Consider the following 72,089-nt stretch of genomic DNA (forward strand, 5'->3'; position numbering starts at 1 on the left):
GTCTGACTGTGTGTGTCTGACTGTGTGTGTCCGACTGTGTGTGTCTTAGTGTGTGTGTCTCACTGTGTGTATCTGTTAGTGTGTGTCTGTCCGACTGTGTGTGTTTGTTAGTGTGTGTGTCTCACTGTGTGTGTCTGTTAGTGTGTGTGTGTCCGACTGTGTGTGTTTGTTAGTGTGTGTCCGACTGTGTGTGTTTGTTAGTGTGTGTGTGTCTCACTGTGTGTCTGTTAGTGTGTGTGTGTCCGACTGTGTGTGTGTGTTAGTGTGTGTGTCCGACTTTGTGTGTTTGTTAGTGTGTGTGTCTGTCTCACTGTGTGTGTCTGTTAGTGTGTGTGTGTCCGACTGTGTGTGTTTGTTAGTGTGTGTGTCCGACTGTGTGTGTTTGTTAGTGTGTGTGTCTCACTGTGTGTGTCTGTTCGTGTGTGTGTCCGACTGTGTGTGTTTGTTAGTGTGTGTGTCTCACTGTGTGTGTCTGTTAGTGTGTGTGTGTCCGACTGTGTGTGTCTGACTGTGTGTGTCTGTTAGCTAGTGTATGCGTATCTGTCAGTGAATGTGTGTGTATTTAGAAGGCGGGGCAGGGGGCGCGCGGGTGGGGGTGTCTGAGTTTTGTCCTGCCTAGGGCAGCACAAAACCAAGATACACCACTGTCTGTCTGTCAGTGAGTGTCTGTCTGTTTGTGAGTGTCTGTCTGTGTGTGTGTGTGTGTGTCTGTCAGAGTGTGTGTGTGTCTGTCTGTCAGTGTGTGTGTGTCTGTCAGTGAGTATATGTGTCTGTGTGTCTGTCAGTGAGTGTGTGTGTGTGTCTGTCAGTGAGTATGTGTGTGTGTGTGTGTGTGCGGCCCACATAAACTTGAACCTTGTTTATGTGGCCTGTGCCACACTGAGTATAACATGCTTGCAGTACACCCTGCACATTACTGGGGGCTCTGTAATATCCCAGTACACACTTCACATTACTAGGGGATCTGTAATATCCCAGTACACCCTGCACATTACTGGGGGCTCTGTAATATCCCAGCACACACTGCGCATTACTGGGGGCTCTGTAATATTCCAGTACACATTGCACATTACTGGGGGCTCTGTAATATCCTAGTACACACTGTACATTACTGGGGGCTCTGTAATATCCCAGTACACCCTGCACATTACTGGGAGCTCTGTAATATCCCAGTACATCCTGCACATTACTGGGGGCTCTGTAATATCCTAGTACACACTGAACATTACTGGGGGCTCTGTAATATCCCAGTACACTCTGCACATTACTGGGGGCTCTGTAATATCCCAGTACACCCTGCACTATAATATCCCAGTACATCCTGCACATTACTGGGGGCTCTGTAATATCCCAGTACACCCTGCACATTACTGGGGGCTCTGTAATATCCCAGCACACACTGCACATTACTGGGGGCTGTGTAATATCCCAGTACACACTGCACATTACTAGGAGCTCTTTAATATCCCAGCACACACTGCACATTACTGAGGGCCAGGGACGTATTTCCAGTGAGGGAAACAAGGCATTTGCCTTGGGCGTCAATTTCCAGGGGGCGTCAAAAAACGCCGCCCCCAAATGCCCAGGCAAATACTTGTTTGCCTTGTTTTATGGGAGCCCAAGAGCTGGCTGGCTGGCGAGGGAGCACTTTCCCTTGAGCTCTCTGCTCAGCTCCCTTGCGCGACCCGCAGTAATCTGTGTGTGCTGGGGGTGCAGTGTGTGTGTCTGTGTGGTTGCTCGTGATGCAGTGTTTCTGTGAGCTGTGGATGCAGTGTGTATGTGTGGTAGGGATGCAGTGTGTGTCTGTGCTGTGGATGCAGTGTGTTTGTGTGGTTGCTGGTGAAGCAGTGTGTCTGTTCTGGGGATGTACTGTGTGTCTGTGTCCTGGGGATACAGTGTGTGTCTGTGTGCTGGGGTTGCAGTGTGTGTGATTGTGGTGCAGTGTCTATTTGTGTGTGTGTGCTGGGCATGCAGTGTGTGTGCTGGTGATGTATGGTGTTTATGTGTGTATACTGGGGATGCAGTGTGTCTGTGTGTGTGCTAGGGGTGTAGTGTGTGTATGTGTGTGTGCTGGGGTGCATTGTGTGTGCCTGTGTACTGGAGGTGCATTGTGTGTTCTGGAGGTGCATTGTGTGTGTGCCTGTGAACTGGGAGTGCATTGTGTGTGCCTGTGTACTGGGGGTGCAGTGCCACAAATTACACTTACCTTTGTTATATACGCAGTGGTGTGTCTTCTGACTGGAGTGGAGTCTAAAGGGACTCCTAGAATCCTGTCCTACTCCTGTCTGCCTACTTTTTCAGGGGGCTCTGTGTCCTACCACCGCTGCAGCACCCAGATAATCAGACATTGAGGGTCCGGTGCCCGCTCACAGCAATGCTGCAATGTATGCAGTACAGTAATCCACTGTTCCAGCACGCGCGACAGGTAATCAGAGAATGCCAGAACTTAAGTGGAAAATATGTCTATAACTCCCAGGCACCCACTCCATCTTTGTGCGGTCTGACAGTCCGTCCCAGCGGAGGAAAAGTATTCACTAATTGCTGCTAGATTATGACAGGGGCGTCCCTGTTAAGGTGCCACCTGGAGCCACTGCCCTATCAGGTCCTATGGACTGGGTGGCCCTGGAAGGAGTGGAGACTGGATGAGAGCCTAACAGAAAAGGGAAGGGAGTTCCACAGGAACGGTGCTGCCCTAGAGAAGTCCTAAAGGCAAGCATCAGAGGTGGGAGTATGAACAGAGGATAGACGCAGGTCTTCGGCAGAGGGTAGGGGTCTAGATAGGTGGGAGTAGCATTATGTAGAGATTTGAAAGCAAGAACCAGAATTTTATATTGAGTCTTACGGGATATATCTTACGGGAAGCCAATGCAGGGACTGCCAGAGGGGTGAGGCGTGGGAGGTGTGGGCACACTGGAAGATTAGCTTTGCCGCCGCATTCATTATAGACTGCAATGGGGCAAGTTGGGAGCATATAAGACCACTGAGAAGCGGATTGCAATAGTCAAAGAGAGAGTGGACATGTCACGCCACCCGCCTCCAAAGGAATTACTGAACACTGATGTATCATCGAGGTATGGGATGCAAATATTATCTCTGAGATCTTCCAGGCACTCTTCCATGCAATGTTGTAAGGCTGCAGGTGCATTCATCAACCCAAAGGGAACACAAATCCATTTGTATAACACCCATGCCATTACAAAGGCTGTTTGGCCATGAAACCCTGATTGTATACTTTTCTCTGATAGAGTAATAAGAATCAAACGTTTCCTCCAAAACTGCCGATGTCACGAGGAATGGGCTGCCGATGGGTATTTGTGTTCCTGTTCAGTTCCTTGCAATCAATGTACAGATGTAAGTTACCATCCTTTTTATCAACACATACCATTGGTGAGGCATAAAGTGATTTTGACTTTTGTACCCATCCTTGCGCACTGAGATTATGAAGATAATGCTTAATTTCCTTGTAAAGGGGTTTAAGCACTGACCGGTATGTGCACGTGCCAGGGGTAGTGTCTTTCAGTGAAATGGACAACTGCAATTTATCTTTACAACCAGATCATCAGATTTGGAGAATGAAACTTCTTCTTCTTGCAGCTTCATTCTCCAAACCTCGTTGTACAATTTGTTTTTCAGACTCACTGAGATGGCTCAAGTTCAAGTCACTGATGGATCCCAAACTGTGTCTGCAGCTTATGGGAAAAAAATCGCAATATACGTAAAAAAGGAAATATAATAACCTGGAAAAGTGGATGTAGAATGTTCCACTGATATATAATGGAATCTGGAAAAAAATAATAATTATACATAGCGTAATACAGTAATATAAAACAGTGAATATAAAGTAAAAAACATCACTTTCCCAAGGGTACTGGAATGTGGATTTTCTTTATTGGATGTTTCTTGGTAGAAATATGAGGAAGAAAAAAGGCCACAATAGTGAAGTAAAATAAAGGCAATAAAAAGTGTATTGTATTGCACTTACAGAAGAATTAAAATAGTAGGCATGTCTCCACAAATAGTGGAACTCCAACAGGGTCAGGGTCATGGAGAACCGTCAATATTCCCCAAAATCAGTGAAGAGATAGCAGCATTATTTTAAAAAAAATGTACATAAATAAAAGTTAAAGGTAGAATAATCCAACGCGTTTCGTCCTGGCAATAGGATGTCTTCAGGGATGTATATTCATTCCTTGCATGAAGACCCTATAAATAGGCTGGCAGTGATGAGAGATCCGATCCATGTGTGTCCGGCGTGCGTTCCAGCTTGAACCACAATGACGTATTTCCAGTGCTTCTGGTGTGAACTGATGTTGATGACGTCTCCTTCCAAATTGTCAACCTCAGCGCCTGCCCATGTATTTACAACTAACGTGTGCCTGCCGAGAAAGCAGAACCCCCCATGTGTGGGGACATAGAGTCAAAAAGCAAAATCGCCATAACTGTAATACATTAAGAATATACATACACCCTGTTCCAAATTATTATGCAAATTCTATTTAAGTGTCACAAAGATTAAATATTCAGTTTTTCAGTTTAACTCATGGATGGCATTGTGTCTCGGGGCTCTTTTGATCACTGAAAACAATCTTGGACACCTGTGATAATTAGATTGCCAGGTGAGTACAATTTAAGGAAAAACTACTAAAGGAGGGTGTTCCACATTATTAAGCAAAGCACCATTTTCATGCAATATGGGGAAGAAGCTATCAAATAAGGGGTCCTATGTTAAAATGTAACGTGACCTGTTAAAGTGTTTAAAAAGTTAAAATGTTGTTATAAGTTTGATTGAAATAGCTTTTGATTTCAGTAAATATGCTGCAAACACAACAAATGACAATTTTCAGTTCTTTACAACCTATAAAGTGTTTTGAAACTTACTGTGCGTAATAATTTGGAACAGTGCATTGTAAGTTTATGTTTTTAAAAAAATCCTGTTATCATTAGGAGGTTTGTTCAATAAAATTTGAATTGTACTCTGTCAGGGTACCTGCGGTCTCTACCTCCGAAAGAGGTAGAGACTTAGCTGTTCCTCCATCCAGACGGCCTGATGGCTCCCTTTCCCACGGTCTATCCGGTCATGCAAGGCCGGCCGCGAGGGAGTGACTGCCTTTTACAGCATCTAGGCAGGAAGTTGTCATCAGGACACTCCTCCGGAACGACCTGTCACTCAATTGCTGCAGGACCAATCAGGACGCCTCGGAGGCGTGGTTACTGCTCTGAACAGGGTATTTAACAGAGCTTCTTTCATTAGCTCATTGCCCTGTCGTGGTTCTAGCTTGTTCTAGTCACTCAGTGCTTGTGTATTCTATTATCCCTTTTGGTTTTGACCCGGCTTGTTTACCTTACTCTGCTTATCTCTGTTACCCTTGATTCGGCTTGTCTCTCGCTTACCTGTCTTCCGTTACCCTCGACCTCGGCTTGTCTTTGACCATTCTATACTGTACTACTTACGTTAGGCCGGCCATTCTAAGGTCCGGTATACGTATCTGGCTACTGTTTGTACTCTGCGTGTTGGATCCCTGTCCCGATCCTGACATTACGACAGGGCCAATGGATCCTGCAAGTACAAACAGTCAGCTGGCTTCTCCTGATCCTAGGTTTGAAGCCATGGATCACAGAATGGATCAGATGGCGCTTGCGCTACAGGCTCTATTATCTCGTGCCAATAACCCACCAGAGGAGATACGTAATACCCCTGTTTCTCCTGTCGGTTCAGGTCTAGAGGTAGCCACAGTGGGTGCTTCTTCTCGCATTACCCCCCCAGTATGCTATGGTGGGTCTCCTGAGAAGTGTCGTGGTTTCTTAAACCAAATTAGTATCCACTTTGAATTGCAACCTCGCTCTTATCCTACAGATAGGGCAAAGGTAGGATTTATTATCACCCTACTTATTGAGAAAGCTCTGAGATGGGCCAACCCATTATGGGAGAACGATAACCCATTAGTTTATAACTATAACGCCTTTGTAGCTGCTTTTAGAAGAACATTTGACCCTCCAGGTAGAAAGGTTAATGCAGCCAGATTACTGTTGCGTCTGAGACAGGAGAACCAAACACTGGTGGATTATGCACTAGAGTTCAGGTCTCTGGCGTCAGAGGTCAAGTGGAATGAGCAGGCGTATATGGATGTATTTTTGAATGGCTTATCTGAAGTAATCCTTGATGAGGTTGCTACCAGAGAACTCCCTGAGAATTTAGAGGATTTAATTTCGTTCATCTCTCGTATAGATGAGCGTTTAAGAGAGAGACAGAACACTCGAGAGAGGAACCGGAGACCTTCTTTTAGGTTAGCTCCCGCTTTTCCAAGTCCTGACTCCACGGTATCTTTGCATCCTGAACCTATGCAGATAGGGTATACCCGCCTCTCTGAGGAGGAAAAACAGTACAGGAGAAGAGAGGGTTTGTGTATGTATTGTGGAGCTAAGGGTAATTTACTCTCAAACTGTTCTAACCGCCCGGGAAACGCTCGCACCTAAGTCTCTCTAGAGGACAGGCCTTGGGTGTTTCTATTTTGTCCTCTACTCCTAATTATAAAGATCACAGGCTTCTGCTTCCAGTTTCCTTAACTTGCGGGGGGGGAAGTAGTAAGGGCTATGGCCAGGGGCGGGCTGGGCCGGGGGGCAGGGAGGCAATTGCCCCCCAGGCCGCCCGAAATTCTTTTAGGACCGGCCGCGGCGGGCCGGCCCTTTAAATGCTGCAGCCGCCGAGCGCTCTGTAAAGAGCGCTCAGACGGCTGCAGCTGCTTCTCACCTCCCCTCCCCTGTAGGTGGCCGAGCTGAACTCCGGTCCGCGGTCCCGGCCGGAGTGATGGGAAGGTGCACACTGAGTGTGCACTTCCTGTCAGTCCGGCCGGGTACAGGAAACAGAAACTCCTGTTCCGCGCGGAACAGGAGTTTCTGTTTCCTGTACCCGGCCGGACTGACAGGAAGGTGCACACTGAGCACCTTCCTATCACTCCGGCTGGGACCGCGGACTGGAGTTCAGCTCGGCCACCTACAGGGGGAGGGGGAAAGAAGAAGGGGAGGGGGGGGGGGTGGGAGAGAGTAAAAAGAGAGGTGGGGGGTGGGAGAGAGTAAAAAGAGGGGAGGGGGGGTGGGAGAGAGTAAAAAGAGGGGAGGGGGGTGGGAGAGAGTAAAAAGAGGGGAGGGGGGGGTGGGAGAGAGTAAAAAGAGGGGAGGGGGGGTGGGAGAGAGTAAAAAGAGGGGAGGGGGGTGGGAGAGAGTAAAAAGAGGGGAGGGGGAGGGGGGAGAGAGAGTAAAAAGAGGGGAGGGGGGGGAGAGAGAGTAAAAAGAGGGGAGGGGGGAGAGTAAAAAGAGGGGAGGGGGGGAGAGTAAAAAGAGGGGAGGGGGGAGAGAGAGTAAGAGGGGGGGAGAGAGTAAAAAGAGGGGGGGGAGAGAGTAAAAGAGGGGAGGGGGGGGAGTAAAAAGAGGGGAGGGGGTGGGAGAGAGTAAAAAGAGGGGAGGGGAGGGGGAGGGGGGGGGAGAGAGAGTAAAAAGAGGGGAGGGGGGGAGAGAGTAAAAAGAGGGGGGGAGAGAGTAAAAAGAGGGGAGGGGGGAGAGTAAAAAGAGGGGAGGGGGGGAGAGTAAAAAGAGGGGAGGGGGGGAGAGTAAAAAGAGGGGAGGGGGGGATAGAGTAAAAAGAGGGGAGGGGGGAGAAAGTAAAAAGGGGGGGGAGAAAGTAAAAAGAGGGGGGGAGAGAGTAAAAAGGGGGGAGAGAGTAAAAAGGGGGGGAGAGAGTAAAAAGAGGGGGGGGAGAGAGTAAAAAGAGGGGGGGAGAGAGTAAAAAGAGGGAGGGGGGGAGAGAGTAAAAAGAGGGGAGGGGGGAGAGAGTAAAAAGAGGGGGGGGAGAGAGTAAAAAGACGGGAGGGGGGGAGAGAGTAAAAAGAGGGGAGGGGGGGAGAGAGTAAAAAGAGGGGAGGGGGGGAGAGAGTAAAAAGAGGGGAGGGGGGAGAGTAAGAAGAGGGGAGGGGGGGAGTAAGAAGAGGGGAGGGGGGATAATAAGAGGGGGGACTAAGAAGAAGGGGGAAGTAAGAAGGAGGGGAGATAAGAAAAAGAGTGGGGAGTAATTAGAAGAGGGGGGAGTAAGAAGAAGGAAGGGGGAAGAAGAAGAAGGAAGGGGTAAGAAGAAGAAGAGGGGGTAAGAAGAAGAAGGGGGGTAAGCAGAAGGGGGGAGTAATAAGAAGAAGGGGGGTAAGCAGAAGGGGGGAGTAATAAGAAGAAGGGGGTAAGCAGAACAAGGGGGGGGAGTAAGAAGAACACAGGGGGGGTGAGAACACACAGAGGGATGAGTGAGAAGAACACAGGGAGGGTGGAGGGGGGATGAGAAGAGCACAGGGAGGGTGGGTAAGGGTGAGAAGAGACCGCTAGGGGAGGATGGGGGAGAGGAGAGCTCTAAGGGACAGAAGGGACAGCTCTATAGGACAGGGGGCAAGACAGGGAGCTCTTTAACACTACGCGCACACACACACAATGCATTCCTATACATACACAGAAACACACAATGCACCCCTATACATACACAGAAACACACAATGCATCCCTATACATACACAGAAACAGAACATGCTTCCCTTACACACAGAGAAACACACAATGCATCCATTACACACACACACACAATGCAACCCTTACACACAAAGACAATGCATCATTTGCACACATACACAGAAACATACAATGCAAACCCTTACACACACATGCAAACACAACACACTGTTTTTCTTACATACACACAGAAACACAATGCATCTCTTACACTCAATGCACACACATACAGACACACACCTTGCATCCCTTATGCATACAAACACAGATTCACACAATGCATCCCTCACACACAACCAGAAACACATAATACATCCCTCATACACAAATACACACTGCTTCCACTACACACAAACACACTGCATCACCTGCACAAACTGGTATCCCTATACACTACATACCATAAGCACACATATTAGATAACACATAACACATCCCCTACACACTCCACTCCCTGTGAGCGAGCTCATGGGTGGGTGGAACATATAAGTGGACTTATGAGTGGGCCTTATGGGCATACTCACCGTCAGGCACTGGGGCCCAGACCTTGAGCTGTGTAAGAGGCCCCAAAAAATGGAGCTGCTTCAAATTCTCCCAGAACGTTGAATTTTGTGACCACAGTTGCAAACAGCCTCCAGAGGTCCTGTTCTACACCAGACCAGTGGAGCCAAACTCCAGCCCATCATCATCCTCATCTAATTGTAAGTAGGCAATCTAGTATATTATTAGTGACACTAATCTATAATTTACATCACATTAAAGGGACACTATAGCTTAATGAAGTGGTTCTGGTGTCTATAGCTGGTCCCTGTAGGCTTTTTAATGTAAACACACACTGTGTGCAGCACTGGCGTTAGTTCATATGGCAGATCATATGGGGGGGGCAAATTTATATTTTGTCTAGGGCGGCAAAAATCCTTGCACCGGCTCTGATCCTGGGCAGGCGCACCAGTCTACTGGTGACCCACAGGAGGGGAGTGCACTGATTGCACTGCACTCTCCTCCTGCCCAGACCCGTCTTGACCGCAGTGCAAGTGCCCTCCGCCCCTAATTTACAGTGGCTCACACTCACAACAAGCAGTGCCTAGAGCCCTTTGCAGAGACGGAAACAAAGAGGTTCTGCGGCAGCTGGCCGTCCTGCAAGCATTACATTAAACAGCTGTTCCCCATGCAGCCACAGGTGGCGTTGTGCTGGGAGACTGTGATTACTCTTCACTTCCTCCCAGCCTACAGAGCAGCGCATGGGGGAGAGAGGAGGAGGCATGATTTAATCTTGAATAAATCCTCTAAGCAAACCTTTATAAATTTGGGGGATCAGCTCTGTTTCCACAGTTTATTGGTGTTTACTCTCATCTCTGTATTAATATTGAGGGATGTCTAAGTAGTAACATCAGTGTGTGTCAGCAGGGCCAGCCGTTGGGGTAGGCAAGCTGTGTGGTCACGCAGGGTGCCATGACAATAGAGGCGCCCGGCGGCCAACACAGCTCACAAGTTGGGTACACCAGCATATTTAATTTAAACGATTCGCTGGTGGTCCACTGGTGCGCACCAGCAGTAGGTGCAGTCAGATCATATCCTCTCCCTCGTGGTTCCGGCGCTCAGTTAGTGAGTCAAAGCACAGGCTCAGAGATTCTCAGCCTGTGCTCTGACAACATTGAAAGTCAGAGCCGTGAAGGAGCGGGTATGGCAAAGAGCTACTGATTAGCATAACATCAATATCCGTTATAAAACCAGGAAAAGGTGGGCATGGATGGTGAACTGATTTGGTGGCGCAATGGGCCACTTGACTGGTTTTGCCCCCCAGGCTTAAGGCTGCCAGCCCTCCCCTGGCTATGGCTTTGATAGATTCTGGTGCTGCTGAGAATTTTATCGACCAAGCCTTTGCTAGTAAAAACAATTTCCCATCCCAGCTAAGGGAGACACCCTTGGCCGTTGAGGCCATAGATGGTAGACCACTACTAGACCCTGTTATCTTTCGTGAGACCATACCCATTGAGTTAAATGTTGGTATCCTACACGTGGAAAATTTATCTCTTCTGCTCATTTCGTCTCCTTCCGTTCCCATAGTTCTGGGGTACCCATGGTTGAAAGAACATAACCCTATTATCGATTGGGAATTAGGGGAGATACTCTCGTGGGGCCAGGGCTGCCAGGATCGGTGTTTGTGCAAGGTTTCTCCATTAGCTAATATTAACATACAGGAGAACCCTACTCAGGTCACAGAAAGACAAATACCAGACCTTTACCTAGACTTAAGGGCAGTGTTTGACAAGAAGAATGCCGATTCTTTGCCGCCACACAGGTCATTTGACTGTAAAATTAAGCTCCTACCCGGGACTATGCCTCCGAGGGGCCATGTATATCCTTTGTCTCTTCAGGAAAACTCGGTTCTAGAGGAGTATATTCAGGAGAATTTAGAAAAGGGATTCATCAGGAGGTCTTTTTCTCCGGCCGGGGCGGGGTTCTTTTTCATTAAGAAGAAGGATGGTACGCTAAGACCGTGTATCGATTACCGAGGCTTGAATAAAATAACTGTCAGAAATGCCTATCCTATCCCACTGATTACCGAGTTATTTGATCGTCTTAAGGGCTCCAAAATCTTCACCAAGTTAGATCTCAGAGGGGCTTACAATTTGGTGAGAATCCAGCAAGGTCACGAGTGGATGACGGCATTCAATACCCGGTATGGCCATTACGAGTACACTGTTATGCCATTTGGACTATGCAATGCTCCTGCAGTATTTCAAGAGTTGATTAATGAGGTACTTAGGGAGTTTCAGCATGATTGTGTTATTGTTTACCTGGACGACATACTAATACACTATAAGGAGATTGAGACTCACCATAGACAGGTCAGAAAGGTGTTACACAAACTTCTGCAACATGGTCTATACTGCAAATTGGAGAAGTGCAGTTTTGATCAGTCTCAGGTAGACTTTCTTGGGTACGTGATTTCTGGGGAAGGTTTTAAAATGGATCCTGGTAAACTCCAATCTATTTTAGACTGGCCTTTGCCCAAAGGACTCAAGGCTATCCAAAGGTTTATTGGTTTTTCCAACTACTATAGGCGCTTCATTAAGGGTTACTCCTCTATCATTGCGCCTATTACCAATATGACCAAACAAGGGGCTGATACTAAGTTCTGGTCTGAGGAAGCTCTTGTTGCTTTTAAGACTCTCAAGGAACTTTTTGCCTCAGCTCCCATTCTAGTTCATCCTGATACGACTCTGCCTTTCTTGCTCGAGGTCGATGCTTCTGAGACAGGAGTTGGGGCTGTTCTGTCTCAAAGGTTAGGGGTGGATAAACCGCTACACCCTTGTGGTTTCTTCTCGAAAAAAATTTCTGGGCCTGAGAGCAGATATGACATCGGGGAGAGGGAACTGTTAGCGGTCATTAAGGCTTTAAAGGAGTGGAGACATTTACTGGAAGGGACACTACACCCTGTTACTATTCTAACGGATCATAAGAACTTGTCTTATATTGGGGAGGCTAAGCGCTTGTCCGCCAGGCAGGCTCGCTGGGCTTTGTTCCTCACTCACTTTAATTATGTTCTTACGTATAGACCTGGTTCTAAGAACTCTAAAGCCGATGCTTTGTCTCGTCAATATGAACCATCCACTATAACTGAACCACTTCTGTCCTCCATAGTTCCTAAGGGGAATATCATCGCGAACACGAATCTCAGGATTCACTCTCCATTGCTTTCTGAGATCATGAAGTTTCAGCATTTGGCACCCAAACAGACTCCTGGGGATCGACACTTCGTTCCTGCCGCTCTCCAACTGGAGGTGCTACGCTGTCTCCATAACAGCAAGGTGGCTGGGCATCCTGGCATCCGCAAGACTTATGCGCTGGTCTCTAAAGATTTTTGGTGGCCTGACTTACGCAAGGATATTAAAGAATTCATCGGGGCATGTGAAGTTTGTACCAAGACCAAGCTACCCCATTCGCTTCCATGCGGATTTCTGCACCCTTTAGAGGTTCCTAAAAAGCCTTGGTCCTGCCTGGCAATGGACTTCATTGTTGATTTGCCTATTTCTAAAAAGCAGACTGTCATCCTCACTGTGGTAGACAGATTTACTAAAATGGCTCACTTAATTCCCTTACCTAAACTCCCATCTTCGCCCGAATTAGCGGAGATATTCGCCAGGGAGATTTTCCGTTTGCATGGGATACCTTCCCAAATTGTCTCTGACAGAGGCTCCCAATTTGTTTCCCGTTTTTGGAGATCATTATGCTCCCAACTAGGCATCAAATTGAATTTCTCCTCTGCCTATCATCCTCAGTCCAATGGAGCTGCTGAACGCACTAACCAAAAAGTTGAACAATATTTACGTTGTTTCGTTTCAGAACACCAGGACGATTGGGTCGGTTTGATTCCTTGGGCGGAGTTAGCACATAACAATCTCATTTGTGATTCTACGCATTCTAGCCCTTTTTTCTTGAATTATGGCTTTCATCCTTCCATCCTTCCTTCGGAGTCTTCTTCTCAAGGGATACCGTCGGTGGATGTTCATGTTGCCAATTTAAGAAAGTTGTGGGATCAAACTCGACAAATCCTTCTGCACAATTCTACGCTGGTTAAAAGACATGCTGACAAACGTAGAAGGGCAGCACCGGTGTTTGTTCCAGGCGATAGAGTATGGTTAAGTACTAGAAACATTCGGTTAAAAGTGCCGTCTATGAAGTTTGCTCCTCGATATATTGGACCTTACAGGGTACTGTCTCAAATTAACCCAGTTGCGTATCGTTTAGCGTTGCCTAATGCCTTACGCATTCCTAATTCATTTCATGTTTCCTTGCTAAAACCATTAATATGTAACAGGTTCTCCTCCACGATCGCCCCTCCTCGCTCAGTTCAGGTGGAGGGTCAGGAGGAGTATGAGGTCAATTCCATCGTTGATTCTCGAATCTCCCGGGGGAGACTGCAATATCTGGTCGATTGGAAGGGTTATGGTCCTGAGGAGAGAAGTTGGGTACCTCAGGAGGAGGTGCATGCTCCCCGTCTCCGCAGGGCGTTTCACTCTAGATTCCCTTCTCGCCCTGGTGTATTCCGCCCGGTGGGCGTATCTGAGAGGGGGGGTACTGTCAGGGTACCTGCGGTCTCTACCTCCGAAAGAGGTAGAGACTTAGCTGTTCCTCCATCCAGACGGCCTGATGGCTCCCTTTCCCACGGTCTATCCGGTCATGCAAGGCCGGCCGCGAGGAAGTGACTGCCTTTTACAGCATCTAGGCAGGAAGTTGTCATCAGGACACTCCTCCGGAACGACCTGTCACTCAATTGCTGCAGGACCAATCAGGACGCCTCGGAGGCGTGGTTACTGCTCTGAACAGGGTATTTAACAGAGCTTCTTTCATTAGCTCATTGCCCTGTCGTGGTTCTAGCTTGTTCTAGTCACTCAGTGCTTGTGTATTCTATTATCCCTTTTGGTTTTGACCCGGCTTGTTTACCTTACTCTGCTTATCTCTGTTACCCTTGATTCGGCTTGTCTCTCGCTTACCTGTCTTCCGTTACCCTCGACCTCGGCTTGTCTTTGACCATTCTATACTGTACTACTTACGTTAGTCCGCCATTCTAAGGTCCGGTATACGTATCTGGCTACTGTTTGTACTCTGCGTGTTGGATCCCTGTCCCGATCCTGACATACTCATAATAGTTGATAACATGAGAATTATGCTGACTGTTATTTACATCAATTATTTAGGTGAATGAGAAAAATATCATTTGCATGGAATAGGGTGTAGAAAAAAGGTGGATAAGACACTGCCACCAAAATAAGAAATAAAAAGGAGTCTAAGCATGTGTGGGATAGGCATAAGGCTATACTAGCTTTAAGATAAGGCCAGGGACTAATGAAAGTATTTAGAAAATTGGGCAGACAAGATGGGCTGAATGGTTCTTATCTGTCGTCACATTCTGTGTTTCTATGTTTCTATATTACATGTGGAAATGAAGAATAATGTTTTATATAGAGTATAAAAATGGAAATTAGGAAACGTACATGTAAACAATAGATGAAAAAAAATAAAATAAATAAATACAAATAAAATACAGTTCCCACCGGACGCACCAGAAGTGCATCATTGCGGTTCAAGCTGGAACGCACGTCGGACGCACATAACTTGCCTGCTACAGCGATTTCTCTCTGTGTGAACCTGAAGCAGCTGGCTAGTTAGGTTGAGCAGCAGTCGGTCAGAGAACAGTAGAATCCGACCCAACATGGCTGCTCAGACAGATTTAAAAGTGAGATCGTCTAAAGATCGTCTAAATGGACTAAAGCTACACTCCTAGTTAAGCGCTCTATACATAGCGTCTCTCTCTATGAAACACATCTAAAGATAATATATAGATGGTATATGGTACCGGCTAGACTCTATAAAATATCATCTGTATATTCTAGGAATTGTTGGAGGTGTGGAACTGAGGAGGGCACTATTTACCATATATGGTGGGAGTGTCAGAGTCTTAATAACGTAAAAACTCAAATGCTTGGTCTCGTTAACTCTATTTTCAAGGAGATAAAAGAAATTAGCCCTCTACTTTTCCTCTTTAATATTGGTTTTCCTTCGCAAGGTAAATATCTTTTAACCCACATATTTATTGCCATTAAAATATGTATAGCTAGGGCTTGGAAATCCTCAATCCCATTAATATGGCATAATATTATGGAGCAAATAGAGTATCAGCATAGGATGGAATCAAACCCCTTCTTTGGCACTAAGGATATGGTTAAACTATGGTTACCCTGGACAAATAGACAGTATATATGACAATATAGACTGTGATTTCTTCTGAAGCCCCATGTCGAGTCTCAGAAATGTAATTTATTTCTATTATATTTTTTTTCTGTTTTTTTTTATTTATTTTTTTATTATGTCTATCAATGTGACAGCTATACCATGGAAATCTTTGGCAGGAATTATTTTGATAGCGGTTGGCATTGGACAAATGTAGCGTGATTGCAGGAAACACTGTGTATGATGGTTTTCATTGAATGTTGTATTCTATGTGGAAACTTTCGGTGCTTAACGCTATACAATGCCTTTATTAGAATATATTGCCAGTACGTTTTTGCTTAAAGCAGTTATATTGATGTGTTTTTCTTTCTCTTTTTTGGTATATATTATTTATTTATTTATTTTACTTTTTTTTTTTTTTTAATGATATAAATTGGAAAAAAAAAATGTGTTTGTTTTAACATGTGTTTAATTGTTTTAACACGTTTGAGAATTGCCTTTGGGGTTTTAAAGAAATTTAAAAAAAAAAAAAAGTGAGATTGTCTAAAAAATGAATATACATCATTATAAAGATAATTAAGTTTATTTAAATAGAATAAATTTTATAAAAACGAAAATTGAAAATGTTCTGGCAGTTGTACTGCAGTGTAACTACACAATACTGCCTTGTTACAATCTTTTACCATGTGATTGTAGATGTTCTTGTGCTGAGATTTTAATGTCCTGTGATGTGTTTCCTGTGATATGCCTGTTCTAACACATCACTGATCTAGGGATACGTGACTTATTGTATCTATTGTATAAATCGATTTATTTATTTTTGTTAATTGTACAAATGCTTTTACTTTATGGTTTTTCATTAAAGAAACTACAATGCAGCATTTTCAATTTTGACCACAAGATGGCCAAATGTTAGTATCATACTTGTTTGTTCTCCATATGTTTAAACACCTGCGTATAACTATAAGTTTTTCAGACTTGCACAGTATATCTAAAATAGTACTAGAATGATTTTATACCATTACACTGCATGAAACTGTTGTCCACATATAGACGCCACCAGTCGCTATGTGAGTTTATTTTTTCCACCTAGTTTGTTCAGTGCAGATATACTGGAGTCTGGACTAATAAAAAAATGAGACACACACACACATATTCACTAAGCTCTTCCTAACAAACTCTTCCTAAACACTGACAAAACTGTCACAATGATCTTTGGAGCTGTACCTTTATTTACATAAACTACAAAATCAACAACTATATAACAGAACAAATTCAAAAAGCACACTGACTGCAGTAAAATATTTAGGTATGTTGCTAGACCCTAATCTATCCTTTGGCTTTCACATTGAAAAAATCTCTTCAAAACTTTACCCAAAACTGGGTGCCCCCACGCCATGCTATATCGATAACATACCTACAGGATGACATAATACAATGCTCCAATGGTACTAGACTTCTAGCATAGCCAGTGAATCCAGGTTATTCAGCATGTCTAAAGGTAACTGCCCAGACCGGAGACCTGCGTGTCCACACCTGGTGGGCAAGCCTAATGTTCTACTGTATGAGACAAATGTGAGACCTGCGAGTCTCAACATTACTGCTTTCGACATACTTACCACAAACCAATAAAAATCATATTTACAAAAAAAAAAAAACTGTGTGCCCTGTACGGAAACAAATCCTGCCTAAGCCCTGCAGTAGACAGATCGTAGAACAAGTGCTAATGCCGGTCATTGATTATGGGATGTAGTGTATGCACCCGCACCGCAAACCCACCTAAATAAACTTAATACGTTATATAATTCATTCTGCTGCTTTGTACTAGAATGTAATTACTTTACCCACCACTGTGACATGTTAAAAGAGCTAAACGGGCTTTCGCTGGAATTCCGACGCACTCTTCATCTTTCCAGCCTTGTGAATAAGACCTTTTCTGGGAAGCTCCCAACCTACCTGAGCAAAATGCTCTGCCCGGCTGTTCCTAACTCCTATACCCTCCGATCTGGTACTAGTACGATATTTAGCATACCGCAATACAAAAATAAAGTGGCTCGATCCTTATTTTCCCACAGAGCACCGCAATTATGGAATAACCTCAGGGACACAGTCAAATCTTCCCTCAATCTAAAATCTTTGGCAACATACCTCAATACAGAATGTACCTGTGATGGTTGACTATATTTATTGGCTATTATGTAATAGATGTATATATGTGAGTGTGTGTGGGACACAGAAAGAGACCAGAAGGAGAAGACACTCCAAAACATCAAAGATACCAGACTGAGGGATAGTCAAGAACAAGCCAAAGTCGAAATAGCAATAGGAATACTAGATGAACACTTTCTCTGACAACAAACAAGTGGGAAATATGACAGGACACTGATAAAAAGCAGTAAGGAGTTTAAATAACCCTAAAATTATTATGACAGGTCAGAATTGACCCCGTGACTCCATGCATGTTGATGACACACACACACATTCGCGCCACATTTAACCTGATGGGAGGCAGGGCTATAAGACAGCGTGGGAAAACAGAATGCCGCACTGGCTGGGGGCTGCAGCACGTGCAGATCGGCCTGTGACAACCATTTCTGTTACTTCCTGGTTTGGTTAGCTCAGTGAACTAAATTCAAGAGGCAGAAATTACCCAGAGCACCTGCCTTGTAAAGACTTCTCATTGAGCTGCATTGGGAAGTCTGTGATTGGACAGCCACAGGGCGGGGTTAGAAGGGGAGGACATTCTGTCTGTACACCGTGTCTGATTGTTGGTGTAGTCAGGGCTGGTGCAAGGATATTTGGCTACATAGGCAAAGATGCATTTTGCCGCCTTCCCCCAGAAAAAACGTGTTTGAACCTGTGCGTCTTGAAGCCACTTCTTTGAATTTCTTACCTTTTTTAGCTACTTTTTTATATCCCCTTTTTTGCCCATTTGTGTATCAAACACTCTCTTGTATGTCTCTTACAATCCCCCTTTTGTATCTCTTATTTCCCCAGCCCCTTTTTGTGACTCTCACTTCCCCCAGCCCCATTTCTGTGTCCCTTTCTCTACACATTTTCTGTCTCTTTCCTCCCCAGCCATACAGACATAGATATACAGGCAAACATACATAAACGCACCAATACACAAACATACAAACACACAACCATACAGGTACACAGACATAGTTATTCATACATGCAGTCATAAAAGGCACGCATTTAAAAAAAACGCAGTAATACAGCCACACAGTCATACAATCTATACTGTAACAAACCACCTCTTTTACAGGTAGGATTTTGTCACAGACCTTACAATAAACCACAGCCTTCTATGGTATGCAAAGTCCAGGACACATTCAGTTTGGTTTCCTTTTTTATTTGATAGTAAAAAACAGGTGCTTTAAATAATAATAAACAAAACAAAATTCCTTGCTCTTACTTGAGCTCTTACTAGACAGAAATCACTATCTGTGATTGGGTGGCTTTCCCACTTACCAATTTTCCAAAAAAACAAAATAGATTTGCAATAAACACAATTGTTGTTCTCTCTCCTAGCTGGCTTTTTCTCCCTCACCCTGCAACAGGCTGATCTCTTCTTTTAAATGCCTGTCTGCTAATTGACCAGCTACAGGTGAGTGCCAATTGGTTAACTCTTAAGTTAAATCCAAATTCTGGTCTGTTACACAGCAACTAGTGCTGTTGGAGCATTGGTCCACCCTGCTCTCCAAATGCTCCGTCCCAGGGACCCATACTGTGTTTTTCAGAGCATCAGCAATGTATATTACAAACTTAACATCTCTCCCTGGGGCATTTAACTGAAAATTCTCTGGCTGCTGTTTAGCAAATCAGGCCTGATATATCTTCCATCAACCACTATTCCACTTTTTCGCTCACAATACATACAGGTACACTGTCATACAGAGACACACAGACACTGGCATACAGACATACAGTCATACAGAGACATACAGACACTGTCATAGAGAGACACAAATACACTGTCATACAGAGACATGCATGCACTGTCCTACACAAACATACAGTCGTACAGTGACATACAGACAAAGATATACAGACACTGTCATACACAGTCATGCAGAGACATACAGACACAGTTATACTCAGACATTCAGACTCAGACATACAGTTACACATGCAGTCACAATTAAGAAATAGAAGTAGGTATCAGGCTGACTTCCGGTACGGATGGCCGCACATTGAAAGAGCTCCGTACCTCAGGGCCCTAAATCAGCTATTTTAAGCACGCTCAACCGCCCGAAAACCACCGAGGCTTACCCCTTTACTCCCCCAAAGCACGTTCCAACCCCAGAATGGGTAGAAAAACGAGAACCGACCCGATGGTAGCGCCGATATTCCGCAACCGCGCAGACAAAGGCCGCACAGGCGCGGAGGACCGGCGGGAAACTGACTCTGAATCTGAGACAAGCGAGGTGGAAAAAGGTACTGCAGACCTCACCCCAATTACCAGAGGGGACCTGAAGGGGCTTCTGAGGGACATTAACGCCAACATGGCTGCAGAATTAGCCAGACACATGGCTCCCATCAAAGAAGGCCTGGAAGACCTGACCAGACGCACTCTAGCAGTCGAAGACAAAATGGAGGACATCTCCACGACGACTAGCAGACATGACACAGCTATACAAGACCTCCAAGCACAGGTACAAGGCCTTGAGAGCGCGCAAGAAGACCTAAACAATAGGTCGCGCAGAAATAATGTCAGGATCAGGGGGCTCCCCGAATCCATAGCCCCTGACACCCTAAACACCACCCTCAGAGAAACATTCAGCGGAATGCTCCCCGAGGCACCCCCAGCTGAACTCATCATCGACAGAGCACACAGAGCTCTCAGAGCCCAGCCTCCATCGAACACACAGCCTAGGGATGTCATTGTTCGCCTCCATTATTTCCACGTGAAAGAAGCACTGATGAGGGCCGCACGAGACTCCCCAGTCCACGTAGACGGACACCAGGTCCAATTATTCCAAGACCTGGCCCCTAGCACGCTTTTCAAAAGGAGGATCCTCAGACCACTGACTCAAGCCCTCACGAGACAGAACCTCAGGTACGCTTGGGGGCACCCCTTTAAGCTGATGGTCCGCAAAGGAGACAGGACCTACACTCTCCACGACACTGCGGACGCTGCAGACTTTGCGGCCCAACTAGGCCTGCCTCGCTTGGAACCGGAACCAGACAGACAACGAGATCGACGAGAACTACCAACCACGGCAGGAAGAAACTGGCAATCCCAACAGAGGGGTCGTAGACCCTCCAGAAGAGACCAGTCCCAGCATTAATCCCGGGCTTAGACACCTGCCTTCCACCCGGCCTCCTAGCCAACCAACCGGGAACAATTCCACCAGCAACCACCCCTCACACTCCTAAATAGACTCCACTTGCCATCCCCAAAGCAGCATGACAACGCATCTCCTCGAACAAAGACCCTGCAAATATGAACACGAGATGAACAATCAGACTGGCACAAAACTCACCGGCCACTAACTCATCACCGGCACATGAAGACTTATCCCCAACATCCCTCTGCCTACAGCCCTCCTCCACAGACGACCATCCAAGGGACACTAACCATCGACAGGACCACCTGCAGCTAGACCACCGGCTACCATACCCCGGCGGACAAGAAAACTAAACCCGGGGACCGCACGCCCACTAGGGCCCACGAACTTTCTCCACCAGCTCCGTAGACCCGGGACATTGCCTTACTTGGCCCACCCAACATCCATAAAATGCTTATGTATATGCACAGGTGGGAGAAAGGGTAGAGGGGAAAAAGGGGATAGCACACTGGACGGACACGGACCGAAACCACGGCCTCGCATTCACCACTAGGGAGGCCCCAGACCCAAGACGGACCCCCCCAAATTAGAAACACCACCATGACAAGGACGCAGGTTTAGGGAACGGCCCACCCCGACCCTAGGGCCACCACACACGCCACATCCCATGGACCCCCGAACATAGAAGCCAGCTCTCCATTCTCCCTACTAAACACCCCCATAGGCCCACATCACCACCAAACAGCCGCCCACAGATCCCCTCACGAGAAACCGAAAACCAACAGACATGAGGAGGGGACCTTGGGCGATCTGTACACACCCCGCACCCCCTCATGACAATCCGAGGACCACGGACAGGACGCCCACTCCAAGGACTCATAGCACCGACAACTTAGTAGACGACAGCAATGATAACACAGGTGAACCATGCTGAGGGATCCGGTGGGGAGGCGGGAGGGAAGGCAGGAAATATCTGAAAATGTCTAAAATTGTCAAACTGAATGTACCACATATAACGTTAATATGTTCTTTTGTTGATCTCTCTCTTCTATACTAGTATATAGGTTCCAGTGTACAACATGTTTCACTCTACCATTCCATGTATAATAACTTTAACGTTTGAAATGTTTTGTTCCCACTAAGGGGGAGGAAGGGGACAACCCAACTGGACAAACGACAGACCAGACGGGCGGGAGAGCCCAGAGAGGCCCCACGGAGACTTTCACTGCGGACGACACATCTACTAACTCCACCACACCTCCGCAGGGAACAACCCGACTGTACCTCCCACGTAACGTTGGACGACACTCCCCACTGCCTGCTGGCGTAAACTGTAAGTCCAGCAGCAACACACACACACACACACTCGAACCCGGCTGGTCCGGGTTGCAGGGACCCACGCCCCTCTGTAACCCCCAAATACCCCCTACCCTACCCCAACACCAACCCAATCACCCGCTCCCAAAGGGACACCTCGCACACACAACCACGCAACATGCCGACTCACCTCAAATGCACTTCCATCAACGCAAAGGGCCTCAACTCCCCCAAGAAACGTCACGCACTACTTAGATGGGCCCAGAGGCAACAAGCCGACATCCTCCTAGTCCAGGAAACCCACTTCACCGCACTTAAACACTTCCCCCTCACGAACCGGACATACAAAACTAGCTTCCTAGCCAACTCACCAACGCCCAAAACCAAAGGGGTAGCCATCATCTATCTTAAGAGGCACAAGCCCCTTAACAGATATAACCGCACACCCTGACCCCTCAGGACACTTCCTCACAATAACAGGGAGAATAGGCACCAATCAGTACTCCTTTTGCTCTATATACGCGCCTACCCAACCAGACCCAGACTTCTGGAACACATTCTCCGCACACATAGCCACACTATCCAACACCCGCCTCATCATAGGCGGGGACTGCAACGCAGTACACTCCCCACACCTTGACAGAACACACCGCGCACAACCTCCACACCGACCTGCCAGAAATGACACACTGTTCCAGCAGTTCCTCTCCTCTCGAAACCTCATAGACATCTGGCGCGCCCAACACCCCTCCACCAAAGACTTCACCTTCTACTCTAACCCCCATAACTCATACTCGCGGATTGACTACTTTCTGATCTCCCCCAACGTCCTCTCCCAGACAAAGTCCACGAGCATAGGTACGATATCATGGTCAGACCATGCCGACATCAACCTAACACTGTGCATTGCAGACATCACACGCCCATGGACGTGGAAACTAAATCCCATTCTACTGCATGACCTCCCCATCACAGACACCATCTCCAAAGACCTATCAGACTACTTTGAACTAAACTCAAACCCAGTAGAAATATCCCCCACGACCCTGTGGACGGCGCACAAAGCGGTCATCAGGGGCAAACTCATAAGCTTAGCCTCAGCCCGGAAAAAAACGTAGAACACAACAGATCACAGACGCAATAGCGGAGATACACCGCCTCGAAGCCATACACAAAGGGACCAGAGACAGCAACACTCTAGATCAATTGACCGAAGCCCGAACCCTACTAAAACGCCTCACCATGGAGGACACTGCGAAAGCCCTCCAGTGGCTCAAACAGAAATACTACGAAAAAAGCAATAAAGCTTTTTTAGGCAAGACGCCTAAAACGCCGCATTGAGGCCAACAAAATCACAAGCATACGCGACCCAGGCCAAAACATATGCACCCAACCCGACCAGATAGGCTCCATATTCCAATCCTACTACCAACAAATCTACAACCACACGACACCACTAGGAGACACCACGCAGGACGTCTCAACCCTTACACAGACATTCCTGAACGCACTTAAACTACCAAAGCTAACCACAGAGATTAGCCAGACGCTAACAGAAGACGTAACAGTGGAAGAGATGACTCTAGCCCTCCGCGCATTCCAGCCCAATAAAAGCCCAGGCCCTGACGGATTTGGGGCAATATACTACAAAACCTTTAGCCACCTCCTACTCAAACACCTCTGCCCGGTATTCAATGCCATGCTGCGCGGCGAGAAGCTGCCGACGGACATGGTAGCAGCAAACATTTGCCTCCTCCCAAAACCAGGCAAGACACTAGACGAACCAGGACATTACCGACCCATATCCCTCCTAAACGTAGACCTTAAAATTCTTACAAAAGTCATGACCAACCGCATAAACCCCCTACTACAAGCCCTAATCCATCCCGACCAAGTAGGCTTCATCCCCCACAGACAAGCGGCAGACAATACTAGAAGGGCCATAGACCTCATTTGGTACACCACTCACAAACACACCCCCACGGCAATAATCTCCCTAGACGCCGAGAAGGCATTTGACCGCCTCCTATCGCCCTTCCTCTACCAGACCCTATCCCACTTCGGCTTCCCCACACAATTCATCGCCTTCCTAGAAGCAGCCTACTCACACTCACAGGGCTCCCTCCTCCTCCCTAGCATAGCCCCTCCCACATTCACCATCTCTAACGGGACGAGACAGGGATGCCCACTATCACCTATACTATTCGCCCTATCCCTGGAACCCTTACTGGAAGCAATACGATCTGACCCAGACATTGGAGGAATCACCATAAGAGACCAGACCTACAAGGCATCCGCCTATGCGGACGACATCCTCCTTACCCTCACAAACCCAAGCACCTCCATCGACCACCTTATGACACTGATCCATTCCTACTCTCGCATATCCGGCTACAAACTGAACATCACAAAATCCGATCTAATGCCGATACTCATACCCCCACATGAACTAACCAACATCAAGGACCAATTCCCATTATGCATCCGCCCAACGGCCATCGACTACCTAGGCATAAAACTCACAGCCGACATCTCCACCATGTATCAAACTAACTACACACCCATACTTGAACGGGCACACGCAGACCTGCAGACATGGGCCCCACTAGGGATCTCGTGGCTGGGCCGAGTTGCCTCAATCAAAATGAACCTCCTACCACGGTTACTGTACATCTTCCAGACGCTACCCATAGCAGTTAGAATAGCAGACATAAAATCTTTACAGAAAGCGGTCAACAATTTCATATGGAACCACCGAAGACCCAGAGTAAGGCGCGAAACACTATACGTCCCTAAGCGATCAGGCGGCCTAGGATTACCCAACTTTATACATTACTTATACGCTGCCCACTTATCCCAAATCCAAATGTGGCATCTCCCGCCCATGGAGAAAAGATGGGTGGACATTGAACACTCAATCTTTGGCCATGACCACCCCTCCCAATACATGTGGACCCCCAGACAGCACCGACCACTGCCCCCCCCAACCGCACCCACCATAACACACTCACTCGACCTCTGGGACAAAGTACACCTGAAATACGACCTCTCCTCGGAACTCTCCCCAATGACCCCGATTCTTAGGAATAAACTCTTCCCCCCGGGACTCACAGCCCAACACTTCGCCCAATTCGAGAGGAGAGGAATTGCCAGACTAAGCCACCTATACACGAACAACCAGCCCATCACCTACGAGAACCTACCCGAACCCACCACACTAACCACGTTTGACTACTTTCGCTTCATCCAACTCCGCAGCCTGGCAGCAACACCCTGCATCCAACAAGCAGGCAAATCCCAACCCACCAAGTTCGAAAGAGACTGCACCACAGCCCCGGCCAGAAAGGGACAAATTTCCGACATAGTCCTCTCGATAGCAACCCACACAACCCATATCAACCTCCCATACATCAGGGCATGGGAGACAGACCTGGGCGCACCAGCTGACACAGGAGACTGGGCCGAAATTTGGGAAGCCACCGCATCGCTAACGATATGTGTAACATTCAAAGAACAGGCATATAAAATGCTATTCCGCTGGTACCTCACCCCCCAGAGGCTAGCAAGCATGCACAGACTACCCACAAACCAGTGCTGGAAGCAATGTGGAGAAACAGGCACTTTCCTCCATTGTTGGTGGACGTGCCCAAAACTCCAACCCCTTTGGCACTCCGTAGGAGCAATCCTCACCAGAGTCCTGAATAACCCATGCCCCTTAGACCCATGGACCATGCTTTTATCCAAACCAATGGACACATTCACAAGAGCCGAAAACAAATTGATAGCAAGAGTGGCCCTTGCCACACGTAGAGCAATTGGCGAAGTATGGTCCACAACCACAACACCCAACCAACACACAATACTTAGGAAAATCCAAGATCACATGGACATGGACAGGCTCACCGCCCAAATCCACGAAAACACCAAACAGTTCCACAAAACATGGGACCCTTGGCTCATGGCCGACACATCTTTACCCTGGTAAGACAACACATACCATATACCACAAATTAGCACCAGCAGAATATGAACCACGACCCTCACCTAATCACTAGCCCACCAACACTACCTGAGACACACACCGAGGTGTACCCACCCCCCTGTGATCTTTGTAACTACAACCTTATTCCCTTGTTTTCTTCTGTACCCCTACCCCAATGACACTGAAAACAATTCAAAATCTGACAAAATAAAGAATTAAAAAAAAAAAAAGAAATAGAAGTAAATGCTGCTGTATGTTTAAATACATTTTTTATTTTGTTCCTAAGTGTCCCCATCTTCATCACTGAGCAGGTCTGCCTTCCCTCTACAAATCCTCCCAGCAGAGAGATCTGGCTGCTTACTCAGAAGTTTATTTCTCTGTGTCCGTTTGTGGAGGGGGGCTGGGGTAAAAACCTGCAGACTGAGAGTTGTAAAAAAGCTGCTCTCTCTTTTAACCATTTCACTGCTTGGAATGCAGCCAGCCACGCCACACTCACAGAGCTAAATAGCACTCTTCATTGTGCACTGAGTTTGAGTAGAGGAAGGGCAGAGCTAAACATAGGTCTGAGAGTATCTCCCAGATCTGCAAGTATGTATCTGGGGAGAAATACATATTTGCAGATCTGGGAAATACTGCCTCAATGCTCCACCATACAGAAATACTGTCTGCTACATTGCTACATTGCTTGCAAGACCGGCATCGGCCACACAGCCTCAAATACTGGCCAGGAGAGCTAATGGGAGCTCCTCAGCAAGAGTATTCAGCTTTGTGGTTGAGTTAGTGGAGTCAGAGGGCTGTGCCTGGTGAACCCAGGGAAATAATCAAACCATTAGAAAACGGTTTGACTACCTACAATGTGAGGCTCCAGTTCACTCCCGGCATGATAACCACTTTCAGCTCCAGGCCCATGAGGTCCTTAAGGGACTGGAGTTTGGTCCTCCAATGTCCACTGTAATATTAATGTACAGAGGGTTGTGTTCTATCGACAGCAGTTTGTAGAAGCAGGAATTCAGTCCATCTGTCTTGTAGACCTTGGAAACACTCTTCAATTGCTGCATTCTGTTTGAAAATAAAAAGTTTATAAACATGTATAAATCGCTGAAAATGAAAACAAATTACAATAAAATAAAAAAATCTTTATTATAATATTCTTGCATTAACTAAAAAGTATATATCCCAATCTCATTGTTACAAAAAAAAAGTGTCAAACAGGTCGTTTATACCATTCCATGATGGATCCACTGTGTTTGTTGGTAAACTTGCAATCTTTGAGTACTAATCAATGTGTGATTTATGACGACAACTGGATTTAACTGCAGTATTTTATCACACTCAGAAAGAGTGACACAAAAGATAATAATAAAAAAAAGCTAATTATCCTGCATACAGTTATTTATTCGTAACGAATCATTGAGTAAGATCTAATAATACAAACACAATGTACAATTATTGTATGTGGTTGGGAATAGCGTACCCATAAATGTGCAAAGGTGCAATTTGAGGGTCTACGTTTGAGCTTTTCCTGCACAGTGATAGAGCCAGTTAAGGATTCTTACAGGTTTTTGTATAATGTAAGTGTGCTATATTTTGCACCTTGTGTGTCATTTGGGAACGCACAAATTATTTTGCACTTACTGGCATTTTAAAGGTATAGCACACCTTAATATATATTCTAATTATTTAGAGTGTATGTTGTGGGCTAGTGCACTTTAAGGCGCTGCTTTGATTTCCCAATTTATTTATTTTTTACCATTTTGCAATAACCTTTAGGATAGCTCTAATAATCAAGCGTCTTTTTCTAAAACTTTTTATGGGCAAGGGTGTGCCTTTAATCTCTCTCCGGGTAGATGAGAGATCAGTAGACAGTGTGCATGTAGCATGCACGCTCTGCACTCATAACTAGGTCAACGCTGGAACAGGCAGTTCAGGAGACAGAGTTCTGGCTGCCTGGTTTACAGATCTGGGTGGCTATCGTAAAGCTGTAGTTATAAGCCATTCTCAGAGCTGAGAGTGGGTGAGAGGTACTCTCTGCACCACCAACTGTGCAATAAAAATGTAATGTTCTCATGGTGCTTAGAGAGATGCTGTATTGACCCTGGTATATGATATTGGTTCATTCATTTTATTGATTTGTCTAGCACATTTTAGTCCTTAGAACAATATAGTGAAAACAAACGTTTTAATAAAGATATAGCACTTAAAGAATATATTTGTTAAATGATGCCCAATATTTAAATGCCGACCAGAGGTTGTGTAACACATTATATCAGTTTTCTGTTATTGAATCCTTTCCTGACATTAGGGTGTTCTGTGCCATCCTACACAGAGTGGGATTAAATGCTTGTTGGATGGCAATGGATCGCCCTGCAGAATTGGGTTAAATCCCGGCTGACATCGGGAAGCCCCCCTGTCTGCCAAGGCTATTTTTAGTGCCCCACACTTTTTCATGAACAACTTGCAGCTCTGAAAGTCAGTGGAAAAGTCATTGTAAGTTGCATTTTGGGAAACTACATGAAGCATTTGTTGTGTTGGGCTATTTTAATTCCTTTTCTTTGATTTGTTCATTGCAAACAGCTGAAAGTCTTTACATTTTGACAATAAACCTGCTTTTTAATGGGTGTTATAATAATAATTTTTATTATTACAATTACAACTGTATTTAAACAGGCATTTAAATACCTATCTAAAGATTGTGGTGTGAGCAGGTTAAATCCCTGCTTACACCAGTAAACCCAGATATAAATTGGGGCGTTGGGCTCCTCTTTGTTAGTTGGGACCATTTTTAGTGGCCCCAGAGTGACCGATGAGCACTAGAAGTCAGCCCTGGTTAGAGCCCTTTAAATCCATTTATAAAACCGCAGCTGAGTGATCAGGCACAGTTTTTCCGGTAGACTCCCCAGGATCTGAATAGACCCTGGCAGGTTCCCAAGCCAGGTGATTGTGGTGGGTGCTGGGCTTTACTCTTTGGTTCGGTACTTCACAATTGCCTCTGTGCTTAAAGGGTTAAGATATTAAAGTGGCTCTGTAACTTTTTTTAATTGTAGTACACTATGTCCTCCCGTATACCTTGACTTTTCTTCACTACTTAATTTTCACGAAATCTCCTGTGCATCCGTTATGTGTTTCAGTAAACAGTTAACTCCTTTGCAATAAAAACACAGCAGGAAGTATTATATTGAAAGGAAAATGTCTGCCTGATGTACGTATACATGTTAACATATTAAAAGTGTTAAAAATGTCATAAACCCAAATACATTACAGGAACAGCTAGGTCAGTAAATCACCAAAATATCTGGTAACAGCCCAGCCTCTGGCCACACCTCCAGCAACCCCAGCTAAAATGATCGTGTCACTCATTGACTATTTAAAATGTTAAATGGAATCTCATAGACATTAAAGGACCACTCTAGGCACCCAGACCACTTCAGCTTAATGTAGTGGTCTGGGTGCCAGGTCCTTCTAGGGTTAACCCATTTTTTCATAAACATAGCAGTTTCAGAGAAACTGCTATGTTTATGAATGGGTTAAGCCTTCCCCCTATGTCCTCTAGTGGCTGTCTCATTGACAGCCGCTAGAGGCGCTTGCGTGCTTCTCACTGTGATTTTCACAGTGAGAGCACGCCAGCGTCCATAGGAAAGCATTGTGAATGCTTTCCTATGTGACCGGCTGAATGCGGGCGCAGCTCTTGCCGCGCGTGCGCATTCAGCCGACGGGGAGGAGAAGAGGAGGATCGGAGGAGGAGAGCAGGAGGAGATCTCTCCGCCCAGCGCTGGAAAAAGGTAAGTTTTTACCCCTTTCCCCTTTCCAGAGCCGGGCGGGAGGGGGTCCCTGAGGGTGGGGGCACCCTCAGGGCACTCTAGTGCCAGGAAAACGAGTATGCTTTCCTGGCACTAGAGTGGTCCTTTAAAGCTAAATCAATTCATTGTTTCAATAAATTAGACAAATGGCCTCGGATCCATCATACCCACCTCTTATTGTTTACTTCGTTGCCCTTGTCTCGTGAGTGGAATATCATGGTATATTTGGCTATTTCCAAAGGAGGCTGAACAATCGTCATTTTTTGTAATAAAACCCTGGGGAAACATAATTGAAAACTTGTAAAATGCCACTTTATTTGCACAAATAATTGAATCATCCATATACCGGTAATTGATATCTAAGCAACCGTTTTGTTTTGTTTTGTTTTTATATATTACAATTGTAAGAGAAAATTATATATAATTACATATTTTCTATCTATTAGTAAAAACCAGTATAGAACTGATGGGGAGAGGATTTTTAGGGGAGGGTCGCTTATTTATTAATAGCAATGAAAACATTTTTATGCACGTCTATTAAGCTCTGGCATGAGCTATAGAATGCATTTAGAAAGTCTACCCCACTCCTTCTATATTTCCTGGTGTTTAGCAAGGTTCCCCCTGGCTCTATAAAAACCCTCCTCCATAGATCTGTAGTATTCTACCTGGATAATTATTTCTGGCCATAGAGTTTTAAAGGGGGGCCTCCCAGTTTCTACCTATAGTTAACTTAGTAGCCATGAGAATATGGAACAAAAGAAATCTATGTTCAATTCTACAGTTTGGGAAGTCAAGGTGAAATAAGAATAGCTGACGTGACAACGTTATTTGTTTTGCACATACTGTTGAAACCAGTGGTGTATCCTGGTTTTGTGCTGCCCAAGGCAGGACAAAACTCAGGCGCCCCCCTCGCGGCTAAAACGTCCCTGGTTGAAACAATAATGATCGAGACGTAAAGGATTAACTGAGATCAAATCTGTTTAAAGGACCACTCTAGGCACCCAGACGACTTCAGCTTAATGAAGTGGTCTGGGTGCCAGGTACCTCTAGGATTAACCCTTTTTTTATAAACATAGCAGTTTCAGAGAAACTGCTATGTTTATAATGAGGGTTAATCCAGCCTCCAAATCCTCTAGTGGCTGTCTCATTGACAGCCGCTAGAGGCGCTTGCGTGCTTCTCACTGTGAAAATCACAGTGAGAGCACGCAAGCGTCCATAGGAAAGCATTGTAAATGCTTTCCTATGCGACCGGCTGAATGCGAGCGCGGCTCCTGCCGCGCATGCGCATTCAGCCGATGACGTCGCGATCAAGATGGAGAGGAGGAGGAAAGCTCCCCACCCGGCGCTGGAAAAAGAGGTAAGTTTAACCCCTTCCTCTCTCCAGAGCCCGGCGGGAGGGGGTCCCTGAGGGTGGGGGCACCCTCAGGGTACTCTAGTGCCAGGAAAACGAGTATGTTTTCCTGGCACTAGAGTGGTCCTTTAATCTTAAAATATCATTCATGTAAACTTAGACTGTGAATAGTCTGTTGGGGCCTACTCAGAACAGAGCTGGGGTAAGGCGGCTGCTCTTCTCACTCTCCGATTCACAGAGTGGACCTGCTGTACTCCTATCCCCCGCCCTCCCCCCCCCCCCGGACCAGTGGGGGTTATCCCGGTCCCCACTGGCCTGATACAGGTGTTTGCTGTGGCTTCATTACAACACCGCTGACACTCTCACCGCCTACCCAGCTAACCAAAATGGCAGACAGGCCCCATCTTCCCAGGCACAACGTGTCACAGACAGGAACAACCCAGCATAGCTCTGTGCAGCGCTGCCTAACAAGGCTGTAAGAAATCTTTGACAGATTCTGGGCAGCATTGCAAGAGCGTGCAGCAACCTCACGAAGGCAACCAACAGAAGGAAACCAAGGGGAGGAAAGTTAGCCTCATCCTGGCACAGCAACCCCTAGGAAGAAGTCTCCTGTACAGGGACTTACTCCCCCTATTACAAGCCAAGTCGCGGATGGCCGGAACCCTCTTATTGGCCGACGCCGCAAGCTTGGATACCACAAGAGAGTTCCCAGTGTAATTCTATGCAGGAGAAAGCACAAGAGACAGACATTTCCAAGCATTAGCCTGCCTACTCGACACAACTCACCCCAACTACGGGGCAACAAACTCACTCAAGTTCGACGCAGCATACCGGCTATGGAATCCTACAACCCACGTAGCCAACTACACAGAGTCACTGATCTGCGAGTGCGAGTGCGAGCCCCAGATGAAGATCAAAATATCAACTTGTACAGTATGCCAGAGCATATTGCAGTCTTGCCTTGCATTGAGGTGAATTCTGTTCCATGGCGTACCAGTGGCATCGGATAAATTGACTGTTATCGACATTAAAAACTCTGCTTAACTTTAAACAGCAGCTAGTTTGTGAATGTGACGGACCTCCTGGCACCCCGACTGGTTGCCTCTGCCATTTGCTGCTTCCTTGTAGCCTGAAGTACTATAAGCACCGCACTGGACACCATAAGCACCGTAGCCCCTTAGCCGCCGAAGCTTGGCTGGGGTCTCGCTGTCCTCCACCCACCCTGGACCCAAGCCCAGGATCCAGCTTCTAGTGGGTGGACCTCTCCTACTCCAGAGAGTCTAGCAGGTATAGCTGTGTAGCTCTTACAAGAGCTAGTGATTATAGCCAGTATAGCAATCTGAAGCTGGTATAGCTGGTGTAGCTGTTCCCTACAATCACGAGATGAGGCTGCGTGTTGAGGGTGAAGTGAACTGATTTTTATGGAACCTTACTTGGCCTTTTATGACAATCCCCATGCAAGGGGCACTCCCCCTGGACCTGAGAATAAACCATAACTTCAAACAAATACACAATCGCATTGGCTCTCAGATCCAGGACACTCCCATACATAATAGATTAATCCCTCCTCTGTACCCGGGAGATAATTGAGTCAATTACTCTACTAACTCAATTATCTCCAGTAACAAAAACACACATTTAAAAAAAAAAATATGAAAATACCTTAACATACAAAACCCCCACAAAGGTTACATCCCCATATAGCCCCTATCTGGGTGAACAACATATCCAAAAATCACCCAGATCGGTTTAGTGGTTTAGGAATTTCTGGAAGTCATAGTTTTGGCCGACCACACACATGTTCCTATGCCCAAAACAGTCCCATAGAATCGCGGCTAAGTGCCACTGGGTACTGACCGGGGACCATGAAGTCTTCCTGTGAAAACAGTTCCAGGACATTCGCAGCTAAGTCCCTCTGAAGTCTATTTGCGGTTTTGGTCCATGTGAACGGCCACCAGTGACCTAGCGTTCGGTTCTATGGAAATTGCCGACCCAGGGAGAATAAAATATGGGTCTTTACAATAGCTGACCTGGCCCATTGTCTTTTAGTGGGAGACTGGCAAGCAGGCCCCTCCAAAAGCCCATGGCGAGGTTCTGTTCACCACAGTGTATAGCAGGGATTCCTGTCCTCTCTTCTACTCATTTCTCACACTGATCAGGACCAGTGGCACTAAAGCTACCCTAAGTTGTTATGTTGATCAGCATGTTTAATCCCATTTACTTTTAGTATAGTTCACACATTTCTGGAAAGGCACTCGAAGTATATGAGCTAATATCTTGTTTTTAGTTTTAACTGTGACACGCAGGCCTAGCCTAACCTATTAAGCCCACTCTCATACTCTGTATGTGTTGATGGTGTTATTAAGCTGGATGTCACAAGTGAAGACGCTCCTTCTAGATATGCCAGCCTGGCATGTTGTTGACGTATCATAAAAATGTGCCATAGAGCTTGCCAGCTGCTTCTAAATTGCTGCTACAAAGTGTGTAGTTGGAGATATTCTGGAGAGGTTTACAGAATCTTCAACTGTCTAAGATTTTGCTAAGAGTTTTCTTTTCTACTTTTACAGGTAAGATTCATATGTAGGAAAAGGTTACTGATTGCACAAGGTTTGATTTCCTGGTGGTTATTGGTAAGGCATTTGATTTTATTAGCTAGGTGCTTGCTATTGATTGATTGCTGGTTAATTAGCTATTGTTTGCAAATAAGCAGAGGCCTACTCAGGTGTTAAACATTCCTAGTGGTGCTTTTAGGAGTTATATAAGGGTTGTGGTCATTAGCTTGGCTAATATAGCTTGGTTGCTGCTTCTAAGGGTGTGATTGGAGATATTCTGGAGGTAATCTGAGGTATTCAGGAGGATAAATAAAAAAAATTAAGATTCGTTTGCTTTAAATTATTCACCTCATTAAAATGGCAGACTTAGTTCAGTGTAATAGTTGTTATGCATTTGTTTCACGTTCCACTTTTTGGAGATTTGGATGCTGTCTAATCTGTAGACAGTTCTCTATCTTGCGGCAGGAGATTGTATTTTTGAAGTCTGAGATTTGTTAATTATCTGGTAAAGAAACTCAGGCTGGAACTGCTGCAAAGCCACTGCCGCAGAGACGTACTAGGAATGGCAGATGGATTACTGTAGGATCTGGTAGACTTAGAGTTCTGGATAAAAGGCATATTGCACAGTCTGTTGCTCTACATAATTCATTTTCTGCACTTTCAGAGTGTAATGGTGATATGGAGACAGGCTCAGGCACTGAAGGTAGGGGTGTTGTGGAGACAGGCTCAGGCACCAAGTGTAGTGGTGTTGTGGAGACAGGCTTGGAGACAATGTTGAGGCCTAAAAGAAAGCAGTTGTTGTTGGGGGATTCTATCATAAGAGGTGTGGAGTTGGTGAATGGTGGTCTTGTGAGATGTCTTCCCGGAGCTACTGCTCACAGAGACAGGAGACGTATCTGTAATCAGGGGCGGACTGAGAACCCTCAGGGCCCCCGGGCAAAATAAATCAAGGGCCCCCTTACAGGCCCCACCCATACTCCGCAGCAAGCGCCACCCATGTCCCGCCTCCATGCACCGCCTCCAGCCACACCCTACACAATCTTTAGACACAAGGAACAAAAGTGCAATAATCCCTTCAAGGCCCCAGTAGAGACTACAATTGAGGGCTAATGGGCCATGGAGGGGGGTCTTTCTAGCAGAGGCTATCTCAGTGTCCTTTAGAGAGTGTGTTAGAAAGAATACCCTCCAGGCCCTATTAGAGACTACAATGGAGTCTAATAGGCTTGGAAGGGGGTCTTTCTAACAGAGGCCATCTCAGTGTCCCTGCTGGAAACAGTCGCCTCCCGGCCCCAGTAGAGACTTCAATTGAGGGCTAATGGGCCATGGAGGGGGGGGGGAGAATTCTAGCAGAGGCTATCTCAGTGTCCTTTAGAGAGTGTGTTAGAAAGAATTTCCTCCAGGTCCCATTAGAGACTACAATGGAGTCTAATGGGGCCTGGAGGGGGGTCTCTCCAACACTCTGGTTCCTATTCACAATATAGCAACACAACATAGCTCGCTGATACCTAGGCCAAGTTGGCTCCTCTTACCTTAATTACTGTTGCTGGCTGGCAGTCTGTGGGCTTGCTGGAAGGCTGTGGGCTTACTGGCTGCGGCTGGCAGGCTGTGGGCTTGCTGGCAGGCTGTGGGCTTGCTGGCTACTGCCGGCAGGCTGTGGGCTTGCTCGCTGCGGCTGGCAGGCTGTGGCTTGCTGGCTGGCAGGCTGTGGCTTGCTGGCTTTAAGCCTAACTGGTGGCCTGTGGGCTGGCTGGCTGGCTACTGGCCAGCCTGTGGGCTGGCTGGCCAGCCTGTGGGCTGGCTGGCTGGCTGGCCGGCCTGTGGGCTGGCTACTGGGGTACTCGTAGATTATTTAAAGAAATAATCCATGCACAATAACCACTACTGCTCTGTGTAGTCGTTATGGTGCCAGGAGGGCCGGGCCCCCCTCCTAGAGTAAGTAGTCAAACCGTTTAAGAACAGTTTGACAACTTACCTGGGGTCTGCTGGGATATGAGGCTGTAGTAGGGTATAGGAGCAGTGGTGCAATGTGTAAGGGGTGCAGTGTGTGTGTGAAAGGTTCAGTGTGTGTGAAAGGTTCAGTGTGTGTGAGGGGGTGTAGTGTGTGAATGTGTAGGGTGTGTGGGGCAATGTGTGTACGAGGGGGCTGTGTATGTGTGTGTGGCAATGTTAGTATGGGGGGCTGTGTGTGTATGGGTGGGCAGTGTATGACAGGGAAGGGGGCAATTGCCCTCCTCTTACTCCCCCCTCCCCCTCTTCTTACCCCCCCTCCCCCTCTTCTTACCCACTTCTTACTCCCCCCTCCCTTCTTACTCCCCCCTCTCTTCTTAACCCCCTCTCTCTCTTCTTAACCCCCTCCCCCTCTTTTTACCCTCCCTCCCTCTCTTCTTACCCCCCTCCCTCTCTTCTTACCCCCCCTCCCTCCTCTTACCCCCTCCCTCTCTTCTTACCCCCCTCCCTCCTCTTACCCCCTCCCTCTCTCTTCTTACCCCCCTCGCTCTCTTCTTACCCCCCTCCCCCTCTTTTTACCCTCCCTCCCTCTCTTCATACCCCCCTCCCTCCTCTTACCCCCTCCCTCTCTCTTCTTACCCCCTATCCCTCTCTCTTCTTACCCCCTATCCCTCTCTCTTTTTACCCCCCTCCCTCTCTCTTTTAACCCCCTCTCTCTTTTAACCCCCCCTCTCTTTTAACCCTCCCTCTCTCTTTTAACCCCCCTCTCTCTTTTAACCCCCTCTCTCTTTTAACCCCCCCTCCCTCTCTCTTTTAACCCCCCCTCTCTCTTTTAACCCCCCCTCTCTCTTTTAACCCACCCTCCCTCTCTTTTAACCCCCCCTCCCTCTCTCTTTTAACCCCCCCTCTCTCTTTTAACCCCCCTCTCTCTCTCTTTTAACGCCCCCTCTCTCTCTTTTACCCCCTCTCTCTTTTAACCCCCCTCCCTCTCTCTTTTAACCCCCCCTCCCTCTCTCTTTTAACCCACCCTCCCTCTCTCTTTTAACCCCCCTTCCTCTCTCTTTTAACCCCCCCTTCCTCTCTCTTTTAACCCCCCCTTCCTCTCTCTTTTAACCCCCCCTTCCTCTCTCTTTTAACCCCCCCTCCCTCTCTCTTTTAACCCCCCCTCCCTCTCTCTTTTAACCCCCCCCTCCCTCTCTCTTTTAACCCCCCCCTCTCTCTTTTAACCCCCCCCTCTCTCTCTTTTAACCCCCCCCCTCTCTCTCTTTTAACCCCCCCCTCTCTCTCTTTTAACCCCCCCCCTCCCCTCTCCCCTGTAGCGTAGCCGAGCGGCTTTCCGGTCCGCGGTGCCCGGCCGGAGTGATAGGAAGTTGCACACTGTGCACCTTCCTGTCAGTCCGGCCGGGTACAGGAAACAGAAACTTCTGTTCCGCGCGGAACAGGAGTTTCTGTTTCCTGTACCCGGCCGGACTGACAGGAAGGTGCACACTCAGTGTGCACCTTCCTATCACTCCGGCCGGGCACCGCGGACCGGAAAGCCGCTCGGCTACGCTACAGGGGAGGTGAGGTGAGGTGAGAAGCTGCAGCCGCCTGAGCGCCCTTAGGAGAGCGCTCAGGCGGCTGCAGCATTTAAAGGGGCGGCCGGGCCCCCCTCCCGGCCGGGCCCTCGGACCATGTCCGAAGTGCCCGACCGGTCAGTCCGCCCCTGTCTGTAATATTGTTAAGCGAGCAAAGCAGGTAGGGGAATTGGATGTACTTGTCCATGTAGGGACAAATGACTTGGCTTGCAATGAGGTTTCAGAGGTAAAGGAAGTTTTTTGTGTTTTTGACAATGATATACGGCAGGTTGCTTCCACACTGTCATCTCTGAAGTTCTGCCTGGGCATAACACATTTAGAACGACAGGTGGATGCGTATTAGGGACTTTAACTTGTGGCTTGGTAAATGGTGTAGGGAGCAAGGATTTGGCTTTATTTCTCATGGTAGCTCTGTTTGGAATGGAAATAAACTGTACAAAAAAGATGGTTTGAATCTTTCTCAAAAGGGAACAAATGTTCTCAGTGAGCAGTTCAGAGGTTTTGCTAGGATGTATTTAAACTAGGAGGGGGGGCAAAAGGGTGATACAACATCAATCCAATTGCACCCCCAAAACAAGGACAGAAGGTGCCTGTAGCAAGTGTGTTAAAAAATGATAAGCTTAGAGTCATGTCTACAAATGCTCGCAGTTTAGGGAATAAGATCCATGAACTTGTGGCAATAATGACAACTGATAATGTAGATTTAATCGCTGTTACTGAGACATGGTATAATGAGAAAATGACTGGGACATAGCAATACCAGGGTACTCCTTGTATAGAAAAGACAGGGAAGGCAAGAAAGGGGAGGGTGGTCCTGTATGTGAAGGATAGCATAAAATCTAGCCTAATAAAAGTTAGTGAGGCGAACATAGAGTCCGTTTGGGTTACGTTAGAATTTGGTAATCACACAGTAACTCATGTAGGTGTGATTTATGGGCCCCTAGGACAAATAGAAGAGTTAGATCATCTACTAGTTGAGGAAATAGCTAAAATGACAATGAAGGGGGAAGTTACCATCATGGGTGACATTAATCTTCCTGATGTGAATTGAAAATCCAAAATAGCTGCTTGTGCCAGGAGCACGCATATTCTAAACTCCCTACTGGGATTTTCTCTAAAACAAGTCATTGAGGAGCCAACTCGTAAGGAAGCCATACTAGATTTATTGTTTATAAATGGAGATTTGGTATCAGATATTACTGTAGGTGAAAGTTTAGGATCCAGTGATCATCAGTCAGTGTGGTTTAATATAAGAACAGTGACTGAGTCACACCACACAAAAACAAAAGTTATAGACTTTAGAAAAACAGACTTTTCTAAAATTAGAATATGTGTAAAGGAGTTATTATCAGACTGGAGCAATTTAAATAGAGTCCAAGAGAAATGTGATTATTTAAAAGTTGCACTGCTGAAGGCAACATAAAATTACATTACAGGGAGTGCAGAATTATTAGGCAAATGAGTATTTTGACCACATCATCCTCTTTATGCATGTTGTCTTACTCCAAGCTGTATAGGCTCGAAAGCCTACTACCAATTAAGCATATTAGGTGATGTGCATCTCTGTAATGAGAAGGGGTATGGTCTAATGACATCAACACCCTATATCAGGTGTGCATAATTATTAGGCAACTTCCTTTCCTTTGGCAAAATGGGTCAAAAGAAGGACTTGACAGGCTCAGAAAAGTCAAAAATAGACACACACAAACTAATTAGTCAAAAATAGACACACACTAACAGACACACACAAACTAATACTCAGTAACAGACACACACAGTAACACACACAAACTAACACACACACACTGACACTCACTAGCAGACACACACTCAATAACAGACACACACAAACTAACACACAACTAACACACTCAGTAACACACACACAGTAACACACACACTCACTAACACACTTACTGACACTCACTAGCAGACACACACTCAATAACAGACACACACTAACAGACACACACAAACTAAGACAACAGACACACACACAGTAACTAACATTAACACACATACAAACTCACATTTTTTTATTTTATTGTAATCCCCCAGCCTACCTTTGGGAGTGCTGAGGGGATTACAGCTGTCCCTGGGGTCTAGTGGGGCTGCTGGGCGGCCAGTCCTGCACGCGGCGAGGGAGCACGGATTCTCCTGTTCAGCTCCCTCGCGCACCGCTTACTGATGCCAGAGCTGGAATGACGTCATATTCCGGCTCCAGCATCAGTGCGGTGCGCGTGAGGGAGCTGGGCAGATAGCACTCAAAGGAGAATCCTCCCTCAAGTGCCCACCATGTAACGCAGGGCGGCTGGGCCCCCTGGAGGCGCGGGCCCCGTCGCAGCTGCGTCTCCAGCGACCGCGGTATGTACGCCAGTGCTTGGGGGTCTCTGTCTGCTGTACTGAGTGGGGGACTGTGTGAGGTAATACTGGAGATCGGTGTGTTTGTGGAAGTCTGTAATATTGAGACACCTGGGATGTGAAGCACTGGAATGCTGTGTGAGAGGGGCACTATAAATCTGTACTGTGTGAGTGAGGGACTCGAGCCCTGTGCAGGACTACTAACGGGAATGGCGTTCCTGCTGTGGAAAAAGTACAGGAATGCCGTTCCCACGCGTACCTGCAGGACTCGAGCCCTGTCCTATTTGGGACATTTTTTTAAGCCGGCCAATGTAATTTACCCCCATCAAACCATATATTTTTAAAAAGTAGACACCCTAGGCTATTTCAAACTGTATGGCAGGAAAGGAATGAAAATTAACCCCATCATGGCATACCCAAAGTTAGTGTTCACATTTGTTTCTTGCATTTTTTTACACTAAAACTAGCGTGCACAGCCGTCGAGATAAGTTTTACTGTTTTAAACACTCATATTTGTGTTCAGTGAAGTCTCCCGAGTATTGCAATACCCCCCATGTACAGGTTTTAAGGTGTTTTGGAAAGTTATAGGGTGAATATAGGGCTTGCCCAATTCAAGTTTGCCAGATTGGTTTGCTGGGTCTATGTTGCCTTTTGAGACCATATGGTAGCCCAGGAATGTGAATTAACCCCCTCATGACATACCATTTTCAAATGTAGACAACCCAGGGTATTCAAAATGGGGTATTTCCAGGCTTTTGTAGTAGCCACTTAGCCACAAAGCAAATATAAACAAGTCTACTACATATAGTTTACTACATATAGTTTACTACATATAGTTCTGAATGCTTTAGTCTTTAAGGAATGTAGTCCTACAATTAAGACAAGGAAAACACTAGCGCAATATTGTCTGAATACAAAAATCAAAGTACATTGAAATAAGTATTGACACTCACAAGTAAAGAGCCAGTGTATGTTGGCTCAAACTCTAAGCGTTGTGGGATTATTCAGGGTCCCACTCCCTCTTCTGTATGCTCTGGTATTAAATGATCATTCGTATTAGTCACCACTCCAGTGATTTTTCAAAGGGCTTTATTTGCCAAACTCTGCATACAAGTTAAAACAATAAATAGTAGAAATAATAAGTCTTTACAGTATGTGTGCTAAGTCCATGCAATTTATTGAACGAAGGTATGACTATTAGGCCACTGAAGGTCAGGATTGCTGAACACGTTGGTTAGTGCGGTCGGTCATAAAGGACTTCCATCTAACTTTTTAACCCCTGAACCGATTGCCCTGATTTTTGAGTATGTGTTTATTTCTCGCATGCTTATTATGAAAATTTATGTTTTATGTTTGTGACATGTATATTTTAGAAGTTATAAATATTGTGTAAAAAACTGTATTCCTCTGCCTGTGATAATGATATTACCCATTGTGTTCAGTAATCATATCACAGGCAGAGGGGAGGATTTTGTGTGGAAGTGTCTGTGTGTATTGTATGGATTGATTGGTTGTTCTGTAAAACCCTGTGGGCTGTACTGTGGTTGTGGATTGGGAATAAAAGAGGCTGTATGTGCCAGGACAGTCAGATTCTGCTTAACCCTCAAAACGAAGTGTCGTCTCGTTATTGGGGGAATTGGATTGTATGCTGACTGCCAGGAGTGTAAACCTTTCGTATGGTTTTTCCTGTTCGGCTGTTTCCAGGATTCGTAAAGTTTGCAGTTTGGGAGATTGGTGTTTACAGTTGCTGCCTATGCATCTGGAAAGGGGAATATCGCCTAAACGGTTTTTAACCTCTGGTGAGCAAAACGGTCCGTTACAGTTAGGAACATAAAAAATGGAATAGAAACTCACAGCGTCTCGCAGCACTTTAACCCCTTAAGGACCAAACTTCTGGAATAAAAGGGAATGCACAACCAGAACCTAGAAGGCCTATTTTTTTGTGCAATAAAAGAAGTGAAGAAAGATTGGGGAGGAAGTGATTATGTGAAAAGGATAGGTAGAGAAGAAATTAGATTAATATTTAATTGTCATACACCAATTCCGTATGGATTGCATTCTGACTTTGAAGTTTGTCATTTTTAGCAACATCGTAACCTTTAGGGAATTGAAAAATGTATTTATTCCACATATATGTTTAACACATAGTAACACTAGACTGTTTATATCCGCTTGGGACAATATAAAAGAGCTTTTTCACCTTAGCCCTCTATTTTAGTTTTTTATATTTAACATTTAATTTAATATATTTGTTCTTGGATATATGTTTTAAATGCATCCTTCTATATTAATTGTTTTTAATATACATGTATACAATATAATATTGTATAATCTACTGCTAATATAGTTTTATAGAATCATTTTAATGATATATGTTTTACTTATCAAATTGCCCCCGCTCCTTTTCCCCATTATATATATCATGTTGAGCCTTATTATGGACAATTAAAACTGTGAAGCAGGTGGTGTAACGCAGCAATGCGTTCCAAACATGGAAATATACGAGAGATATGCAGGAAGTTGACAAGGATGCGTTCCAACTTCCACTAAGAGAACCGGAAGTACGTCGGGCTCATAGAGACGGCTGCGTACGCAAACCCGGAATAGGAAACATTATTTCAAAATTGAAGACACCGGAAAACGGCGGGCATTCAATTATTTAAAGAACGGCAGTAAGAAGGACTGGATCACAGCAACTTAGGAAGCCCCCAAGAGGGGTGAAAGTCGTTTTGCACTTTGAAAGGATTTACCGCACGTACTGTGAGGACTTTTTATTTTACTATTTATTTTTTTACTTTTATGCAGAGTTTGGCAAATAAAGCACTTTAAAGCATTAAGACTAAAGCATTCAACTATATGTAAGATACCCCGCCTTGTTTATATTTACATTGTGTATTTGTTGTTTTGGGTTAAGGGGACCCCACTTATGTTTTAGAGTATCAGATATTGTTTATCTGACCCACTGGGACTTTGTATTTTTACTGTTTTATTTAGTCACAAACGCTGGCCAAAGTTAGCGTTCATATTTGTTTTTTACAAGCAGGTCCTGACAGCTCAGACAGTCCCCCTGGCAGCTCCATAGACTCCTATTGCGGCCATGTGATCATGATGACCACATGGCCATGGAGTGCCGGGGTGGCCGGAGCTGCTGCAGGAAGAAGCATTGCCTGATGTGAATGATGCCTCGCACAAAAGAGCTCTCAGAAGACCTACGATTAAGAATTGTTGACTTGCATAAAGCTGGAAAGGGTTATAAAAGTATCTCCAAAAGACTTGCTGTTCATCAGTCGACGCTAAGATAAATTGTCTATAAATGGAGAAAGTTCAGAACTGCTGCTACTCTCCCTAGGAGTGGCCGTCCTGTAAAGATGACTGCAAGAGCACAGCGCAGACTGCTCAATGAGGTGAAGAAGAATCCTAGAGTGTCAGCTAAAGACTTACAAAAGTCACTGGCAAATGCTAACATCCCTGTTGGCGAATCTACAATAAGTAAAACACTAAACAAGAATTGATTTCATGGGAGGATACCACAGATGAAGCCACTGCTGTCCAAACAAAACATTGCTGCACGTTTACAGTTTGCACAAGAGCACCTGGATGTTCCACAGCAGTACTGGCAAACTATTCTGTGGACAGATGAAACCAAAGTTGAGTTGTTTGGAAGAAAAACACAACACTGTGTGTGGCGAAAAAGAGGCACAGCACACCAACATCAAAACCTCATCCCAACTGTGAAGTATGGTGGTGGGGGCATCATGGTTTGGGGCTGCTTCGCTGCGTCAGGGCCTGGACGGATTGCTATCATTGAAGGAAAAATGAATTCCCAAGTTTATCAAGAGATTTTGCAAGAGAACTTAAGGCCGTCTGTCTACCAGCTGAAGCTCAACAGAAGATGGGTGTTGCAACAGGACAATGACCCAAAGCATAGAAGTAAATCAACAACAGAATGGCTTAAACAGAAGAAAATACGCCTTCTGGAGTGGCCCAGTCAGAGTCCTGACCTCAACCCGATAGAGATGCTGTGGCATGACCTCATAAAGCGATTCACACCAGACATCCCAAGAATATTGCTGAACTGAAACAGTTCTGTAAAGAGGAATGGTCAAGAATTACTCCTGACCGTTGTAAAGGTCTGATCTGCAACTACATGAAACGTTTGGTTGAAGTTATTGCTGACAAAGGAGGTTCAACCAGTTATTAAATCCAAGGGTTCACATACTTTTTCCACCTGCACTGTGAATGTTTACATGGTGTGTTCAATAAAAACATGGCAACATTTCATTATTTGTGTGTTATTAGTTTAAGCAGACTGTGATTGTCTATTGTTGTGACTTAGATGATGATCAGATCACATTTTATGACCAATTTGTGCAGAAATCCATATCATTCCAAAGGGTTTACATACTTTTTCTTGCAACTGTATTAAAATTAAGAAGCAAAATAAATTTTCATACATGCACATTCTTACTGGACTTCAAAGACAAAATACTTTATATTTACCATTCTGTAAACTAAACTGATCAATAAAAAAATGTTAAGAGCTTTGCAGAGAAGTTGTTATTGTTTTAAAGGTACACTATAGTCACCAGAACAACTACAGCTTAATGTAGTTGTTCTGGTGTGTATAGTGAGTCCCTGCAGGTCTTTTGATGAAAACACTACCTTTTAAGAGAAAAGGCAGCATAAACATTACTGCCTAGAGACACCTCCACTACTCAGACAGCCACTAGAGGTGCTTCCTGGGGCAGACATTCAGCATGGAGACTTTGAACATTCCTAATGAGGAGATATTGATTGGCCAGGGTGGCGTTTGGCTCTGCCCAAGCCAACTCTTTGCCTGAGATCAACAGAATTGGCAATCTCAGCCAACCCAATGCTTTTTAATGAGATTGGCTGAGATCATCAATTTTTATGATGTTAGCCAAGGAGGCGGATCGGGGCAAAGTCAGCACCGGGGAACCCACGCAGTGCTGAAAGTAAGGTAAGTTCTACAAGCTTTAAGGGGGGCAAGCAACCTAAATGGGTGTTTTAACTCTATAGAGTCAGAAATACACGTTTGTGTTCTTGACTCTATAGTGTTCCTATAAGTTCTTCTTTGAATATTTAGAGAACAATGCCATTTTTGTCAACAATCATTTTATCTTCACAGTCTCACTATCCCTAATGGAAGTCCCATGAATATAAAAAAATACACACAACACATCAAACACAATCTTTCCCCTACTTGTAGTTAGTGGTGTTTCTTCCAACCACAAGCTGCTTGGGTTCAGTGTCGCAGAGATACAGGTTTAAATCATTTTCTGGGAGAAGGTCCACGTCGTGGAATATAAAGCAGTCCCATTCCATTTCCTTTAATGCCTCCAAATATCCAACATTCATCAACTTGGCTCGATTAAACTTTTCGTTCCCAGCCTGAAAATCAAATTACATGTCTCTGAATCATGCAAATTTCTTTCTTTTATTAGCAGCGGATATAGCACATATTTTCTTGTATTTATTTTTATTTAATTTTTAACATATTTCAGACCTGTACCTGCCGTTTATAAGTTTGATGGTGCTTCTCTGGTTCAGGCCTTGGTACTCTTGTCATCATAAATATATCATGATATTCTATTAAACACCCTAATCCTTCCCACCCGGATTCCCCCGTCCTCCCCAACCCTATTGATTATTCATGTTATATATTCTTGTCTATCACATTTGCTTTACTCGTATGCTCTTGGAGAGAGAGAGAACCTCTTACATCCTATTTAGTTTCCTATTTTATTATTCTGTTTGTCAGCCCGTTTTGGGGTTGCATTCATTCCCCTCTTCCCCTCCCCTCCTCTTATCTGGTCCTTTCCCTCTCTGAGACTGGACGCTCTACCTGTGTTAATATTTACGCACTAAGGTCAAAAATATAAAGATATAAAAATATCTTTTATTTTATATATTACTTTTTTATGTTTCTCTTTTTTCAGTTTCTTAGACATAAGTGTTTCTGGCTTATTGCCCTTTAAGTACCACTTGGATTGTAGTGCTTCTAATTGTTTGGTTGCTTTATTCATTAATTGGTTGTTAATCTGTTTTTCTGTTTCTGCAATCTTCCTTGCCGTTTGTGTGGAGGGTGTTATTTTATTCTGCTTTTTGTAATCACTGAATGTTATATATAGTTTGAAGAGAGGCTGTAACCCTTTTTTATTTGCGGTGGCAGCCATTTTTATCAAGTGGCCACTATGAAGTGGCCACCAGACTGTTATATCCGAGGTACCTTTGGTTTTTTTGGTTTTTAAAAAAATCTTTTATGTGCCACTCTTTACGGAAAGAGTCAAAGTTATCTTTGTATTCCAACATGATAGGGCTATGGTCAGACCATGCAATATCCTGTATCTCTTTTCTTTTGACAAGATATGGAATGGTCACGTTTCCCAAGATAAGATCGATTCTGGAGTACGAATTAAATGTTCTAGAATAACGTGTAATCTAGGTCAAAGGGATGGAATGTTCTCCATATGTCTCTTAGATTATGGTGGTTCAGTAAGTTTTGCGGTCTGTTTTCATTTGTTTTCCTACATTTTCTGTCATTCTGGCTCTTTCTATCTTTTAGAGGGTCAACTACGCAATTGAAGTCCCCCATGATTAGTGCCAACCCTTGTTTGATTTGCTCTATTTTTTTTAAACACTTTTGTGATAAATTTTATTGTAGCTTTATTTGGTGCGTAGATGTTAACTAGTGTGAAAAGTTTATTATTTATATCACATATTAAAATAATGTACCGGCCTTCTGGATCTAATTCTTCATCTTTGCTTTGCAAACATAAATGCTATGCCGCTTTTTTCTTTTTCTTTCTAAAGCCACACTTATAATAATGGGGTATCTTGTTAAATGTATTGTATTTTTCTTGGATCTCATCCAGTGGGTTTCTTGCCGGGTGCAGATTTGTACCCGATTTTTTTTATCAAAAAGTCTACAATTATAGACCTTTTACATGGTGTGTTGACCCCTCGGGTATCTATTGAGGTCAGCCTTAATTGTAGTTTCTTAACAGTTCTCGGGACTCTCTATCTCTAAATGTCACCATGTGTATGCGAAAAAAACCAAAAAACATCTTTATTAGTATTTACAACGTAAGACGGGTTGATCCAAAACGATGGTATCAACCTAAGACGAACATAATGTATGGCAAAAAAACCCTGCCATACAATATCTTGAGTAATCGGAAACCTTACTCAGATATAGGTCCCACGTGTCATGTAAGAAGAGCGTTCTGAGGGTAGACAATCTAGGGTGAGCCTACCTAGAGGCACTGTTAGTATAAGAAAAGATTAAAAGAAGAAATCAGACACCAACCATGTGTGAAGAAATAGGGATGGGGGGGGGGGGACACCTTGTAAATCTACAGCTTATTGTTGAGTCTATTGTTATATAAGTGTTTTAACTGATTTTATTCTACATTTTTATTTTGCAAAACGTGTGTTGTTCTTAAATCTATCACTCTTTCCCTTACCCCTTTCTTTCGTTTCCTCCTTGTGTAGGTGTGTGCCTTTCTGTGTATTTATAAGTTCCTTTTATTTTAATATAATTTTACATGTGTACATTAAATCGTTTCATTCTAATTAGTGTAAACTTAAAAACAGATAATTTTTCTGGCACTTGGTGCAATATTTATCTTGTTAAGTGCCTGCTTAATTAATTTTCTAAAATAATCTCTATTTCTCATTTCTTTATTTCCACTAAATTCCTGATTTTACTTTTATATCTCCCGGGTATCCCCTTTATCCCCTTGTGCTATTAACTGCAAGAAAGCAAGAAGGAAAAAAAAACAAAAAACTTCTATTGTTATATATATAATTCTTTTTTGTCTTCCCTTAAAAGGTTGAGTGCCACTAGTGACCATTTTTTTCCCTTTCTTTTTTCTTTTCTCTCCCCTCTAAATATTTGGGACCTCACAATTTGTTTATTAGCGATTGAAGCGGTTTCACAATTTTATTTTTGTTTAACCAACTTTTTAGGTCTTCTGCATTATTAATGGAGGTGATCTTCCCTTCGTGAGATATAATAATTTCCATTGGGAAACCCCATCGATAATTAATATTATTCTGTCTGAGAATTAATGTGCCATCAGAAAAGGTCTTCCTTTTTTGTCTGGTTGGCCATTAAAGGTCCTGGAATATTTACAATGTTTAGTATTCTTCTGCGCATTTGTTGCTTCTTCTGGCTCTCAGAATTTTTGACTTAATTTTGGAGGGGGCGCAGCATATCAATACATCTCTTGGGAGATGTTCTGGAAACCCTTACGTTTGTTCACTCTGTTGCATCTTTCCATCATAGGGATTCTGGGGTCCCATTCCACCTTTAGATGCTTAAAGAATTCCTCTATGCATTTCTCCAAATTTTTTTAGATTTATTTGTTCTGATCCTCTAATTCTTAAGTTGTTCCATCTGGTCAATCCTCTAGGTCAGTTTGTACTCCATGTCAGCAATCTTTTTTTCCAGCACCAGATGTTCTTTTTTGTGGACATTTTCCTTTTGTTCTAACTCATTTAGTTTTTCTTCTATTCCTTGAAATCGTTGGTCAACAGTTCTTTCTTTATGTCTAGAGTCTTAACTTGGATTTCTTCTCTCAGTTTTCCAAATTGTGTGTCTACGTGTCTGAGTAAGTAGTCATATTAATTTCTTCCTTCTCTTGGCTCTTAATTTTACTCCGTTTGTCCTTTGTTGATGCCTTCCCCTAGTGGGATATTAGAGATAAGAGATTATTCCAGGTTTCTTTTATTACTTGATGTGTTTGGTGAAAAGAAGGAAAGGCGTTTTTCGGTTTTATTTTCAGGCTTTTTTTTTTTTATAGCACATATTTTAATCTATAATGTCTTACATTTTTCTTGGGCTGGAAAAAAATAAACAAATGTATTTTTTTAAAGAAAATTAAGCACACCACTCAAACCAATACCTACCCCAAACAGATTCTGATTCTGGTAGACCCAAAAGTTGCAGATTCATAGAAAGGGTTGGATGATGGTTTCTGAACCAGGGGTACCTCTTAACTCAACCTTCCAAAGGTGTTCTAGGTACCCCAAAACCCCAGCGTAAAGTGGTGTCTGTCTCATTTCTTCCTCTTTTGGTGGAGAGTAACCAGGGAGGAAACCCAAAACATGTTTACTTCTGAGTTAGTTGACAGTTCCTGCTCCATACACACAATGTCGAAATACAGTTGACAGAAGGGTGGTTCAATGTCGAAATACAGTTGACAGTAGGGTGGTAGACAGTAGGGTGGTTCAGCCAAGAGCCATTCAAGATATGGTCAATGGGGAAAGTAGGGCTAGCTTTATTGTGGAAACATACAGATATGTATACTCAGAAAACTCACACAACATACAATAGTGAGTCATACCATACATTATTTAAATACAATGTGCTATTCAACAAAGAAAATTCCAGAAGGTCTGTCTGAGCAGTCCAGTCCATGGCTGCAGGGCTGTATTTACCACAAGGCAAACAAGGCATTTGCCTAGGGCGGCACTTTCGGGGGGGGGGGGGAGGGGGGAGGGGCAAAAAAACGCCACCCCAAGCTCCCAGACAAATGCCTTGTTTGCCTCATGTTCTGGGGCTGTCCACCTTAGCCCTCCGAGGTGTTAAACTACTAATATTCTAGCCGGGCGGCAAGGGAGCGCTGTCCTCCACTCTTCTTGCTCTCTCACGCGTCCTTCTGTGATGCTGGTAGCCGGAATATAATGCCACCCGGCCCAGGGTGCGCGAGGCTGCTGAGCAAGAAGAGCTTGGTTCCCTCGCCGCCTCCATTAAGCACCAGCAGCCCCAGCCAGCCCAGCCAGCAGAGCCAGCCCAGCTAGAAGTCCCAGCAGTGCTAGCCCAGCCAGCAGAGCCATCAAGGAGCCCAGCCAGCAGCTGTCAGGGAAAGGATCCACTCCAGCTCTCCCAAAGGTAGAGAGGCTGGGTAGATTTAAATTTAAAAAAAATATTAATAATTGGTGAGTGTATGAGAAAATGTATGTGTGTATGTCTGTCAGTGAGTATGTTTGTGTCTGTGAGTGAGTGAGTGTAGCTGTCAGTGTGTGTCAGTCAGGGAGTGGGTCTGTCAGTGAAAGTGTGTGTTGGTTAAACAGTGTGTGCCAATGATTGTATGTGTGTGCCAATGACTGTGTATCTGTCAGTGAGTATATATCAGTGCATGTATCAATGAGGGCCTGTGTCTGTCAGTCAAAAAAGTGGCCTTGACACAAATTGGGGGGGGGGGCAAATTTAGATTTTGGGGGTGCCCGAATTTAGCCATGCCTAGAGCAGCACAAATCCAAAATACACCACTGCATGGATGTCTGTCTGGTCATTCTGTACCCCAAATAGGCACATGGGACTGGGTCCTTATGAAGTTGTTTAATAGCAGACACAATATATAAGTAGATCTGGGATATTCTGAAATAATGGTTATTGGATCAAAAAAAGAGTAGTTTTTTAAGGGCTGCTGGGTGTCATGTGTTAATGACAAATGGAATCAGATCTATGGGACAATGCAAAAAGTGCAGGCCAGAATGAAAGAAAACAATGTTCTATAAATATTAAACCATTGGATGTACTTGGGGTCTAGGCATACGTCCCAACATTTGGAAATATCAGATTGGGACGGGTGGCTGGATCTGAGAGGGTGGTATTATGAGATTGGGATGGGTGGACAAATCTGAGAGGGGCATAAGTGGTAATTCCCATAATGGACATGGCAGCCCAGAAAAAGGTTGGGCCCAACCAATGAAACAGCCTGTCTGTCCGGACCCAGACCTGCAGTACTTTGCAGAGAGTACTAGTGTAGGGAAATTGACTCATAACAATGCAGTAAAAAAGGGAGAGGTCTGAACATGACCCAAGGTTCCATAACTATTTGCGATATGGAACTTAGGTTCTTCTGCATTCTCCTACTTCACTTAGACCGTCAGCTGGTAGGGAAAAAAGGCCCTATCTGGGTGTATTTCAAGGAAATGCCAACTGCCAGTAAGAAAGGCTTAGGAGCAAAATACATTTCCAAAGGATTGTGTCCAGGCTGAAAACTCATCTTGAAAACTGTCAAGGTAGAGAAATAGAATTAATTTTGGAAGAAGATGTAAGTGGAGTAGATTCTAAATTAATGCCGCAATCATGAGCATCATGCACCCTACATAAAATAAAACAAACGCAATGACTCATTTCTACAAAAATTAAATTCACAGGTTGGGCAAATTCCTTTCAAGGGCACATGAGTGATAAAAATTTTTATTGAAAGTATGCCTGGCATTGAATAGTGAAATAAATTTAAAATGAAAGTGGCCCTAAAAGAAAGCAAAATGCAAATAGTTAAAGATCTGCTAACTGCTGTGACATCTTCAGCTGGAGTAGAACGTGTATTTTTGGGACTGTTTATATATTCCTTATTGAGGAATCACTTTGGGACAGAAAAGTGTTAATGTTGATTTTTTTTACTATAAGATTGAGTAACATATTGAATGCAAAATATTTGTTGTCTACGTTGTAAGCCATCTTACCAACAAAACTACTGTTTTGAAGATGTGCATTTCACAACCAAAATAATTTGTTTTTAAAAAATCTGATTTAAATCCAAATATATATTATTTTTATTATTACTATTCATAGATATTTTAGGATAAGATTGGCCATTCAGATTTTAATGGGTCAAACCAATGCAGGTAAATATGAAGAATCTTGTAGGACCTCGGCTATGGAACCCACCTGGTGTACGACGTATATTCCATACTCTATCTGTTGTCTCTGCAAGAACGGGTGAAGGTGATTGAGCAAATAGACAAGGTGCCTTTCTCTGTTTCTGAACGGAATTATTATGGCCACTTTTTGCTGCGACTGGCATGTGGTCGGGTGGTATAGACCTTCTTTCACTGAAGGGTTCTTAGACTGGACTTGCTCTAGAGTTAGTGCAGGCTCAAAGGTAATCTTCATAGCGCCCTCTGCATGGGAAACAATGCAGCATTATTAGGTTTTATTTTATTTTTTTTACCCAACGAAAAGCTGTGTGTAAAATCCAAAGGACATCAAGTTGGGATCATTATAATTAATATGACTCAGAAAATTAAACGGGGCAGAATAACTTTGTGTCACATAAAGGAGTTACAGTACCAAGCCACCCGCTTGTTTTCCTATGGCTATAGAGTGATTTTCTTGTTTAGTGTGCTGCCTTTGTACACACTGTTAATATGCATGTGGGTTTTAGTAATGTGTCGCTCACTTCCATTGCCAAGTCAGGCTGCTGGAAGGAGGGCTGGATTGTAAAGCTAGTTCATTTTAACATTACAATACATTCAGAATTTCTGAGTTAAACAAGCCAATTTCCAAGTCACACTTGCTCTTCATAAAGTGCCAATAGGTTGAGGGATTCTCACACTGTAATTTGTTTTAGCAATCCAACAGAAAATATTAGCTATCGTGTTTTAATCCTATACGAGAGAGAGAGAGAGAGAGAGAGAGAGAGAGAGAGAGAGAGAGAGAGAGAGAGAGAGAGAGAGAGAGAGAGAGAGAGAGAGAGAGAGAGAGAGAGAGAGAGAGAGAGAGAGAGAGAGAGAGAGAAGATTCTATATATGGTAAGAGGGATTCTAACCTCCTTTGAATACTTTTGCAGTCCCATAAAACAGTTAACAAGCACATTCAATGGAGATATACTTACTCAGGTGAGGAGACATTGCAGGGCAGATTTTCACATCTAACTTTGGAGTGGTCATTATATTCCGCAAAGTGTCTTTATTTCCCTTCCAAAAATTCACATGTGATCTATAACTGGGAATCACAGTTTCTTTGTTTTGAACAAGGTAAATTAAGGTCATTCCAACAGAAATAACCATCATAAAAAGTATTTTCCGTAACTTGACAAATGGACAGGTAAGGGCGCTGTGGACTCCCATTGCTTGTTTTCCCGGATGGCGAAATTCACTTGCAGGAGGTATGTGTCTGAAAAATAAATTGTGGTAGTGGGTGTAATAACAAATCAGGTTGTATGCTTTGATTTTGCACCAGGGCTGACCGGGAAAATTGATCAACGGGGTGAAGACCAGCAAATCGGGGGTAGTAGAGGATTTTTTTAAGCGTGCCTGTCAGGACTGAGTAATGTGAGTGATTCCAAGTACAAGCTTACACAAACATACAAATTAACTTCCACTATCCTGGGCGGCCCCAGCCCCAATACGATAAAAAACCAAATAAAAAGTTGTTGTGCACTATTCCAAATCCATGTGCATATTTAAATAACTGGAGGTTATTAAAATAACAAGAGGCCATTTAAGCGTAAGCCCATCTGCCACGTTATGGCAAAACTTTTTAGGTGAGACCTACACTAACAATTCACCACGTTTCTTTAAGCTGAAAGGTAAAATCTCTGATGAGATGGAGAGGGTATTTTTAAAAATCCCTACACACTTAGGGATTTAATACAAAACCAAATAAAACATACAAAATTAAGCCCTGTGCCCAAACTCCCACTACTCCTGGGCAGCAACAAAGACTACAGTACACATCAGCAACAATTTATACAAAAATAACCAAAGAAAAACTTATTTACCCTATGTGCCACTATGGGAAAGGGACTCAAATGTTTATCTTCCCCTGCCCCTATGGTTTAGAGCTATAGGGGTGAAGAAAAGATCCTCCAGTAGCATCTCCCACTGGGAGGCCTACTGTAAATTGGTAATGTGGTGGTACTTAGTACCTTCCAGACTATCACACTTCTAAAAGGACTTGTCCCCGATATGCTGGAGATGCCTCTATTGGCATGTGTTCTGGTCCTCCCCATGCCTAGAAGCATACTGGAAATAACTGAAGGAGTTGATTACCACATTGGTGGGATCATCCCTGCCTCTCACACCAGAAATATATCTGTTGCAGATAATTCCTGATGAACCTTCATATCGTATAGTATTAATACACTTTCTCCTAGCGTCTAAAACGAGTATAGAGTTTAATTTGGAGAAAAAAATACCCCCCTAATGTCTGAGATGTGCAGGAAAGGATCGACATGCCATGAACAAATGGCCTATAAATTGAGGGGTAAAGACAGAAATTATGAAAAATACATGTGAGCCACCACGCCGCATGCGGGAGCTTTGAATAACCATTTTGGAGGCGGAGCCTAACCGCCGATGAAGATGGCCGCGTTCTAGGAGAGCTCCGTGGCGGCAAACTGCTCATAAGCACACATTATGGGCAACAACACCGGCAATCCACCCACGAACCGAGCACTACATACCCGACCCACACCGGAGCAAGCTGCAATGGGAGGCGGACGAAAATCCAAGTCCAGAACTGCCGTGGCGCCGATCTTCAAAGCCAGGTCAGATAGAGAGGCGCCATGCGCACACAGCATGCAGGCCTCGGACTCAGATTCCGACACAAGCATTACTAGCCACAAGAAGGAGACGTCGCCCCTTACCAGGCAAGACCTAAAAGAACTACTCACAGACATGAAATCCCTAGTGGCAGATGAACTTACCAAACATCTAGCCCCAATCAATGAAGGCTTGACCGCTCTAACAAAGCGCACACACACGCTAGAAACCAAAATGGCCGACGTTACCGCCATTACCTCCAACCATGAGGCCAAATTCAAAGATATGCAAGAGCAAATAGCCTACCTGGAGGACTTACAAGAAGACCTTAATAACCGATCCAGGCGAAACAACATCCGCGTAAGGGGTCTGCCTGAATCCACTGTACCAGAAACCCTCAACGCCATGCTCCTTGAGGCCTTCAGCAGCCTGCTGCCCGACGCCTCACCATCAGACCTCCTCCTGGACAGGGCGCACAGAGCCCTCCGTCCACCCACAGCGGGCTCCTCGCAACCCCGAGATATCATAGTCCGCTGCCATTACTTCCATATCAAGGAGGCGATCATGCGGGCTACCAGAGAGACCCCACTGCAGATCGAAGGCCACACGGTACAACTATACCAAGACCTAGCACCCACGACCCTCCGCAAACGCAGAGAGCTAAAACCCCTGACCCAAGCCCTCCAAGCAAGGAGAATTCGCTACTCATGGGGCCACCCCTTCAAACTTATGGTGCGACGTGACAACCGCACATACACGCTATACAGGCCATCGGAAGCCCAAGAATTCGCCACACAACTAGGCCTCCAAGACCTAATCCAAGATCCGAACGCCGCCTCACAACGACAACCAGTTGCCCAACACAGACCATGGGACCAACAGCCACAACGGGAGCGCGACAGAGGACAGCGCTCTAGGCAACCTCCAGCCTAAACCTAAGTCCAATACCACAGCCGTGTCTCGGCTTCACTCACGGCACCCTCACTTCGAACCCACCCTGCTGACCGACCCCGGATACACAGAACAAAGACTATCGATACCGCCAAGCCGAAACTAAAGACCTAACCGTGAACCCCAGAACCTGCCAAAGTACACCCAATACTTGCACCTGCCCTCTGGCCTCCGGGACACACTCAACATCTTCGGGGCCCTCTCCCGGCGAGCGCGACCGCCCGCCGCTGCTGCCCACGCCGTCGGCACTGAGCCACACCGGCCTTGCCGGCCTCGACCCGAAACCCTAGAAGACTCCGACGGCGCCACCCCAAGAGCCACAAGACGCAGTACAACAACCACAACCGCAGACGAAGAAGACCCCACTCAGCCGTGGAGCACCCCAGCTCACGCCCCAAGATTCAGCTGACAGAGATCGAACTGTGAGAGCTCTAAGTACTTTGGGACTAAAGTAAGATCACACTGGGGAAAATTTTTGCCTTTCTTCCTACTGTTTGGGGTGGGGATAGGGGAAAAGAATGGAAGGATCTGGGGCCCTGGTGGTCCTCCCTCCCCCCCCCCCTCCCGGGGTGGGAGGACGGCGGACCGCGACGGCCTCGGACCGGGATGGTATATGCACCACGTAGGCTACACACGACTTGACCTCTGGTGCTGGGGCGGCTGGGGGGGCGGGCTTGATGGAACATAGCGGGGCTCTGGCGGCCTCCCCCCCCCTCCCATGGGGTGGGGGGGCGTTGGGCCGCGACGGCCCCGCAACAGAAAAGGTGACGGCTCCTCGGAGTCACAAAGCACATGACCTGACCGGAGGGCGGGACTGGGCAGACAATGGATTACAGACGGCCTGGGCCTTGGCGGCCGTCCCCTCCCCCCCTCCTACGGGACGGGGGGAGCGGCGGGCCGCGACGGCCTTGAGCCACTCAGAAATGGCGTACCTCGATAGCTGCAGAGACCCCAGACACTCTCAGGTAACGCAATAGCCCCTCAAAATCCCAAAGAGACTGGGACTAAAGCAACACGACCCTTTTACCGGACCAGACCACCCACACCTAAAGAACGTTTAGCCAGGTCAGTGTTAATGTGTTCTAGGCAATCTCAAACTAAAAATATTGTTTAATAATCTATTGGTAGCTTAAGACAAGATAAAATGCCTGACAAGCCATTGGGATGTTGATGGCAGAGAATCTTGTAGGAGGATCTTTCCCAGCCACCTGCAAATGGGGTGGTCTGGTACTCTAACATCCCACCCATTAAAGGTCTAAAAGCAGTTTGAATCAAGGCTGGTCAAGCGTAAATGTATGATGGCAACTCAAATTGTTCTTTGACATATAGTCATGCCATACAGCTTCCTATGATGTATGTTACAACTTATAAGAACTGTTAAATGTGATCCTTCTGGAAGACACCTACTGTATCCCACAATTTGTTCCTGTGTCCCCCCCCCCCCCTCAAAAAAGTACATATTTTCTCCTAACATTTATGGGACAAACAATACCCGACCACCAACCACCCCATACGACTTACTGCCGCACCGAGACGCGACAAAACACAAACTCCATTGTACATAGTTATGAAGATTACCTCCCAGGTTTCATTCTCCCCGGTTCCTTATTAAGACAAGAATGCCCGCACAAACCTATTAAATGTTTGCCGCCCACTCCCAGACGGACGACCATTACTCCCCCCACATAATCTGTTCCGTACCGCTGGTCTCCGACCACACCAACCAGAGAGACCCCCGGTACCACAGTCCACCTTTGCTGGCAATTGACGTAAGTCCAGCACGTTTACCCCATCCCCATACGCCTTACCTGTCCTCTCAATCCTCCTGCTGCCCTCCTGGGACCACTCGGGCCCCGATTCCTCCCTCCCCCTTGACTTGCCCCACACCCTCCTCATACACTACAATACCTGACCAGGCCACCCCTGACCATGCCACTCAACTTACATTGTATCTCCATTAAAGCAAAGGGCCTCAACAACCCCAAAAAACGCCATGCCCTGTTACGATGGGCCCACAGCCAGAAAGCAGACATTCTCCTAATTCAAGAGACTCACTTCACCCCCCACAAACATTTCCCACTCAAAAACAAACACTACAACCGCAGCTTTCTCGCCAATTCTCCAGAAGCCAAAACTAAAGGGGTGGCTATCATACTCAAAGCATCCTGCCCCCTGATCGACATCCAAGCCTTCCCAGATAAACCGGGTAGATACCTCACGCTCACAGGCAAAATAGGCTCCTCAACCTATTCCATCACCTCCCTATACGCCCCTACGACCCCAGACTCAACCTTCTGGCAAACATTCTCAGCACATCTCACTACGCTCAAAGCCACATTCACCATTGTAGGTGGCGACTGCAACGCCACACACCATCCGTCCATTGACCGCACCACCAGAACTCAGAACGACCCAAGACCGTCACACAACGATGCTCCCTTCTCCCACTTCCTACACACACATAACCTCCTGGACATCTGGAGAGCCCAACACCCCTCAACTTTGGATTATACGTTCTACTCCCACCCTCATAACACTTACTCCCGCATCGATTACTTCCTCATCTCCCCAAACATAACATCGAGAACCACGCACACTTCCATTGGTCACATAACTTGGTCGGACCATGCCGACATCTCCCTTACCCTCTCAATCCCCAACATGACACGCCCCTGGACATGGAAACTTAACTCACAACTCCTACAAGATAAGCTCATAACCATGTCCCTAGCAGAAGACATCAAGGAATATTTCACCCTGAACGACCCTTCCGTGTCCTCCCCAATCACCCTATGGGCGGCCCACAAACCAGTAATCAGAGGCAAACTGATAGCTATAGCCACAGCACGTAAAAAGCAACACAACAGACAACTAATGGACGCCATCTCTGAAATAGGCCGCCTAGAAACCCTCCACAAACACCATCCGACCCCCTCTCACCTTGACCAGCTCACAACAGCTAGGGCCCTACTCAAACGCCTCTCCCTCTCAACCACAGCCAAAGCACTCACATGGACCAAACAAAAGTATTATGAGAAGGGCAACAAGGCAGACTCGATGTTAGCAAAACGCCTCAAAAACCTAACAGACACAAAACGAGTCTCTAAGATCCGCACATCAGATGGTACAATGAGCACCGACCCACACACAATTGGGAACACCTTCAAGCAATACTTTACGTCCCTTTACAACCACACCCCGGACCCCCAATCTGACCTCATTCGATCCTTAACAGATGACTTCCTCAAGAAACTCTCCCTCCCCTCCCTCACTGATACAGCCAGAACACTAATCTCAGCAGACATATCCCCAGAGGAACTACAAGCAGCAATAAAATCCCTGAAACCCAATAAAATCCCCGGCCCAGACGGCTTAACAGCTATCTATTACAAAACATTCGGAGACATACTCACCCCACGACTATGCAAAGTCTTTAATGAAATGCTCAAAGGCAACCCACTACCCCCCGACATGACACAAGCCAACATTACCCTCCTACCTAAACCCGGGAAATCCCATGAAGACCCAGGTCACTTCCGCCCCATTTCACTCTTAAACATAGACCTAAAACTCCTGACCAAAGTCATGACAACAAGAATTAATCCCCTCCTGCCGAGACTCATCAATCCAGACCAAGTAGGCTTCATCCCCCACAGACAAGCACAAGACAACACCAGACGGGTCATAGACCTAATTTGGTATGCCAACCATAAATGCCTCCCAACCGCCATACTCTCCCTAGATGCCGAGAAGGCCTTTGACCGCCTTCTCTGGCCCTACCTATTCGCAGTCCTTCGCAAATTCAATTTCCCACAAGAACTCACCCACTTTCTCCAAGCAATGTACCACACTCCGACCGCGCAGCTACTAATCCCCAATATTACCCCCCCCTCTTTCCCTATACTGAACGGAACCCTGTCCCCCCTACTATTCGCTATATCCCTCGAACCATTGCTAGAGACCATACGTAACAACCCACACATCGAAGGGCTCAGAATCAGGGACGACACGTTCACCATCGCAGCATACGCAGATGACATCCTCCTTACCCTGACCAACCCCATCCCGACCCTGACCACCCTCATAACAACCCTACAAGAATACTCAAAGATATCGGGATACCAACTCAATGCCACTAAATCGGACCTCATGCCGCTCAACCTCACAGAACCCGTTATCCGCTCCCTAAAACAAGACCTCCCCTTCCGTATCTGCCCGACGGCGATCACTTACCTAGGAGTCCAAATCACTAGCGACACCACCGCCCTATACAAAGCCAACTATCCCCCACTCTTCCAGGAGGCATTCCTAAACCTGGAACGCTGGAAATCGATGAACATATCTTGGCTAGGAAGAATAGCTTCCGTTAAAATGAGCCTCCTACCCAAATTCCTCTACGCCTTCCAAGCACTACCCATCCCCTGTAATAAAACTGACCTCAAAAGACTACAAACTGCCATAGACCGATTCATTTGGAACGGGAAAAAAACCCGTATCCGCAGAGCCACATTATATGTACCCAAACTCTCCGGAGGTCTAGGCCTCCCCAACCTCACACACTACCTTCATGCAGCCCACCTGACACAAATCCAGCACTGGCATCTTCCCCCCGCACACAAACGATGGGTAGACCTGGAACATCTCATCTTTGGCCGAGACCACCCCTCCCAATACATGTGGCTCCAAAGGCAATACAGGCCACTGCCACCCCCCACCTCCCCGGCAATCACCCACTCCCTAGACCTCTGGGACCGACTCAGCGATAAATTTGACCTGTCCACAGGCCTCTCGCCCCTCACCCCAATCCTCCGCAACAAAATGTTCCAACCTGGCCTCACACGACAACACTACGCCCATTTCGAAGATCGCGACATAGTTAGGTTGGGACACCTCTACCCTAACGGCAAGCTGCTGCAATACACTGAACTCCCCAACTCTGAAACCTTAACCACATTTGATTACTTCCGCTACCTCCAACTCCGAAGCTTCGCAGCGACCGACACGGTTCGCATAGCAGCCACCTCGTCCCTGACCGGGTTTGAGAGAGACACCCTTCAGTCACCGTCCAGGAAGAGCCAAATATCATCTATTTACATGACTCTAACCACACATCACACTCAGATAGCCCTCCCATACATCACGGCGTGGGAAAAAGATCTCGGACCCCCCGTGGACCCCACGGACTGGGCTGACATCTGGGCATCTATTAAATCTATTTTAATCTGCGTCACCCATCAGGAGCAGGCATACAAAATGCTCTTCAGATGGTACATCACCCCCTACCGCCTGAAGGCCATGAAACAAAGCCCCACCAACCTCTGCTGGAAAATGTGTGGGGAAACAGGCACATTCCTCCACTGCTGGTGGACATGCCCTAAACTTGCGCCCTTATGGATAACAATAACGACCCTCCTATCCAGACTACTTAACAAGCCAGTACCCCTTGACCCGTGGGCCCTTTTGCTCTCTAAACCCCTGGACAGCTTCACCCGCAGTGAAAATAAGCTAGCCACACGTAGAGCAATCGCCGAAAACTGGTCCACACCACTTATACCCACTCACCCTCAAATACACACGAAAATCACGGATAGCGTAGATATGGACAGACTAACAGCACAGATACATGACACCCCTAAATCATTCCACAAAGTTTGGGACCCATGGCTCGACGGATATAACGCCCTCCCGTGGTGATCTGCCAGACCACACGACCAACACCACCAACGCTAAACACGATAATGAAGAGGCGCACCACCCCAACCCACCCCTAACCCAACCCCACCCACCCTGGGCTCGAGGGGTATACCCAGACGGGCAGCAGCTCCCTATCCTCCTCTCCGCAGTTCCTCTCCCTACCCCCTTAACAACCCCGCCTACCCAACACTCCCCTCCCTGTAACACCCAACCTAACTACCTGGCCCTACTGACATAACCACAATCATTGACCGACTCGAAGGCCGCACCCTCTAAGACAGCTGTTCCCCTCTCCCCAACAATAAGACGACCACCACCGAAAGCACCTGGCTTAATGATCCTACGACCTCAACTATCTCTATTAACCGGCACATCCCGGAACCGGTACCTTGCTGGACACATCGTAACCACCCCAGGATCCCCGTAACACCACCTGCCCAAGGATAACACGATCTGTAAGGTCACACACGTAACCCCCCTGATTCAAGGTCCTCAAAAGAAAATATTGTAAGAGATACCAAAACACAAAGCCAGAAATATGTGCTACTGAAAATATGTTGTATCCTATTGTAACCCCCTGACTAACCAACCTCTTTTTTCTGTAAAAAACGTTCATTAACTTTTGTTCATGAAAATTGAAAAATGAAAAATAAAGAATCTTTAAAAAAAAAAAGAATAACCATTTTGCCTCAAGGTGCTATTTCAGATTAAGGTGAATGTTATATAGGGTGAACTTTTTATACCGCTGATCTGTGTATAGGTCTTCAAAAATTAAACACCTGGTGACACGGTGCATTATTATTATTATTATTATATTTATATAGCACCAACAAATTCCATAGCAATTTACAATGGGTGGACTAACAAACATGGAATTGTAACCAGACAAGTTGGACACACAGAAACGGAGGGGTTGAGGGCCCTACTCAATGAGCCTACATGCTAGAGGGAGTGGGGTAAAGTAACACAAAAGGTAAGGGCAGTATTAGGGAAGTAGATTGGTAGAATAGTATTCAATGAAGACTTTGTGTGGTTTTTTTTGGAGCCATTAACAGTTTAATTGATACACGTTTGTGAAAAAGTTAGTTTTTAATGATTTTTTGAAGCAGTGGAGACTGGGTGAGCATCTAACAGAAAAGGGACGGGAACGGTGCAGCCCTAGAGGAGTCTTGGATACTAGCATCAGAGGTAGGAGTACAAACAAAGGATAGACGCAGGTCTTCAGCCGTGCGTAAGGGCCTAGACGGGACATACTTGTGTGTTAGGGAGGATACATAGGTGGGAGTAACATTATGAAGAGATTTGAATGCAAGAACCAGAATTTTTTATTGGGCCCTATTTCTTACGGGAAGCCAATGCAGGGACTGACAGATGGGTGAGGTGGGAAGATGCGGGCGGACAGGAAGGTGAGCCTCGCCGCTGCATTTATTATAGACTGCAATGGGGCAAGTTGAAAGCACGTAAGACCAGTGAGAAGCGGATTACAGTAGTCAAGACGAGAGAGGACAGTGGCATGGACCAGCATCTGGTGTTAAGTAGGGGCAGATGCGCGCAATGTTTTTGAGATGGAATGGCAGGATTTGGCGATAGACTGGACATGAGGGGTGAAGGAGAGGTCGGAGTCAAACATGGAGGGAGATAGACACGGGAGTAGCAAAGCTTGAGGGAGGAAAGACTAGAAGTTGTGTTTTGGACAAGTTGAACTTAAGGAAGCTCAAAACTGTCTCATGTACTTTACTTTCCTTTCCTTTTTTATTATATTATTTAATTTTATCATATATTGCCTGGCATCCTGTTTTTTTTTATTCCAGTGAGGACCTCACCAAAGAATCCTAGGTGGAGATCATGATACCTGCGCCCTATCCAATGAGTGGTTTGCCTGCTCAGTTAAGTGTGATAAAACACCTCATACAGAGAGCACTATTATTGTTGTGTTTCTTTTATTTTCTGCGTCTCATTGTCCCCATACTGCTGTGAAACCTGTGGACCACGTCTACACACATATCCTATAAGCGGGGATAATACCACTTTACGCCTATTACACTAGAGCTGGTACTGGCTCTGATAAATGTGAGTAAGACTACATAAGACTTATGACCCAGTAAAGTTTAAGATCATTGTGATATACTATAGAATTGTGATTTTTCTGTTTTCTTGTATGTTCATATGGATTCCAAGCTACATCTGACCAAGTATTTTATACAAGAAGAGCATCTCCCATGGGATCTGGCTTTTTTCTTGCAAGTTGCACTTAATATTAATTTAGACATTATTGTGGACTTTTTACTTTCTATCTTTTTTATAAATTTTTCTTGTTCAGTTTCTATTTAGTTTAATATCAGTTTTTATTGACAATATTGTATTACTAATCACTAGTAGTATATAAATATTAAAGACGTTATCTTCTTATCTTCTTTTACATTATCCTTTTCATTTTGGGGTTTGCGAGGGAGCCGAGGTGTGCCGCCCTCTACCTTTGCTATACATTTTTTGTGATTAGACAGTGCCGATACTTTGTTCTCTTTTTTTTAGGAAAGAAAAAGAGGTTATATGTAGCTTATGCTATAATAAAAGGTTACAAGAACGAGCATTACAGTGACACACAAAGGAGATAACAGGAGTGGACAAGTGTACAATTGTACATCAATAGGCAGAGAATGCAAATGTTTCACACACCAAAAAAGAATAATAAATGAGAGCAAAATCTAACCTGGCGAGTACATCAGATACTTATCCATGCCTTGTTCACTTTGCACGCTCATTTAAAGACAAAAGTGTCCAAGAAAATAAAAGCAGGAAAATATGAATCTTGTTACATAGAGGCAAATCCACATCAAGCACTAAACGTATTAAAATACATTGATGTGATCAATGATGTAAATGCCAGATCTGTTGGGAAATATTTTAATTGTATACAACAAACGATTGCTCTACCTCCTCCCTCTCACTCCTTGCCCCACCTAGCAGTGAATTACTTCAAATGACTATGTCTATCTCTAATCCTAATGCCTAATTCCACAAACTAGCAAACAGAAACAATGCTACTTCATTTTTACTAAGCACAACCAGGTCAATTCTTCAGACACCTGTCTGCACCAAAAATCACCAACGACTGAAATTAGGTCATCTCATCCATTTCTTGAGCGAATACCAAAATAGAGGTAGATGGCTGAATTTTGCTTTAAGAGATGTATGGATAAATTATTGATTTCACAGAAGATGAAAAAAGGATACCTTCTTACAAATTATTGGATCTGTTACAAGGCATAAAAGACCAGGAGATAACTATTAGTAGGAAGGTAAACCCAGTCACTAACCCCACCTGACAAATCTTAGTGATCCCTAAGAAGGAAACAGAAAAGTTTTGCGTGATACAACATTTGTCTAATCAAAAATCAGTTACTGATGCTTTAGATCCTATGGATAGTTCAGTTATTTTTCTGTATTTTGTCTGAAAAATAACTGAAGTATTTAGTTAGTGCAGTGAGTGGGTCCTGGGGCAGATATGCTTAAAGTTGACATAGACTTAGACTCTGCATCTCATCTGTTATCTATTACTCAACGGGATGAGGCCACAAGGGGAATATTATGTTGATATGTGCCTCCCAATGGGATTTTCCATAGCATGTTCATATTCCAAAATCAGACCATAAAGGTTCTATGGCAAATTTCTTCATGTTTCTTTTTTCTAAAAAAAAACGTTTCACAGGGAGCGTTTCATGAACTGCATTCTCTCAAAAATGTGTCCCACCATGGGCACAAATGGAATGTTAGAATAGAGAATCGGATTGCTCGCATTTCCTTGTAGAATTGTAATGACAACTGTACAGTAAAAAGTTTATATTTATTGTGTTCTTTGTTTGCAGAGTTTATATAGAGTTTTTAATTGAAAGTTTATATTGACTTATACGGTGAACTCCCTCTACAAAGGAAGTTTTTATAGATAATTCTAATTCACCTGCACATATAGTATTTAAAGTAATGTTCATGTTCTCAACACTCTGGAATCTGTATTTTAAACTGTGACACAGCATTTCACCATCCCTTTGATCCCAATACAAAACTGTCTTTAGAAAAAAAAGTGGTGGCTTGCTGTGACTGTTTTTCATTACAGAACAAGTTTTTTTTTCAAAGGTAATATAATACGAACAGATTTATTCAGGAAACTCTGCATTTTATTGAATTGAAATCCAAATAGTAACATTTAGATATCAATAGTTGATTTTAAGAAATTCTTCCTCTCTGCTGTAAGAGACGAATTCCCCATTAGGCAACACCCCTGTGCTCTTACTGTTTCACACTGGAGATCTGTGATCGGGTGCTGTGTTATTGTTTGACATTGTTTTTACCCAGAGCCGTAGCTCTAGGCCCATTAATTACTAGGGGGAAAAAATCTGCATTTGTAATGCTGCATAACTGACAGTGAAACCTGGCAGTCATAAAGTGGCAGAAAAAAAAATCGGTGAGAGCACAATTATGAACCAAATAATTAACTAAAATGGAATAGCAACATGATATGATGAAATAGGAAAAGTAACAAATTTTGGGAGGAAACATACAAAATAAGCATACATAGGGAAAGAAAACACACAAAAACTGAACAGGAGACTCACTTTTTTTTATATAACCTCTGACATGTTAGAATGTTGCCAGGTCCACAATAGAACATGACATGGGTGCCCACTTTCCTCTATCCTTAGCACTATCCTCAGATTTGCTACCATCAAAGGAATATGTATACATCAGGAAGAATATAAAACAGCCGCATACACGGACGATATATTACTGACAGAACCTATACAATTTCTACCACTTCTGTTGGCCCACCTGCAGGTTTACACAGTGATTTCTGGTTACAAGCTTAATGTAGACATAACAGAGACACTGCCACTAAATATCTCTGACCCGATACTAAATGACCTTGAGCATAATTAGACATTCCATTTTAACATAACTATCAATGACTACTTGGGCATTCATCTTTCAGAAGACCTTGACAAAACATACAATCTAAATTTTATCCCATTACTAGAAACAGCCCTACAGGATCTGGAATCATGGAAAGGTATATCTATCTCATCGCTAGGCAGATTTACCTCTATAAAAATGCACCTGTTGCCTCGATTATATTTAGGGACCTTGGTCCCCCAGAATACTCTTCAGAGTGGGGAGAGATATAGGATGCCATGTATTCCATTTCAATGTGTAAATCATATAGAACAGGCCTAAAAAACAATATTATGTTTGCATCTCACACCACTCCAATTTAAACAAATGGGCCATTCGGACACAGACATTTGCTGGAAGGGTTGTAGGCAGAAGGACACTTAATTTCACCTTTGGTGGGAATGCACACAAGAAGCGCCACTATGGCTTAAGGTTTCACAACTAAATTCCAGGCTACTACATACAAATATCCTACTTGGTCCATGGATACGGTAGCTTTCTAAGCTTTATAGTGACATTACTAGAGCCCAAAATAAAATGGTATCCAAAATTGCACTAGCCAGTAGAAGAACAATCACAGAGCAATGGGGAAACTCCAATATTCCCACCAGGCTGTGGGTGGCAGAGTGGATGCAGTGGAGATGGATAAACTCTGAGCAGTGATGCATGACACCACTAAACATTTTAACAAAATTTGGGACCCATGGCTTCTAGAATACAGGATCCCAGATTAGGTGATCTCAAGGTTGGGGGATTCAGGGGCATGTAACCACTCATCTTCCGACCATTTCCCTACTGCCATCCTTTTCTCCCTCCCTTTTTCTTCTCATCTCTTCTTCTTCTCCACATCAACAGTCTACTTTTTGAGACTGTGCCCCCCTTTTTGGTTACAGTTGTTGTTAAAAGTTTAATTTGCTGTCTCAATGGTATAACACCCCAAACTACCTCTCATGACATTATCACAACAGGACCCTGTTAAAAATCATCCATCCCGATTTACTGACTTTTGCCTCTAATGACAATGATCTGTATAATGACTCCCATGTACAGTTACAGGAATATCTCACTTATTAGAAATAATATAGAAGAAATGGCTAAAGGGTTAGACAAGTCCAACCCTAAAGTCAAAAATTAGGACTAGATGGGCAACAAATTGGGCATAACCCAGAGCAATGAATAAGAAAAAAATCCCCAACTGTCAACAACAATGAACACTGAAAACAAGGAAAGACAATGGGTTGAAGGGACAGAGAGTGTGGGTTATCAAAATCCAAAAAATGCCAAAAATATTTTTACCTAGATTATGGAGGAGATAATCACTCCTCTAGGTTTAGAGACAATTGGGACAGTATATAAAAATGTCTACCTGTAGATTTAGTACATGTAGCACTATCAGGTTTTGATAACCCACACTCTCTGTCCCTTCAACCCATTGATACCAGGCATTAAATCGGTTTAATTGCCCTACTTTCCCGTATATTTGCACTATACTAGCTAGATCCCATCTATGACCTAGACGCTATGAGGGTAGCACTGTCTTTCCTTGTTTTCAGTGTTCATTGTTGTTTCTATGTATTTCTATATTAAAGATTTTTTATTTTTTTTATATGGTATAAACCATGGTAATTGAGTTATATACTCCTCTGTATGGGCACACCTCCTGTTAATGTGTGTTGGACGTTGGATTTTTTTCTTCCTTCCAGCAACTTTTGACAGTTGGGGATTTTTTTCTTATATCTCACTTATTAACCCATAAGATGGGTTTCAAAAACGAATGTTTGAGCTGTTTATTTGTTCATTCTGGAATATATTGGTAGAAGATAACAGTAACAATCACACTGGGAATTATTACGCTATAATAGAGCTCATGATCAATCTGAGTACTAAATATTTACCTTCCTTTAAATAAGCTCAGGTTGCATTTTGTTTATGAACGTCACAATCCAATGTCACATTTCTCCCCAAAGCCCCTATATCCAATGCTACATGTTTCCCCACAGCCCCTATATCCAATGTCACATATCCCCCACAGCCCCCTATATCCAATGTCACATATCCCCCACAGCCCCAATATCCAATGTCACATTTCACCCCACAGCCCCAATATCCAGTCACATTTCACCCCACAGCCCCCTATATCCAATGTCACATATCCCCCACAGCCCCAATATCCAATGTCACATTTCTCCCCAAAGCCCCGATATCCAATGTCACATATCCCCCACAGCCCCAATATCCAATGTCACATATCCCCCACAGCCCCAATATCCAATGTCACATTTCACCCCACAGCCCCCTATATCCAATGTCACATTTCACCCCAAAGCCCCAATATCCAATGTCACCTATCCCCCACAACCCCTATATCCAATCTCCCATATCCCCCACAGCCACATTTCACCCCACAGCCCCTATATCCAATATCATATTTCACCCCAAAGCCCCTATATCCAATGTCACCTATCCCCCACAGTCCCTATATCCAATGTCACATACTCCCCATAGTCCCTATATACAATGTCACATTTCCCCCCAGAGACCCTATATCCAATGTCACATATCCCCCACAGCCCCTATATCCAATGTCACATTTTTACTCCACAGCCCCTATATACAATGTCACACATACCCCAACACCCCTATATCCAATGCCACATATCCCCCACAGCCCTATATCCAATGTCACATATCCCCCACAGCCCATATATCCAATGTCACATTTTTACCCCACAGCCCCTGTATACAATGTCACATATACCCCAACACCCCTATATCCTATGTCACATATCCCCCACAGCCCCTATATCCAATGTCACATTTCCCCCCCAACACCCCTATATCCAATGTCACATATCCCCAACACCCCAAAATCCAATGTCACATATCCCCCACAGTCCCTATATCCAATGTCACATATCACATTTCACCCCACAGCCCCAATATCCAATGTCACATTTCACCCCACAGCGCCCTATATCCAATGTCACATACTCCCCACAGCCCCCTATATCCAATGTCACATATACCCCAACACCCCTATATCCAATGTCACATATCCCCCAACACCCCAAAATCCAATGCCACATATCCCCCACAGTCCCTATATCCAATGTCACATATCCCCCACAGCCCCAATATCCAACGTCACATTTCACCCCACAGCCCCAATATCCAATGTCACATTTCACCCCACAGCCCCCTATATCCAATGTCACATACTCCCCACAGCCCCCTATATCCAATGTCACATAATCCCCACAGCCCCAATATCCAATGTCACATATCCCCCACAGCCCCTATATCCAATGTCACATTTCACCCCACAGCCCCCTATATCCAATGTCACATAATCCCCACAGCCCCTATATCAAATGTCACATATCCCCCACAGTCCCTATATCTAATGTCACCTACTCCCCATAGTCCCTATATCCAATGTCACATTTCCCCCCAGAGACCCTATATCCAATGTGACATATCCCCCACAGCCCCAATATCCAATGTCACAGTTTTACCCCACAGCCCCTATATACAATGTCACATATACCCCAACACCACTATATCCAATGTCACATATCCCCCACATCCCCCTATATCCAATGTCACATTTCCCCCCAAAGCCCCTATATCCAATGTCACATATACCCCAACACCCCTATATCCAATGTCACATATCCCCCAACACCCCAAAATCCAATGTCACATATCCCCCACAGTCCCTATATCCAATGTCACATATCCCCCACAGCCCCAATATCCAATGTCACATTTCACCCCACAGCCCCAATATCCAATGTCACATTTCACCCCACAGCCCCAATATCCAATGTCACATATCCCCCACAGCCCCTATATCCAATGTCACATATCCCCCACAGCTCCTATATCCAATGTCACATATCCCCCACAGCCCTATATCCAATGTCACATTTCACCCCACAGCCCCAATATCCAATGTCACATATCCCCCACAGCCCCTATATCCAATGTCACATATCCCCCACAGCTCCTATATCCAATGTCACATTTCACCCCACAGCCCCTATATCCAATGTCACATATCCCCCACAGCCCCCTATATCCAATATCATATTTCACCCCACAGCCCCTATATCAAATGTCACATTTCACCCCACAGCCCCTGCATCCAATGACACATATCCCCCATATTTCCTTAATGCCCCCACAGCCCCCCATGTTCCCCCATATCTAGTGACACATGTCCGTCATACCACATTCCTGGCTCCTGGTCCTACTTCCTTCACTGCACTGAGTGTCAATCCTGATACAATTAAACGGAATTCTGTTTCCTCTTCACCACTGAAACTCTGCTGCTCTGTGTGAATGGGGTGTGGCCATGATATTTCATCACACTCCTGCTTACACAAAACAGCATTTATTAGTGAAAAACAAACAGAAAATTACCATTAAGTTTACATTTTGGGAGCAGCCATTCTGCTTAATCATAAGGTGATAAAAGTTGTCATCCCTGAAATGCCAGCACAGTGAGAGTGATGAAACTTCAATGATTAAACTGGCATTATGAACACCAACACAACGTTAGCTTAATGAAGCAGTTTTGGTGTATAGATCATACCTCTAAAGTCTCATAGCTCAGCCACTTAAGAGTTAAATCGTTTGTTTAAACAGCCCTAGCCACACCTCCCCTGACTATGACTGACACAACCTTCCTAGAGAGATCTAATTTTTAAACTTCCTTTGTTGCACAGTCTGCTTAATTTAGACTTTTTTTTTTTATCCTCTGCTCTTTTACTAGCCTCCTGGAGCGTACAGGAGCCCATTGTGTGTGAACAAATGTCAATTAACAGAGCAGGAATTAAATAACTTCTAAAGTAAACACATGTTGCTGTGAGATCTGATTGAAAATAAAACAGTGAAATGAATTGAACTGAGAATTGAGCAGTGAGACTGCAGAGGCATGATCTATACCAGAGTCAGAAACCTTTGGTTACTCAAGATTTCCAGAGCCAAACAGGTTGCAGTTACATAGTTACATAGCTAAAAAGAGACTTGCGTCCATCAAGTTCATCCTTCCTAAAGTTATTAAAGCTCTTGCCCTTGAGCTGTTCCTGGCCAGCCTGGTCCCCATTGGACCCCAGGGAAGCCACTCACACTGCTAGATGTACACGGAGCTGTAGAATAAGCCTCTTTCTCACATAAGTAATACAAACAGCCCACACATAAACATACACAGTTCCCACAAACACAACACCACGGACAATCCACACACATGCAATACCATAAGCAGCCCCACACATAAACACACCAAACACAGAATGTGACATGCCATCCAGACACACAATTCTACAAGCACCCCCAATGCAGAGCCCACATTCATAGGTATCATACACAATACCACAAACTATTCATGAACATATACAATACAACAGCTCAAACACGCACAAACACAAAGTTACAAAGCAACTGCATCACCCTTAAATAACACGTAGAATATGGCAATATACACAACTCAATTTAGAAAAATAGGAACAGCACTCCAAGGGACCTACCCACCACCACCAAATTAACAAGCAATCTGAGTTTACCAATGACAGCAGTTATCCAGAGCACAGGGATAGGAAGACCAAATATTGTCCTTTACATGGTCCTAGACAGGTCATAGATGGTGAGTTATGAGGAAGGTGGTTAGTGCCCCTCGGAATGGAATCTTTACATCAGAAACAAATAATACATTGCACAGTAACAAAATAGGAGATTCTAACTGGTGGTTAATGAATACCCAAATCCAACTTAGTGATAAAATCGGGGTGCAAAATATAGGGAACTAAACAGGAGAAGCAAATCGCAGAATCTCAAAATACGTGCTGAAGGTCACATAATGGTTAATTCAGGAATGAAGAGTACAAATCCAGCACAGAAATAACAGAAACGCATTTCCCGACAAATATACAGGTGGTTTTTCTGGTTTTCGTAAAAAAGAAAAAAAGAGGAAAGATGTTACAAAGTTACAAAATGTGTGGGAGCAAACGGACAAAGTTCTCATAAAAGTGGTAAATTGGATCTTAATGTATCGGCAAAAAGAGAACAAAGCATTGAATCCACATTAAGTAAAGACGTCAAGGCCCAGCCTCATTAAACCAACAATGACAGTTGCCGTCCAGCAATAGTGTGAAGAGCTGTGCAGACATCAGGCAGAAAGGTTTCCTTAAACGAGAGCAGAGTGCATTGGTGCTTAAGCATACAGATTCAATATGCTAGGTGTGGAGAGCTAGTTAAGAAGCGCTCTCCTAGCACTAAAAATACATAAAGTAATAACAAAATAAGAAACCAGCAGAAAAAACACAGCACAGCGAACAGATATACAAAACACAATACTTAGAATCACAAATGTATATCCTTCCAAATCCAATGCAGAAGAAAATATAAAATTTGCATCGTTAAAAAACGTCAAATAAAGCAGCTGAGGTAAGGGATGGAGTCACACTCACATCGTACAGAGCTGTAACAGGCTCTATAGGAAAAGCCCAAAGGTGCCTATACAGACTTGGAAAGGCACTCCTCCAGATGATAGGCAGGAATCCACAGATATTAAAAGTAAGAAAATGTATTGAAGCTTCCCAAAATATTAATAACAAATTAAAAGCACATACTAAAAACAAACATAAAGTCTTAAATATAAGCAGGAAGGACATTCAGTCGCCTAACTGACGCTGGATGTCCTCACGCTCCGCATGATGGAATCGGGAAG

The 72,089-nt window shown here is 44.8% G+C and overlaps 1 protein-coding gene across 1 annotated transcript; it reads right to left on the reverse strand.

Annotated features, from left to right (window-relative positions):
* Positions 1–26,109: 26,109 nt before the first annotated feature.
* On the reverse strand, positions 26,110–52,602 carry LOC134586194 (beta-1,4-galactosyltransferase 4-like). The gene is made up of 5 exons (XM_063441869.1): positions 52,117–52,602; positions 51,171–51,403; positions 44,685–44,872; positions 29,844–29,948; positions 26,110–26,934 (listed from the first exon to the last, which is right to left on the reverse strand). The coding sequence occupies exons 1-5, from the start codon at positions 52,349–52,351 to the stop codon at positions 26,769–26,771; spliced, it is 927 nt and encodes a 308-aa protein (XP_063297939.1). The 5' UTR covers positions 52,352–52,602; the 3' UTR covers positions 26,110–26,768.
* Positions 52,603–72,089: the final 19,487 nt, after the last annotated feature.

Source organism: Pelobates fuscus, chromosome 1, assembly GCF_036172605.1.
Source record: "Pelobates fuscus isolate aPelFus1 chromosome 1, aPelFus1.pri, whole genome shotgun sequence".
Taxonomy (NCBI): domain Eukaryota; kingdom Metazoa; phylum Chordata; class Amphibia; order Anura; family Pelobatidae; genus Pelobates; species Pelobates fuscus.

Coding starts and splice junctions, on each gene's coding strand:
- LOC134586194 (XM_063441869.1), bottom strand. CDS start 52,351: ATGGGAGTCCACAGCGCCCTTACCTGTCCATTTGTCAAGTTACGGAAA. Junction 44,873..51,170: donor GAATATACGTCGTACACCAG/GTGGGTTCCATA, acceptor TTTGATTTTCAG/GCTGGGAACGAAAAGTTTAA. Junction 26,935..29,843: donor AACGAAGTAAACAATAAGAG/GTGGGTATGATG, acceptor ATTTTCAAACAG/AATGCAGCAATTGAAGAGTG.